The 70,962-nt window shown below is 39.0% G+C and overlaps 6 protein-coding genes across 10 annotated transcripts; 3 read left to right on the top strand and 3 right to left on the bottom strand.

The window, feature by feature from the left end:
• Positions 1-3,946: 3,946 nt before the first annotated feature.
• drd1a (dopamine receptor D1a) lies at positions 3,947-5,068 on the bottom strand. The gene has a single exon (XM_062425692.1). It carries the CDS (start codon positions 5,066-5,068, stop codon positions 3,947-3,949), a length of 1,122 nt encoding a protein of 373 aa, XP_062281676.1.
• A 12,123-nt stretch (positions 5,069-17,191) lies between these two features.
• On the bottom strand, positions 17,192-21,218 carry nek12 (NIMA-related kinase 12). Its single transcript, XM_062425288.1, has 3 exons — positions 20,123-21,218; positions 19,420-19,615; positions 17,192-17,390 (listed from the first exon to the last, which is right to left on the bottom strand). The coding sequence occupies exons 1-3, from the start codon at positions 21,216-21,218 to the stop codon at positions 17,192-17,194; spliced, it is 1,491 nt and encodes a 496-aa protein (XP_062281272.1).
• Positions 21,219-24,738: 3,520 nt separating this feature from the next.
• Positions 24,739-27,019, top strand: pin4 (protein (peptidylprolyl cis/trans isomerase) NIMA-interacting, 4 (parvulin)). The gene is made up of 4 exons (XM_062425756.1): positions 24,739-24,865; positions 25,072-25,139; positions 25,806-25,925; positions 26,702-27,019. Exons 1-4 carry the CDS (start codon positions 24,829-24,831, stop codon positions 26,858-26,860), a joined length of 384 nt encoding a protein of 127 aa, XP_062281740.1. The 5' UTR covers positions 24,739-24,828; the 3' UTR covers positions 26,861-27,019.
• A 1,982-nt stretch (positions 27,020-29,001) lies between these two features.
• On the top strand, positions 29,002-36,917 carry faf2 (Fas associated factor family member 2). Its single transcript, XM_062426009.1, has 11 exons — positions 29,002-29,110; positions 29,963-30,031; positions 30,204-30,338; positions 30,662-30,738; positions 30,820-30,958; positions 32,997-33,082; positions 33,651-33,742; positions 34,285-34,462; positions 35,065-35,236; positions 35,335-35,478; positions 35,656-36,917. The coding sequence occupies exons 1-11, from the start codon at positions 29,048-29,050 to the stop codon at positions 35,836-35,838; spliced, it is 1,338 nt and encodes a 445-aa protein (XP_062281993.1). The 5' UTR covers positions 29,002-29,047; the 3' UTR covers positions 35,839-36,917.
• Positions 36,918-37,129: 212 nt separating this feature from the next.
• On the bottom strand, positions 37,130-47,917 carry rnf44 (ring finger protein 44). 5 transcript variants are annotated; one of them, XR_009925498.1, is made up of 12 exons: positions 47,640-47,917; positions 45,601-45,793; positions 44,712-44,934; positions 44,325-44,492; positions 43,712-43,885; positions 43,200-43,361; positions 42,028-42,143; positions 41,812-41,899; positions 41,342-41,463; positions 41,155-41,254; positions 40,123-41,050; positions 37,130-39,880 (listed from the first exon to the last, which is right to left on the bottom strand). XR_009925498.1 is itself a non-coding variant. In XM_062426038.1 (11 exons), exons 2-11 carry the CDS (start codon positions 45,705-45,707, stop codon positions 40,988-40,990), a joined length of 1,323 nt encoding a protein of 440 aa, XP_062282022.1. In that variant the 5' UTR covers positions 45,708-45,793; positions 47,509-47,917; the 3' UTR covers positions 37,130-40,987. The 5 variants fall into 5 exon arrangements, 3 of the variants coding, with proteins under 3 accessions (XP_062282022.1, XP_062282021.1, XP_062282023.1); XR_009925497.1 differs by having other exon boundaries at positions 37,130-39,884; positions 40,145-41,050; XM_062426038.1 differs by having other exon boundaries at positions 37,130-41,050; positions 47,509-47,917.
• Positions 47,918-53,460: 5,543 nt separating this feature from the next.
• On the top strand, positions 53,461-65,631 carry cdhr2 (cadherin related family member 2). Its single transcript, XM_062425287.1, has 31 exons — positions 53,461-53,528; positions 55,292-55,348; positions 55,436-55,495; positions 55,601-55,740; positions 55,951-56,001; positions 56,090-56,179; positions 56,394-56,483; positions 56,575-56,697; positions 57,611-57,757; positions 57,958-58,033; positions 58,138-58,247; positions 58,671-58,889; positions 58,987-59,136; positions 59,242-59,403; positions 59,491-59,552; positions 59,637-59,880; positions 60,756-60,995; positions 61,073-61,142; positions 61,224-61,808; positions 61,921-61,992; positions 62,468-62,517; positions 62,611-62,762; positions 62,888-62,984; positions 63,073-63,161; positions 63,306-63,380; positions 63,654-63,789; positions 64,551-64,672; positions 64,760-64,870; positions 64,957-65,040; positions 65,289-65,352; positions 65,446-65,631. Exons 1-31 carry the CDS (start codon positions 53,519-53,521, stop codon positions 65,581-65,583), a joined length of 3,876 nt encoding a protein of 1,291 aa, XP_062281271.1. The 5' UTR covers positions 53,461-53,518; the 3' UTR covers positions 65,584-65,631.
• The last annotated feature ends 5,331 nt before the right edge of the window (positions 65,632-70,962 follow it).

Raw genomic sequence — 70,962 nt, 5'->3', positions numbered from 1 at the left:
ATCTGAAGTTGCCATGTCTAACATCACTTCTCTTATCTGCCAATCTAAAAAGACAGTATCGCTCTGAGAATCTCACAATCTCCACTGGAAAGAAGAAAAGGATAGCAAATTGAAACAAATTCTCGGTGTTTAACATCACAGTGACTGGGATGGGCGTTGGAGCAGGTGATAGTAGCACTGCACTGCAATTACACACGCACACACAAGAACACACGCCCTGTCTTGTTGCCACCTCAGCCATCACTCTGAATGATGTCAGTCAAATTAATTGCTGTTCCCTTCCCTCGGCACGCTTGAGGAGGTTTCACAGAGGCAAGGACAGTCCTGGGTTCTGGGTCCAGAGAAAGCAGGCTTTAAAGGACAACTCTGTCTGTGTGTGTGTGTGCATGTGCATTTATAGGAAAGAGAGAGATAAAGAAAGAGTTATCATCACAGTATTTACAATTTTTCATATTTCTAATGAGCATGAACTTAATTTGATTAAAGGATCTGTCCTCTCAATCTTTTGAGAGCTGCTGTTTAATGAGAGACATTATTCAAGATTTCATCACATTGTCTCTTTAAAATGCTCATCTGACAGCACACTGCAGCTAATACTGGGATTCATCTAATTCTGATTTTCATGGTTATGAAAGACCAGACACATCTACAGAGATACGCAATAGCTTTAATGAACAAAATCTTAATACCAAATCAACTTAGATTTTGGATGAATTTATCATTTAAAAAGTAGCCTGTGTGCTGAGGCAGATCTGGATCTGTTCAAAAATCTTATGTCCTTGTCACCGCTCTGCTCTCCCTTCACACTCCAACTGCCTTGATTCCCCCCTACTCCCCATCTGAAATATGAGGGATTGTAAATTCTCATGACAGGTGTATTCTTAACAAACACAGTTCTTAAACCACTGAAAACTAAAAATTCACTTCCATCTCCTCCTCTTCTGACCCAGCACTCATAATTTCACAAAAAAAGGTTTTTACCTGTTGTTTGAAGAGTTAATCAGTTATTTTAGGGCGAAAAACAACTTTATTGCAATGAATGAATGAAAGCTGATAGTAGGGGTAACGGGGTGCCACAGTGGGTGCTCTGCTATATTTCAGGCTATTCACTACTCCAGATTGGGCCTTTCACTTTACTAATGATGGCAATACATCACCAGACTGAAGTGACACATAACCACCAGGGTAATGTGAGAGTGAAATTTTGGATGTGAGACACAGCTGGTCCCAGTAGGTTCAGAATCTGGTGTGAAATGCGCTTCAGGAAGTTTGATGTGTTGAGGTCAAAGCTCTGCAGCCAATCACACACCTCTCTTTGCCAAAGAGAGGCGGAGACAGAATTTCACTTCCTATTGTACTGTGAGAAATATGAGATTTTGAGAGGTTTTCTTTGGCAAAATAAATAATATTTATCCTGAGCTTATCCATCTCCCCGACCTTCAGAAACTGTTCTATGTGGGGAGGGGAGTCAATGTGCAGCAATACCTGCAAAATATGTTGGTATTGTGTGAGATGTTCCCACATGGCTGAAGCACACACTTCACAACTGTTGGATCTGATGGTTTATATGTTATTAATGTAACCTCATATCAACCTTCAATGATGTCTGTATATTCTTCTTTTAGCCAAGTACACGCACCTATATCTAACTCGAAACAAGTTAGCACATAAATAAGTACAGCACACCAAATTAGAGTAACTGTTGATGATGACAATGCTTCATTTTAAAGGATGATTCCATTGTTTTTTGTTGTTTTAAGTTTTTTTGCAACTGATTCTTATTTTCATAGATTTGGTTATCACTTATAATATAAAGATAATATTGGACTCACTGGTTAAAGGAGGGAAATGTGCTTTTTTGCTTGGCTATCAGGGACTATTTCTTGATCAAGCGCAGTGACTACCTGGAATGTTGGCATCACTATGAGGGTGCCAGGCATGCCAGGTTGTCAGACCAGAAAGTATATTTCCCAAAATGGTGAACAATTTCTTCAACTGCTGAGATCTGGGAAGCTTGATGGGAAAAGAAAAATTAGACAAACTGTCTTATGTAAACATCCATCACGGTTTATTAAAGACTAACTTCCACATTCAAGTCTGTCTTTCTCTACCAAGAATTCTAATTTGTACCATTTATATATACGTGGGAAATAATATTGGGATATTTGATCTGTAATTATCTGTTCAAATGTCAGTGCATAACAGCACATGTCAGTACTTTGCACTCCAGTGATTGGTATTCCTAAAATGCCCTTTCCGTCTGACCTCATTGTGTGTTAGCTGTTGCTTTACCAGTAAGCAAGACAAAGTGGAGAAAACTAAGAAGCGATGTTGAATGGTTAATTATGTGACTGCACCATCTGAGAAGTAATGTGAGGAAGCATTTTGGATTAAAAAATCATGGACTGGGGTTAGGTTGTTTCCTGACTGTAAAATGCAACTGAACTCCAGTAATGTTAGCTTGTAACTCAAGGAAGGAAGCAGAGGCACCATGAGTGAATGGAAACATTTGTTTTCTACAACACATTTTAAGATTGGACTACTGGGTTTGAATTATTTATAATATTTATAAGTTACGTGTTAATTCTAATCAGTTTGATCACTTTTTTTTAGTGACAGCCCTTGTGTGTGAACAGTTTTCTTGTGTTCACATTATCTTTTCCTCCAAATGAAATGGACCTGATAATCTGGACCAACTGTTGGTTTTACAATGGCTCTCATCGTCTGAACGCTCGTGTTTCTTGCTCTGTCAGACTTAATTTCAGTGATGATGCTGTGTTCCCAGATCTCAGCAGTTACCCTGATTAGTTCAATGTTATTGTCATCAATATAAATGATGTCTAAAACAATGAAAATAACACCAAAGTTTTTGTAAACCAGAATTATCCTTTAATTATCCAGTTTAAAGAGCAAATTTATACACAACCAATTATAAATCTATATCAGCCCATAAATACGCACAATGGTCAAAGACACCAAAAGTCAAGCTAAACCTTTGTTTAATTCTTTGCCTGTTCAAAAGAGGTCGTTAGCTTGTTCATAAATACAGGACAAACAACAAAGTAATATGAGATGCTCATCCATATAACCACCTCAAGTAGTAAAGCAGAAAAATAATTAATGGGGTTGGGTTGTTAAATAATATTTCCAAACCAATATCAATAATAAGATACAATCTGCTGTTTGACAACCTGCACTTTAAATGTCCCTACACCTTTACTTTCATCAGAAATTCCGATCACATTTTTAAGTGTCTTCACACCAATGGTTTAAGCTGAATGCAAAATAAAACCTGTTTTCTTTCTAGCTTCAATATTAAGTCACTTGTGGATGTATTTTACCTACATGCTCATCAAAGTAGAAACATGATTTGGTTTGACGCTTTACTGCTGGAATCCTTGCAGAGCACAGGATGTTAACGTAATTTCGTAATGCAACATGTTTCCATTTTGTAGTGTGCATGCTGTGTGCTGCAGTTACACTGTATTTGCAGGAGCATGTTTTGACAGTGTTTGTGTTTGCGTACGTGTGTGTGATGGTATTGAAGAGAGCGGTGTCTGACAGCATTAGGGTGTGTGCTGCCCAGTCATGGGATTATCTAACCCATGGGTGTGTCAGTACCGCTGTGCTCCCAGCTCCCTGGCACAACAGCAGAGAGTCTTAATCTCAATCCCCAAATCCTCTCTCCTCATCTAGGAGCTTCCTCCATCTCAAGACAGTGAATAGACCACATTGAGCATAGCACGCTCACTCTGACAGATTGCACATAGCCAGGCCACTCGACCAGTACAAACATGGGTCCATGTAGGGTCATCATATCCTTCAGTCACATTAAGAGATAGCACAGAGAGCGGCGTCCCCGTTTGAAGTCGATCAGACCGGCCTCAGTAGGAACGCTTGGACTCTTAGCATTAAGGATGAGTCAGTACTGTGAGAGAGTCATGAGTCATTTCTTGTTTAGACTGACCGTCTCTATGTTGTGGCCTACTGGATACAGTCTGTGGCAACCCAGCAGGATGGAAAAGGCCTTGCGGAAATCTGCATTGAAGGCATAGATGATGGGGTTGAGGGAAGAATTAGCCCAGCCGAACCACACAAACACGTCAAACGTGGTAGGGCTGATGCAAGGGAAAGCCTCCCCTCCGCTTGACTGCTCGCAGAAGGGCACCATGCAGTTGAGAATGAAGAATGGCAGCCAACAGAACACAAACACCCCCATGATCACAGAAAGTGTCTTCAGCACCTTGGTCTCCCTCTTGAATGTCATTTTGAAAGAGCTCTCCGACTCTGCGATGCTGGAGCTTCCGCCCATGCTGTCATGTCTGTTCTTGGCACTTTCAGCCGCTCGTTCCAGGGCAGAGATCCTTCTGATTTGTCTGTGGGCAATGCGGTAGATCTGGGTGTAGGTGGCCACCATGATGGCCACAGGGATGTAAAAGCTTATGAGAGAGGTGGAAATGGCGTAGGTCCTGTTTAGGCTTGAGTCACAGTTCTCTGGGTTTTGGTAAGATGTAGTATTTGATCCCACAGAGCCGGAAGACCCAGTGAGCGGGAGGAGAGATGTTTTTGTTTGGGCCTTATGCCAGTTGAGTTGCACCGGGATAAAGGAAATCAGGACAGACAGCGTCCAGGCCACACTGATCATCACATAGGCCACTCTGGGTGTCATTTTCCTCTCATAGCGAAAGGGGCTAGAGATGGCCCAGTAACGGTCCAGGCTTATCACGCAAAGGTTCAAAATGGATGCCGTTGAGCACATAATATCAAAGGCCACCCAGGTGTCGCAGAAGGATCCGAACGGCCAGAACCCTGCAATCTCTGTCACCGCCTTCCACGGCATCACCAAGATGGCAACCAAGAGGTCTGACACTGCTAGCGAGATCACAAAAAAGTTGGTTACTTTGGAGCGCAGATGCCGGAACTTGGTCACAGCAGCACAAACAAGCATGTTTCCCAGCAAGGTCGTGAGGATGAGCAGAGAGAGGAAACAGCCAGTTAGGACACGGCTTGATGGAGCCTCATCCAAAAACCCATTGTCGATGACAGTTGTGAAGTTCATGAGATCCATCCCTGAACATGTGGGGGGAGGCATTCATTTAAGTCATGCTGAGTCCTACATTATATCCACAGGATTACAATCTAGGAAGCTTCGGTTCTCCAGGAATGCAAGAAATCTCCATCATTGTATGTTCTGATAAATGATGAAGAATGGGTTTTTGAAGGCAAACCCTCCCTAGGCCAGACATTAGCCCCCTGACTTTGTAAATTAGATTTGACATCATTGGAGCAGCAGTGCTGAAGAGGTAGTGGTAATTTAATTTTCTCAGTGGAGTGGTTGGACGTCTGTCTGCTCAGTTTGAAGGTCCCAAACCTCTTCAATTTCAGGAATCCTCTGTCTGCTCAGTCTTCAGCATCTCTGTGGATTAAAGAAATGAATTAATAGCACTGGATATATCTGTATTAATGTAGGTAATAGTTCCTATCATCAAAGTGCAACATTGTTTACATTTTTTATTTGATTTGATTATGTAAACTCTACGTACTTGTGTGTCCTATTATGTATTTCTAATAATCCGATTTTCACACGCATGCCCCTTAGGTTATTACTGTCAAACCCGGATTTTCCCCATGAGTGCATTGTAATTACTAAGGTATGACTCTAATCAAGAGTCATACCTTCCCACGTACATGACCAAAATGCTCATTTTCTATTGTATCTTAAGCATAATCATTTTACTTACAGAGACGCGGTCAGCTGTAGCTTGATATTGTGTGTTGTTGTTGTTTTTTTAAATACATTTCCCATCGCTTCCATAAAAACTTAAGTGCGCAAAGTCCGTCCGAAGGGCACCCAGTTTCCATGTCAGATAAAAAACAAAACAAACACTTCGATTGTATCCTTGGTGGCTCGACATAGATGGGTGTTGTTCACGATTAAATAATACACAACATTATCATCACCATCACTGCTCTGGCTGCGTCCCGCTGCAGCTTCTGTGCGCGTCTGTTGCCAAATCTCTGCTTCTGTGCGCTCTGGCGGATCAGTTTCACATCGGCGCTCTGACGTTGTCCCATTCAAGAGTAAGTGAAGTAGGAATTTAAGCACGTGACTGTGGCCTTTGGTAACCATCCCCGCTATACTGCCTAATGTACAGTAGCCTTTGATACAGCAGGTAACACTACACTTGTCTTGAGTGGCCTCTTATGCAGAAATAAAATAACTTTATGGTTAAAAGCATCACAGTTCCGAATAAACCAACCCACATCTGCACTTAAATACCCAGTACCTTCTTTTAATTTGACCTCGTTAAATCTACACTGTGGTATAGTTGATCTAAATTAAGATGCAGGTTATAAAACTCAATCAGGATACTAGGCTAAACGGGTCGCTGAGGCCACCTAATGGGGAAAGAAAACAACTGCGTCTGTAGATGGAGATAAAAGATTTTACTACTGTAAAGGGTTTTAATAAATGAAAGACAGATTTCATGAATGGCAGTTTAATGTCCAGACAGGAGATTAGATCACAAACACACGTTCTTCGTCCACCCATGCCACAATTTCCATGTGCATACCAAGGTCACCTTCAGCCACAGTCATCATTTCTGTCTGCTCTGACTGATAAATTGTGCAATGCTTGTAAAAGTCCTGATGATATCTGTCAGAATACCACTAGCACCCAGTTGTTTTATTCAGTTTAAGCTGGTATCTTGCATGCAGAGCATCATGGGATGCAGAAACAGTCGTGGCATGCCAGCTGTCACCTTACAGTGATGTAAGTACTTCTGACAGGAGGAGAAGAAACAGCTTTTACCCTTTTCCCACACTCACACATTCACATTAGAAGTACATTAATAAATAGGTTAAAGCCTCAAGTCTCAAGGAGTGATGCAAATAAGTGAACAACATAAGAAGAAACATACTGTATGTTTGCCATGTGCCGTATTTTCTTTACCATGTGTCATTCAGTTTTTTAATCCTTAATACAAATTATACAGCAAAAAAAATACTTTGACTTCAGGATCTCAAATGTGCTTTTCTTTTTTTATTTGTCATATTTGACAGTAAACTGAATATCTTTGACATCATCTTCATGTCTTGGAAATGTTACTGTACATTTTACAATAAAGTAATAATTGTCTGGCGTTATATAGAAAAAACAACATATTCATTGAAAAAATGACCTGAGGATTGAACTATAATGAAGATAATTGTTTTTTGTGGTACAAAAGGACCATTTTTTGGGAAAAATCACAGATTGCAAATATCACAATAAAGCTGTAGTTCACAGGAAAATATTACAGTGCAATCAGAAAAATGTACAATTTTTAATCAAAAAGGTATATCAGACATCAAGATATCAGGCTCATAATAAAGTACCGAAGCAGTTAATGAACCACTCACGTTACCATGGATGGATGCAGATGGGGATGTTATCATCTCCAGACATTTTGAGAAATACAGTTATACACTTTATTGCCAAGACTACTACTACTACTCTCATATATCTGCTTAATATAAGACTATGAGGCTATACAAATACTACAGAGCTAGCCTGACTCTGATTTGAAAAGAATAAGCCTACCAGCATTTTGAAAGCTCACTAATTAACATTTTATATCTTAATAGTTTAATCCATATAAAGCTGTAAAAACAACTGTGTGTATTTTTCTGCAAATTTTATAACATGGAATATGAAAGTGGAACCTTTAGACAGCGGCAAGCTAGCTGGTTCCCCTGTTCATAGTCTTTATGCTAAGCTAAGATAAAGGATTTGTACAGTAGCTTCATATTTCACTCACAGACATGAGAGTGTTTCCAGGAGGAGATTGTATGTTCATCCCCTTTCTCCGGCCTTTCTCTGTAACTTAGAGTGCTGCCTTGCTGCCAGGAAATCAAAGACACAGCAGCCGGGCAGGGTCAAGAGTTCAAACGTCAGAGGTGAGACCAGGGTAGACGAGCGAGTGGAGGTGCACTGTAGGCCTACATCAGAGTGTCTCTCCCCACCTGCCTCCTGCTCTGCTAGATTCCTCTGTTCAAAGGTGCAGCTGCTGCTCCTCTAACTCATGTCCCATGTAGTTCAAAAGCTCTCATACCACACAGAGGCCACTGCTGCATGTACTGAATCACTGTAGGTTAGGTATTCCCAAAAAGCTAATTGTCAAATCCTCTAAATCTTATTTTTCTAACAGTGTACAGAGTCACTGAGCAATTTTCTGTCTTCTGACAGAAGTGACAAGAACTATTATAGACATCGAAGAGCTGTTAATCAGATTGTGAGAGAAGATAAAATAATCCTCCTGTGCAGACACTTTTCACATGATCTGCCAACCACATGCTCTTGTGAGCACTTATATGTCTTTATTTTTTCTAAGATCTCCTGACAAAACTCGTTGGTGTTTTTATTTGATGTGGCATGACAGGTACCAAGCCACCCGCAAAACACAGTGCTATGAATAAGGCAGCCGAGAGCAAAACTGGCTGTTTTATGAATCAAATTGTTTGAAAACCTCTGCCCTCTGTCTGCTTTGTGTTTGTTTGTGAATACATGGCTGTGCATGTTTCAGTCACACATAGTTCATATGAGTCTATGTGTGTGTTGTTTTTTTGCTCTGGCATCCAAACATGTCTTTCTGCTCTCCAGATGGGTAGAATAGATAAGAGAGTCACACTCTGTCTTTTCTCTTATTGTCTCTTGCTTTTACTTTTGACTTTTTGACTTTTTAGGTCAAACAGGGGGCGGGGAACTTTGAAACAACTTCCTCCTCAAACGTTCTCACCCACTACAGCGTCGCAGTCCAATGTATTATTAGTATCTTCTTTTTTGTGTTCATTTTTCATGACTGAATTTTTGCAGATAAGAGACTTCACTACTTTGTGTGTGTGTGTGTGTGTGTGTGTGTGTGTGTGTGTGTGTGTGTGTGTGTGTGTGTGTGTGTGTGTGTGTGTGTGTGTGTGTGTGTGTGTGTGTGTGTGTGTGTGTGTGTGTGTGTGTGTGTGTGGTTCAGACACAGCACAACGAGATTGAAATCATGTGAATAAATTCTTAATTGCTGTGGTATAAACTATTTACTCTTAACTCAGCAGTAACAGCTAAAGAGGAAATGACAAAAGCTCAAGAACAAATTATGAAAGTTGTTAATTTATTTGAAGTCAGCAGCATGATATTTCTAAAACAAATGTTTTGTACCAAATAATAGTCAACTGAATGAAAAACTGAATAGAACTAAATAAATACATAAATAAATAAATACATGAATAAATGAAATAAATAAATACACAAATACCCAAATATTATCCTTATTATCCTCTCTAGTCAATAACAGTTGAAGCTATCCTGCATAAAACTGAAAACAGGTTATATTCTTCATCTTCTCCCGTTGTTTAGTTTCTTGAGGAAATTAGAGTATGCCTTAAATGGTTTCCCCGTCGGGTTTTTCATCTGGCATCTAGGGTCAGCCTAGAAGAGGAACAAAGTGAGTTTAGGTATCTGGATACCTACTACTGATGCAGCAGTCATGTAGTTAACAGCAAGTACTAAGTATATGTGAAGATGTCACATATGTCGGCTCACCGGTTTAGGATGAGATTCGAGACCCTTAAGCTGGACCTTAAGTTTCTCGAGGAGAGATTCGCTGTCGTTATGCACAGTCACATTGTCCAGAAGGAGCTTCAGCTGCCTGGTAAAGACATCCAAACAGACAGACTGCAATGGGAAGGGGACATGGCCTTGTTAGCCTACTGCATCAAACACAATGCATGTGCTGTCATGGGCTCAACCGAACCGTTCAAATGTAGATGGTGAAAAGATGTAATACTTACTGCATTTTTCGACATAAGCGGACTTGGTACCGACACTGAGAACCCCTATAAGGACAGAACAATTATGTAATTAATGGAAGACTTTTTTGACTGAGATTATGACATTAACAGCCACTGAGAGTAGGCCTCAGAGACATATCATCATACTTATTTGATTAATTCAAGATTTTATTTCTCCACAAAGAAATGTCTGCATTGTAAAAATCAAGATTTTACAACATGCAAAAGATGATAGCTGGCAACATGAGCTGTCTTCAGTTACAACAGTCCTGTAAAGTGTGACATGAATAGTTACAACATGTGTACCTGTTGAATCTACAGTATGACAAAAGTCAACAAATACTAATCTGGACTCTTGGTTACTAACAGTAGATAAAACCAGCAGTCTGCAGATAACAGGCTGATGTCTTGTCAAGAAACCTGAACAGCAGGAGAGTTTTGTGCTAGTTTCTGTACTGAAACTGATTACATCTCTGCTCTACCTAGTTGGAGCACATAGTACTGACAGTCCATAGCTGCATGAGATGACCTGTGTTTTTGAATATTTCATACATGTTTTTCAGAACTTCATGCCCAAGACAGTTGAGCAAAAATAATAAAAACACCTACAGAACATGCAAAGTTATTATGTCTCCATCATGTATTCGTTTTCCTGCATTTTGCAGAGGAAAACAATAAAATCCTGAATTGACCCCAAAGTTGAAATACTTCTTACTTACTTTGGCTTCAACACCCAGCCAACAAATATTAATATGAAATATGTGCGATAATACAAGTGCCTTATACTTACAGCTGTAACATTGAGTTTTTTTCCTTGGTAGAGCTTCTCGAGATCATCCAGGTTTCTTATCATCTCAGTGTTCAAGGTAATGTTTCTTGTGCTAACATAGCAGACGTGCAGAGCAACAAGAGCTACAAGGGTAAATGCGATTTTAACCATACTGCAGCTTTGTCTTTCTCACTTCCTTTAGATCTTCGTTTTGTTTTCTTAAGTGTGAGAACTGTTGTGATCACTATCTGCTTATAGGTTTATATACAAGTTAGACAGGAAAATGTCATTACGTAACTTCCATCGCAGCATTTTTTTTTTATGATTTTTGAGACTGACAGAAGAAGAAGAGGTTGTCCTTGCGTCATCATTCTAACAGTCTAACACACTGTTATAATTCTTATTGCTATACTGAATGTTCCACTCGAGCATAAAATGTTTTTTAATAAATGTTGTAAATATCAATATATAATATTTTTTTCCTTTTCCTTTTAAAAAGGAATATATATATTCTTTTTTAAACTCCTTTAAAATACGTTAACATTTTTATTTTTATCCTTTTCAAACATTTTAAAACATTTTAAACGTTTTATTTATTTTAACATCTTGTGTTGTAGGAACTATATCTATACCGTGTCTAGCTCATGCCAAAAAAGACAATTCACAGCTTTGTGACTTATGGAAGAGGAGTCGTTTATTCTGCACAGAAGAAAAGAGACACACATCCAAGTGAACGTTATATACAAACATAAGCAGAGCTACAGAAGTCAAAACACACACCAGGGTCTCCTGTTGTTTTCCACAACCCCAGCTTGCTCGTCACCTCATTCTCCCTTATCATACCCTACTCCCAAAACTTGTCCTTGGTCTCCTGCATTCTCACAACACATTCTTGCTCTTTAGCTGACTCTCTGCCTCTAACTGTTTCACTCTGTGTGCTTAACCCAAACTACTACTTATTGTTACTCAAGCTAAATCAAAATATAATCAAAAATATAAATCAACCTTACTGAAAATACACTTCAAGATACATAATGGCTGCAAATGTAAAATGCAATTCCAAACTCAGCCCATCTGCCTGTGTACTGAACGCATTACGCTGGCCTCCAGCACTACAGTACGAAATCTAGGAGTTATATTTGATCAGGATATGTCCATTAACTCCCACATTGCACACATTTCAAGGATTGCTACACCTACTCAATATTGCAAAAAATCAGACACACCCTGTCTCAAAATGATGCTGAAAAACTAGTGCACAAATGTGTTACTTCTAAACTGGATTATGGAAATTAATTAATATCAGGCTACCCCAACAGGTCTTTAAAAACTCTCCAGCTGGTCCAGAATGTAGCTGCACTTGTACTGACAAAAAATAGAAAGACTCACATTTTAGCTTTGCTGCAATGGCTTCCTGTAAATCCAGAATAGTATTTAAAAATCCTTGTCCGCACTTGCAAAGCTCTTAATGGTCAGGCTCCATCATATTTTAAAGACCTCATAGTACACTATCAACCCATTTGAACACTGCGGCCCCTGAATGCAGTTAGTCTTGTGGTGCGTAGAGTCTCCAAAAGTACAATGGTAGGCAGACCCTTTCAGTCATCAGGCTCTTGTGGAACAATCCAGATTCAGTTCCTTTTTTATAAAACTTACTGTTATGCACTGAGCAACTCTTTCCGCTCTCTCTTCCGCCGGAGTTCACTGGAGCGTCGATGTCGGGACCTCGTGGATATCCGGAGCTCCTGACTGCAGTCAACATTCCTATTATTTTCAATGTTGATTTTTTGTTTTATCACCGTGCCTCTCTATCCTCTCTCCCTCTTCTCCCTTTCTCCCTCTCTCCCTCTACCCCAACTGATCAAGGCAGATGACCGCCCATCTAGAGCCGGACATCCTCCTCTCCTGAGTCACTAATCTGAATGTGAGTCAGTCCTTCAGGATAGACTACAAAGTTACTCACATACAAATCCATCACTGGACATACGCCTCCCTATGTGCCGGAACTGTTCATACCACAAGCTAACACTAACCCAGACTCTTTAAAAAAACCTTTCTGTTCAGGAAGGCCTTTTCATCTGAACTGTTATTATTATTTTCTTTATGTTTTGTGTTCATGTTTTGAGTGTCACAATGAATGAAAAGTGTAAAAATGTCTAAATGTATTATTGTTATTATTAAACCTGTAAATTAAAAGGCAATTCAATACAATAGCCACATCTTGCCATTTTGACGTTTATATTGTTGAATGTTCAAGGTCAGGTTTAGCAGTATCCTATTGTGTTATATTGTATAGTACAGTAAATTTCCTGTGAACAAATGATTTAAATAAGAATAAGTGAACATATTAGTGGTTCAGATCTCTACAAAAGGTTGCTATACTTGCTTTCTTGTTCACCAGTTAGAGCCAGAGGTGATCCTAATAATAACACTGGGGGATCTTACTGCAAATATTCCAATAATTTGTATTTTATGGATAATATAAGACACACGGGTGTCATCATTAATGACACCCGTGTGTCATTAATGTGCTGACGTGTCTTAGACCATAAGAACTTCGAGTAAAAGGAAGTATGTTCTTGAAGGAAAGCCCGCTACACCACTACAAAATTTTTTGGCAGACAAAAATAGTCACTAATTATGCCATATTACAGCACTATTTTTAGTTCATGATTTCATAGTGTCAATGTCACTTTGGCCATGGCCAGTGAATTAATAGCACTGATGATTCATTTAGTACTTTTTTCGTTTATTTTCACAACAGAGTTTCTAAAGACGCTGAGTAGAAGGGAGATTTGGGGATATCCCCGACAGACTGGGTGCCTGTGATGACACAACAGTATAATTAATATTGGAAGTTTAATTGGGAAACAATGTGTTCAATGTCCGATCACCATTATTTAAGTTAATATATCAGTTATATTTTGTTTTTTTTAAATTTACTACAGCATACATTGTAACTAAACAGAAACTACTTTAGGTATGAAGCCATTATCATAGTCTCATCGAAAGAAGCCTTTTGCTACTCTGCTGTGTGCCATCTTTGTTGTTTGTTTGTCTGTCCTCTTCCTAGCATTTGTCTCTGACAGGGTCGTGTTAGATAAGACCGGAACTTGACAAACAATGTAAAGGAGAATGACAACCATGTGACTGTGATATTCTCCTTGACATGTAATTCTCTCAGCTTCTGGATAGGGCCTCAGCCTCCACATTATTCCTGCCTGATATGTGCTTGACTTCAGTGTCATATGGCTGCCACATAAAACCCCAGCTGAACACAATCACTAGCATACTGAAACTGGGCCAGAATAGCTTAAAGGATATGGTCACATATCACAGCAAGTAACTTTATATAGCACCTTTCAAGAGCAGAGATGTCACAAAGTGCTTCACAAGAGAAGTAAAGCATAAACACACAGACATTAAACACAACGAAAACAGAAATAAATAGATTTTTTTTAAATTACGCAAAGGCATGTCTAAATAAATGGGTCTTAAGCTGTTTTTTAAAGGTGTCCACATATCTTAAGTTCTGGGGAGAGATGTTTCAAAGTTTAGGAGCCAAAACCCCAAAAGCACAGTCTCCTTTAGTTTGAAGCCTAGTTTGAGGGGCAATCAGAACCCTGCTGGTGACGTAGGGCTGCAGTAGATCTCTAATGTAGACAGGCAGGTCTGAATTTGGGAGGCAGTGAAGAGCATTCACAATTGGTAATACATGAGACCTTTTGGAGGACCTGGTCAAGACTTTCGTGGCAGTATTTCAGACCACTTTTTAACCATCTAGGGATGTTTTTGTGAGGCGGGGGAAAAGGAAGTTACAATAGTCAAGACGTAAACCTCAACATGCCTCATGGACAACACTTACACGACATATCAACACATCTCTTACCTTTTTCCAAACTCACATCTTAGTAAAACCAGCACCAAGTTAGCCTCTATGAGCTACTCAACCTGATTTGCTTCATCTCACTGTACGTAACCAGAGTAACTGATCCTAATTAGGGAATATTGTTGGTAACCAGGCTAAACCAGTTATATCTTATAAAGACAGCCCAGATGTTGGAAGGCTGTGACTGACCAATTTAATTTATTAACATGAACTAACTATGGAAATGAGCAACTGCTTGTTGCTGTGGAAGATTAAAATAAATACATAAAAAGACATGTTGCCTGCAGTTTTTTATGATAAGTAATATACTAAAATCATTTCTACCAAATGTTGCCTATAGGGTCTTTTTAGTTTGTGAAGCTGTACTTCCCTGATGACTCATACTGCCTTTCATGTGGAATGAAGTTGCAACAGTTTGAAGATGTCATCAAGGAAAGCTACTGTGGTTCTGTTGTCTTAACACCATCAGTGAATGAAGTGGAAGCAGATGAGTGTGCAGACTGAGAGGAAGAAACTGAACTCTTCTCTGCACAGCAAGGGAATCTTTGCGTGCAGAATAAGCACTGACAGTGGAAATGTCAGTGCCACAACTTTTGTTAAGTCAAATATGCACATGCATGTGTTGTTTATGTTCCATCATTAGAGAGTTGATAGTCCACTCTCAGACGTAATGAAGTGTAAGACAGCTGGTCAGAAATATCAGCCTTAAATTAATTGTGGACAGATGATGGACCCCTGGGGCCCCCTGTCCTAAATAGGCACAATTGATGAAGACATTATGACATCAAAGTGAAGATGTTTTGCAAAAAGACTTTTAATTAAAGCCTTTTACTCTCCGGCAGAAAATAGGCATATTGCGCACAGGCACTGGTTTCAGAGCCCTTGACCTTTGAGGCCTGTTCAGTTATCCATTGATAGCAACAGATGTAAACTAGCTATAATGCTTACACAATGCTTGTTAACGCTAACAAGTGACTGACCAGCTGTTACAAACTGATGATGATGATGATGATGATGATGATGATGATGATGATGATGATGATGATGCCAGTAGATTTTCTGCTCATATGGAAATGTTTTACGCACTTCTCCCGTGTGTGTTAGAAAAGTCCAAAGGAAAAGGCGGTTACATTTGCAATAATTAGCTCAGTGCAAGCTCATGGAAAAATGAATGTGAATAACCTCTACATTATAGTTTTGCAAGTGGGTGAAGCTGAGACTGCTGAGTTGGAGTGCGGAAAGTTTGGTCAAGTCATGAAAGATGGTGATTGATAAAACATGAATCTTACATTTCCGTTGAGAGAACATTCAATCTTGAGGTTGCTATATTCTAACTAACTTGTTCTTTTGATTACTGCATCTAAAAGACCTGAAAGTCTAGGACAGCATGTACTGTATGCAAAAACATGATTCCTGTAAGGTCTGCTTCACATCTCATCTGCTGTGTCATATAGTGTCACAGCTGTCATTGGTTTGTCAGTGACAGTATGTGTCTATCTATCTTTGATCCAATTTTCATTTAGTTGTGATAGTTAAGAGGCTAGGAAATCCATTTTGTCCATGAGTGTCTTCACAATGATATAAAGACAAATGTACATGTGTTACTACAAGGTCAACAGTGGTAAAGAATAGTTTCATAATGGTGGGAGGCAAACTTTAAGTGCATTTGGTAAGTGATGATGCACGATGAACGAGGCGTCCTTTTATTGGCAAATAGAAGTGAAAGCCACATGGCGTTACCTTGCTTGCTGACTACAGCTCCCATGAGGCTTTGAAAGCACACCATCAGCTAGACTTGTGGGATAAGCTGTTGTTGGATGCTAACAAAATGAGAAAAATAACAGCTGTTTCTCTCAGTAGCCAATCTAAACCCCCAGGGGCCCTTGATCAGATTCCAGTTCTGGACATTACCCATCACCTACAAAATGTAGGCCTCTAATATAGAATTTATGGAGTGCTCCTGTCATGATTCAAGTTGTGGCAGATGTGAATGCAGCAGTTCTCCTGGTTTCAAGAGATTGAATGAAATTGAAACGCTCAATAACAGTCGGAAATACTTTATTAATTACCTTTGAAACCTTGATTGAAGTAATCAAAAACAATACAAAACAATCCACCCGCCTAGGACCATGCCCAATGCCCGGTTGGCATTTCACCTGACCCCAGACTTCATCCCTGCAGTTGGTGGGCCAGCAGGGTGGCAGCTCCACGTTGCTTCTTCGGGCTGTGACCGACCGGGCTGAGTGGAAGGCCCGGCCACCAGAGGGTGCCCCGTTTTCCCTTTTCCAGGCGAGGTTCCTGTAGCCCTGTGTTGCTGCATCATGTGAGGTTATTTGAATTGTTCTTAGTATGGCCCCTCACCTGGGACCAATTTGCCTTGGGAGACCCTACGAGGGGCTAAAGCCACCAACAACACAGCTCCCAGTGTCACTGGGACACGCAAACCCCTCCACCACGATAAGGTGACGATTCACAGCAGCAGTGATGTGGGCGTTGCACTGGACTGTCCTGGTAAAGAATGAACTGAGCCTGAAGGCGAAGCTCTCGATTTACTGGTCGATCTACGTTCCAACCCTCATCTATGGTCACCAGCTTTGGGTAGTGACCGAAAGAATGAGATCGCAGATACAAGCGGCTGAAATGAGTTTTTGGAGTAGAGCCGCTGCTCTTCCGCATCAAAAGGAGCCAGCTGAGGTGGTTTGGGCATCTGATCAGGATGCCTCCTGGGCGCCTGCCTTTGGAAGTGTTCCATGCATGTCCGACTGGGAGGGGACCCCGGGGTAGACCCAGAATACGCTGGAGGGGTTATATAGGCTTTCCCGTCTGGCCTTGGAACGCCTCGGAATCCTCCAGGAGGAGCTGGGGAGAACGATGTCTGGGTCACATGGCTTAGCCTGATGCCACCGCAACCTGGCCCAGGATAAACAACAGAAAATGGATGGATGGAATACAAAACGACAACAAAAATGCAGCATCTGAGGCCAAATATTGTATTTATTTCATTTTGTTCATTTTACTATTAGACAAATCTGTTTTACTGTAGGTCAGATATACACTACTGGTCAACAGTTTTAGAACACCCCAATTTTTCCAGTTTTTTATTTATCTTTTTTGCTAAGGTAGTTCTGGCATAGCTTGGACTTATGTTTTGGGTCATTATCTTTCTGTAGGATGAACCCATTGACCAACTACGTGCATACCAGAGGGTACTGCTTGCAGAATGCTGTGGTAGCCGACCCTGGATCCAGAAAAACAGCCCCAGACCATCATGCTTCCTCCTCCATATTTGACACACAGTGTCACACACTGAGGAACCATCCTTTCGCCTACTCAACGGCGTACAAAACTCCTGCGTGATCAACAGAATATTTAACATTTTTATTCATCAGTCCATAACACCTTCTTCCAGTCTTCAGTAGTCCATTGGTGGTGTTTCATGGCCCAGGCAAGCCTCTACTTCTTATTCTGACGTCTTTGCAATGGCTTTCTTGCTGCAACTCAACAAACCTGCAACTTCTCTTCACAGTTGAAACTGAGACTTGCTTACTACGACCACTATGAAGCTGTGCTTGAAGCTGTTGTCCTGTGAGCCGCCTATCACGCAAGCTGTTGACTCTCAGAAACTTGTCTTCTGACTCTGTTGTGGCTTTGGGTCTGCCAGACCTCTTCCTTTCAGAGTTTCCACCAGCTTCTGAGTGCTTTTTGAAGGAAACTGTACTCACTGACACCTTGACTTTCTTCGCAATTTCTCTGTAGGAAAGACCTACATTTTTGAGTGTTTTTGTATAATTTTCAGTTTTGGGTAACCTTACCTTTTTTAAAAAAATCTCTGGCAGTTCACCACTTACCTTTGTACCATTTCAAGCTATTCATTGGACTTGATCTCCTTGAATTTCAATAAAAAACTGGAAAAATTGGTGTGTTCTAAAACTTTTGACCGGCAGTGTACTTTTAGTTTATTTTTTTGTTTTATTTCAAAATGTTCAAGCTTGCGTCTAACTTCTCTTTCCAATGTAGTTTCATTATTATTCATCATTAGGGCATTCATTATCATAACATCTTTGTGGTAGGACCCTATCTGACAAACGCTTTTTACATGCAATATTTAGCCTTTTATCTTGATTTGAGGTAAAGATAAACCATGATGCAATGTTGTGTCATACCAAAACACTGAGAGCAAACATGTAGTGGAACGGACGTGGCAGAAATAGAATATAATATTCGCAAATATATTTATATCAGTGCATAATCACCTAGAAATAAGAATTGTTTTGTTTTTGTTACTTTAGAATGAGCCCTTTATATCTACTGGGGGACAGGGTCTTCTTCAACAGAGCCCGTCATGATTCTACAGTAGCCCAAAACGGACTAATCAAACAATGGCGCTACACAGGGCTTTTCGTGTCTTTCGCAAGTTTCACGGCCACCATAGTTTCTACTACACACTTGCAAGGGAAGGGGGGTATTCAATTTATTTGCAATTTGCAACCTCACCGCTATATGACACTAAATCCTACACACTGCACCTTTCACAGATATAAAGCATGAATGAAAGGTATAAAATAAAATGAAATTCAGGGACATACAAACTGAACAGTACATTTCACTCTCTCTAGCCCCACTGAGCGTTTTGATTGTCATCAAGCAGTAAAACAAGCCACACAGTGTTTCTCACAGGTCCATATGAAATGTAAGACAGCAGATTTGCAGCTGGTCTGTTTGCTCATTGTACTGTGAACTGTAGCAACAAATGTTTCTCAAGGCCTTTCACAAAGGATCATCTGATCTTCTCAAAATATGATCTCCTTTTTAGTGACAAATGCATATAAAAAAATCGGGGCACTTGACAGATATGTTACTGTTCCAACTGTTAAGGTCCTTTTATTTCACACCATGGTCCACTGCAATGTGTGTTTTTTAAAGGAGGCAAAAGTTTTACCCCTTTTCTTTCAGTGCCTTCAGAGTGATGGTCAGTCCTCCAGCATCACAGAGCTTAAACTCCTCCAATGCCTCATCGTGAAGCTGCTGAAGATCAACAGTGTGAACTAAATCTGCTACATCCTCATAATCTTCCTTCTCTTCATCTTCCTCGAAGTCATCTGGATACTCAGCCTGATCTGAAACGTTTGGAGCTTCTGGAAATAAGAGAGAAAAAAAAATCTTCTGAGCCACTTTCCTCTGATGCACCAAACTCAAATGTATACTAGATCTGATCATTTCTGATAATATTGATAATTTTTGCAATATTTTCAATCTCAAATTGTGAGTGCAATATTTAACAAGTCTCTCACGGTTAGGTAGAAAAATGTGAGGCATCTATTAGTATTAACCTGAAATACTCTATAAACACTCACACTGTACAAGGAGCTGCAGTGGGAAGTACAATTAATCAAGTGCAATTCCGAGGAACTTTACTCAAGTATTTCATTTTGATGCAACTTATGTATTTTCAAGTCACATTTCACAGATAATTACTGTGCTGTCTTACATGTGCATTTTGCTGATTTTTACTTGGGTAGAATTTTGAGTTTATTGAGTATTTTAACAGTGTGGCATTAGGGCATTTTACTTGCGTAAAGAATCTGAGCACTTCAACCACTAATATGAAGATGTTTCACTATACACTTGCACTCCTCCTTTACCGATAGGCTCAGCAGAACTGCTCTTCATTGGTGAAGCTAAGTGTTCACTGTGTTCCTCCAGAGTGGACGAACCCTCATCTTCATCAAAGTCCTCAGGGTAATGGCAGTCGCAGTGGCTCTGTCCACCCTTACTGTGAGCATCTTCCTCTTCCTCATCATGGGAACCGTCCTCCGCATCGTGCTCTTTCTCTTCCCATGAGTGGGACTGACTGAGAACATGTGGCCTGAGACTGATCTCTTCTTCAGGTTCAATCACAGAAACACAGTCAGTCTGTGTCTCTCTGCATTTGATATACTCCAGCTGATCTCGCACGTAGGCACTGCTGAGTACACAGGTAGCACTTGGCCTGGTTTCGGGTTTTAAGCAGAGCATTCTCTGGATCAAAGAGGATATGTTTTCCGAGTACATGTTAGGCACAGGATCATACTCTCCTTTGGTGATCTTGTAGAACAGGCTCAGGAGGTTCGTAGCTGCAAACGGAGGTCTGAGAGCGCAGATCTCATACAGCAGACAACCAAGAGCCCAGATGTCAGTCTCCCAGCTGTATGGGACATCCTGACAAAGCTCAGGGCTGAGGTAGCTGGGCGTCCCAATACATGTGGAAGCCATGTCAGTGGTGTTTGTCATTACCTTGGATATCCCAAAATCCCCTAATTTCACCACACCTCTCTTCGTTAGCAGTACATTTGAGGTTTTGATGTCCCTGTGAAGTATTCTAGCCGTGTGTATGTGATGAACAGCCATGGTGACCTGTACAAACCACTCCATTACAGTACTCTCTGGGAAAAACTCAAACGGTTTTCTCTCTTTAACCTTGTCATCTAGTGTCCCACCATCACAGTAGTTCATCACAATGTAAATTAATCCGTCGCCAGAGTTCACAAAAGCATCGCTACACTTCACTATATGAGGGTGCTTCAGCTTCCTTATGATCTCAGCCTCATGAAGGACGGCCCTATGTGTCTTTGCTGTCGTTGTGTCCGCTACCTTGATCCTCTTGACTGCGTGCAAGCTGCCGTGCTCCGTGTGCCTCATCAGGAACACGTCCGCTGCTCCTCCTCTGCCCAAACACAACACCTGCTGGTACTTCTCCATCCTGTGTCCGGAGCTGGAGAGCAAGATGTCCCGGGAGTAGACTGCCAAACGGCGTAGGTACCGTTTGTGTTGGCTCCCGGTGCCATGGTAACCAGCGACGCCATGACACCGGATAGAGGGAAATGACACTTTTTATCTGTCACAGCAAAAATGGGTTAATATTTTTAATTTACTGTAGATATTCGACTAAGTACAATGTTAATCATAGGCTTGCACCACTAAAATGTAATACACTTAAATGGTACGACGGGCGTATTAGGGCCATATATGTAAAAAAATAAAAAAGGTATTTTATTTTGAACTGATCTGATTGTACTTTTTCACTTGGGTTTAGCAAATAAGGAGATACTTGTGTAACCGAACGTTATAGACACCCATACTTAAATAGATTGTAAAATAAAAACACGGAGGCTCCGCTGCTTGAACAGGCGTCCACACATTTACTATCACCTTTCTGACCACACGTCAATTGCAGCACTTCCACATACACTAACTTCCGTTCTAATAAATGTATTTATTTTTGTATTCATTTCTTTACAGTCTATGATTCATTTGCAATAAACTGGATATGTTTCGGAGAAAAAAAAACATATGTCAGAAAATATCCGAGTTTATTTCACATAAATTTGAAGAAGTATAACGGAAGTGAGTGTATGTGGAAGTGCTGCAATTGACGTGTGATTGAGTCTCCGCTGCTTGAACAGGACGGTCACATCACACGTGTGGCTGTCCTGTTCGAGCAGCGGAGTCTCCGTGTTTTTATTTCTTGGCAAAATAAAACACCCACGCAAATTTGTGAGTTTTTTTCTCGCATATTTGCGACTTTAATCTCAGAAATTCTGCGTTTTTTTTCTCGAAATATACTCACTGTCACTCTCATTTTTTCAATAACATTTTAATTTCTCTTGGGTTAAAACTTCTGGACTACAGGTGAAGTATTCTGTTTACTGAAGTATACATGTCTCTGTTGAATAAATACATTTTAAATTTAATTAAGTTATAAGACAAATTAGATGAACTGTGACACACTTTGTATGAAATGGACCTTGGATAGAAAGGACAGTGAAATCCGTTCCATTGTAGAAAAGTAAGGATATATATGAATTTGATTTAACTTCAACACACTGATAATGCACATGTATGTATTAGGGGAGAACGGGGTTGGTAGTCGCACTTTTTTTTTTACCTTCCTTTGAATTCCTCATAAACCATAAACTGAATAAATTCCCTTTTAATTTGTAATGAAAGCCTAACGTGTCAGGTAGGAATAGAGTGGCCTTACTCTCCTTCAGTTGATTCTGTTTAAAAGATAAAGGCCGTCAAATATGTCTTGTGCACTTGTGACAACCAACCCCATGATGGGGATGGTAGTCACACACTATGGAGTTGGTTGTCCCTCTGGTATTTTAATGGGGAAAAATAAAAAATGTATACAGTCTTAAAAAAATATTTATTTATTTGTTTAGTTTAATTGAAATACAACAACCTAATACATCCCCTGCAACAAGAGAACATAAACAGGAAAAATCATTCCGTTAAGTGCCTTTTTTGTCCTTATATAACAATATTGTTCATTTTCACCTCTCTGACGGCTCTGAGCATCACATCTGGAGGAGTCTGACCGTTGTTTGTCTTCCTGACAAAGTTCCTGGTCATTTTGTTATCTTAAGGGAAGTGTACCGTACTCAAGCACGGTACACTTACACTCATACTAGCCAAATAATCCGGATTTTAGGGAGCAAAACGTGCTTGGGCACGGTACGATTGCCTAGTGTGAGTGCGCCCTTAAAAGAAAGAAAGAACTAGATATATGACACCATATATGTATATACCAACATGTCATGACAACCAACCCTGAAGAGAATGTGACAAACATCCCCAACTGGGATTTTTTGCTATCAGCATAGCTACCAAACATCTGTTTTGGCATAGCTAAGAAAAAACCTACCTAACTATCGCTCTCTCTTCATACTTTTTAATGGTAATAATTGTTTTATTGTAAACTCATTGTGTAAAAGCCCAGAAGAGAAACACTGAAGAGTTGCATATTTACATGTTCACATGAAAAACACTAAACGTCCTCTCACCTCAATTTCAAGCAGTTTACTCCAGAAATGACCTCTGAAGTAGCATATCACCTAAATTCTGAAACGTTCAGTACCAAAACTTTTTAACAGCGCCCTGTAGGGCCCGAGATCTGATGAATGTGACAACCAACCCCCGTTCTCCCCTACATATGTTTGGAGACTGTACACTGGATGGTGGTATGGACAATAGTTGTCTGCAACCTCCCAATATTTTCTCAAAGAAGAGGAAAGTATTCTATTCACATTTTCATTTTCTGCTTCAGGATGAGCTTAACAGAACAAAACAAAAACAGAAAGAAAGAAGAGAGAGATAAGATCAAGGAGTGGAAAAAGTAAAATATATACAAAAATACAATATAACTCTAATAATGAAAAAAGTTTCAGGGCATTCTTGTTACTAACACATTTTAGAGACTTACTTTTCACATAACTACTATTTCCCAAACTGATTTAAACTAGGTTTGGCTTTGAAGTATCTACCTTTATGGATTTTAAAAAAACATCCTCAATAACAACAAAACATTGAGAACAAAGTCAAGCTTCCCGTTTTCAACAAAAACACAACATTTTGATTGTCTGTCACTGTCAGGGGTGATAATCTCCTTGGACTGTAGCCAGCTCCTTATATCACCCCAGAAAGATTGATTCACATTCGATGAGATGTTTCTGCTGCTTATTTTCTTAACCTCTTCAGCTCCAAACTCCTAGAAAACACGTTTCCTTCTAACTGGGTTGGGATAACATTCTTTCAATAGAAAGTTTCTATTATTACATTTATTGTCACAAGAGTGTATCCCTTTAATACAAAGCTGCCTCGGCCCCAGAGAGATATTTGAGTACATGTTGTCTTCTTTATCCACTGACCTCAGAGAGACTGGTATGGCTTTTATAACTCTATTATAATATTTTGACATTGCAGATTGAATTTCTCATGGAAATCGTCAAGTTGTAACAAATTTCGATTATCAACCAAATGAGCAGCAGTCCAAAGTATGTACCTATCTATTGTTCAACACTGGTGTGTTCTGTGGTATAGAGTTGTTTATATAGTAATTTCCTATAGAGTTTGCTCATGGAAAGCAGAAAATGCAAGCGGCAATGAGCTACAATCAAAGTCACAACATAGTAAAAAGTCTATTCCACCTATTTTCTGAAAAATGAGATTGGGAGAATGGGGATAATAAACCAAAACACGTATCTATTCTTAATAAAAGAGTTTGACCATTTAAATTTCAAGGCGACATTCGTGATATCAAAGTTATGCACTGATTATTATTTCTCCATATGAATTTGAAGTGGATTGATGTATTGATTTTTATCATTTTTATAGGAACGCATCAATGGGAATAATCTGACAAACCGGACAATGCAGTAGTTGATTTACACCGACAGATGGCAGTAATGCAACATTAAGGATGTACGTTGCTTTTAACCACAAAGAAGAAGACTTTCCAAGCACACTTTTGCTTTGCTTATCATATTCATTGTTGCTTGAATTTCACTAACCTATACTTTCATCTAAAATGCCACCAAAGGGAAAAGGTGGTAAGGGGGGTAAAGGTCAGTGGTTTATTAGTTACTTACTGTCAGTGGTGTGTTGTGTACTTTTACCTTAAAGCCACATTTACTAGCTAGTAGCATACAGCTTTGTGCTTCATGATGTTTGCTCGCATGGTTTAAGTTTATGTTGTTTGTTACAATGTGACTGCTGCTCTTATTGGCCTCACGGTTGTTGTACCTGTGCTTGAATGTGTTGCTGCGTTTAGGAGGTGCTTCAGGAGGTGCAGACGCTGACAAGAAAGAAAAAGCACCTAAAGGAGGCACTGCTGTCAAGGTACACACACTAAAACCCTGGTGTATGCATTTCACTTTCTATTAATGCCAAACGACTACAGCTCTCCTCCTCTTCTAGTATCACAGAGTCAGTTTGAAGGAGAGGAGAAAGAGCTGGATGTGTTTGTGTGCCATAAGAGTTCAAGATATTAATGTTATCTCAATATCTATAGAAAATGTGGGGGAACAATAATGTGGGGGTGGAAATGAGTTAAGAGGTAATATAACCTCTATAATAGAATGAATCATTATAAATGAGAGATAAGCCATCTAAAAGGAGGCATAGTTTCCATGTACTACAATATTCAGTGTACAGCATTTGAAATGATTAAATCTAGAGATGTTCCGTCTTTATTACCAGCTCAATTTTATTTATTTTTAACAAATATTGCTCCTTTCTTCTTGAATCCTTACAATATTTTTGTAGGAAGTATTTCAAGCAGTTTGTCTTTTCTCCATAACTGGAAAAGTTACCACTAACATCTGCTTTGGATCACAAAAGAACAGCATGAATGAGTGTGGGAGGTTTTATCTGCTATTGCTATGCTTTATCTGTGTTTGTTAAGCATAAGGAATCCAGTCATGCTAAGTAGTTCTAGTTTGCATCTGAACCATTGTTTGTTCCAGGTATTTTCACTTTGCTTTTTGTGATCTGTGTTGTCCCCAGGTCCGACATATCCTCTGTGAAAAACATGGGAAATGTATGGAGGCAATGGAGAAACTGAAGGCTGGAGTCCGTTTCAGTGAAGTCGCCTCACAGTACAGTGAAGACAAAGCTAGACAAGGAGTAAGAACATTCATTCAAGTCATTTTCAACTACCTTACAGATTCAAATTATCCCATAATACTAACTGTATGGTTTAGATCAGTATTTTATTTCTAGTAATTAGCAATATATTATTTTCATTATTGATTGATCTGCTGAATATTCTCTCGATGTCAGAAATGTCAGAAACTACTTTAAAAATGTTTTTTTTATTTAACAACAGTCCACAAACTAAAGATGATCACTTTACTGTCACTTAAAACTTTAAAGCAGGGGGCTTTTTTATGATGGTGTACACTTGAATATACAGTGATAAATATGGGACAGATACAGGAAGTGTTAAATATAGATATGACCTACATGCCTATACGTCAGAGTCTGCATGGGTGATAAATCCCAGATTGATGATAAACGGGTCTTTACAGTTGATGATTTCTGCACGCCTCTTTATATTATTCAAGTCTGCGTCTCACCAAAACTCCTACACTGCTATATTCAGCTATCTCAGCTACTGGGAAACTACTTTGATGTTACTCAGGGACATCCCCTAATACTTGAGTTGTTGGTTTATTTACCGCAAAGTTTCTCATATCTGTGACCTACTGCCTGGTAACTGAAGCTGTGAAAGTAATTGTTTGTAAGTTCCTGCTTTGCTCATAGGTTTTTTTATATTCTTTCTGTATTTGGAATATATTCAAGCCTTTTTTTTTTTCTCATGTTCACTCACTTGCTTCTGACTCCGTATCAATTTTAGGTGCATACTATGTTTAGTTTTTTGACTGTTGTGTTCATAACAGGGTGATCTGGGCTGGATGACACGAGGGTCGATGGTCGGACCATTTCAGGATGCAGCATTTGCTTTGCCTATCAGTTCCATGGATAAACCTGTGTACACAGACCCTCCTGTCAAGACCAAATTTGGATACCACATCATTATGGTGGAGGGGAAAAAGTGACAAGGAGCGGCTCTACACTTGAAATGAGGACATTACAATTCTACAATGTGTTTTATTCTGAGACTGATGATTTCCTGATTTTACTCCCACAATGCAATGTTTGCTTTATATTTTGCTTAATGTTTAACAATAAGGAAATTAAATGATCCTGGTGGGGAATACTGTCAGCTTTGTCTTTGTTAAATGTACACTATCACACTGACAAGTCAACCTGAAGAGATATTTAACTTTTGCATTCACATAATTCACTGGATTTTCCTTTTCAGTTAAGGAATGGCATTGATATTGGCCTCATCAGGCCTGTGTGAAGGGGAGGTGTCTTAAATTACAGTGGTATATTTTTCTGAAATTCCACAAATGTAACCCATATTTTTAATACCTGCAAAACCAAAACTCCAAATGTGTAAATATAAATTACAAATGTACTTGTTGTTTATTCTGTATTCTGGGGATGATGAGTTACAATTAGCCGTTATTGGTTTATATTAGGCTTCAGCGGTCTGAGTTAGTATCATATCAAGTGGAGATATGTCACATTTACAGTCTTTTTAGCATCAAAAAAGGCTGTAATGTTAAAACACTTCTACTTGACTAAATTGTATAGCTGATACTACATATTAGCTTCAGATAAAATTTTCAGTGTATTGTTTATTATGGATGACTGTGTTTTGGCCTCTATCTTTTACATTGTAAGTGCATTATGAAGAAAAACAAGCTTCAGTGTTTATTTGGGCACCTGATTATTGTCACACACATAGACCTATGTATCTCTGTTCATAACGTACCTCAAAGATTTCTAAAATATCCTAAGAATATTTTAGTTTCCACACAAGCACAAGCGCAAGCAAGTATTGGTGGAAGATGTTTCATATCCATGTACTTCAGTGAAAGTAGCAATACTGCACCATGAAAACATTTTGAAAAGCAAATGTCCTGCATTATCTAAATTGATCTGAAGTATAGATTAAGTATAGAAGAATACAGAAAATATAGAAAAATAAATCAGTCAAAAAATATAACAAATTAGGTCAATGAGTCACATTGGTACCATTTGTACAATTATACAATTACATATTCAGGAGTTGTTCACTCCAGTCAGTTTATGTTTATTTTATGAATTTTTCTGTGAGATCAGTTTGTGTCTTTATATTTAAAAAATAGTTCCTCTTGTGTGACCATACAGTGAGCATTAAGAGTGCATCATTACAGATCCAAAACAGACGCTTACAATCCGTTTGTTAATATTCTCTGTGGTCACTAGTGGGGGCTGTTGTACTCCAAAAATATACATACATGTACACATATAAACATCCACACCTTTTTACTTACACCCATACATTTTGATTAATTACACGTTGTCGTGTTGAGGAGCCACTGTTTCCTCCAGTAACTGGAAAATGTGTCCATACATTGATTCAGGGAGAAAGTTAGCTTTTCCATGTTATGTATTTCTTTTATGATTCCTCTTTTGTTGGGGGCTCTTTAGATACCCACCTTTTTGTTATAACTTTTTTAAATGGCTGCCAACATTAATTCATTGTGGGTGTGATATTCCCAAGATATATTGTACAGAAAACATGTTTATTCTCAAACCCCATTATTAAATTAATGTGTTCTACTATTATCAGCCAGTAGGGTCGGATAGTGGGGTAGTCCCAGAAAATATGGAGGGTATTTCTGCCAGGGTATCTCCACACTCCCTCAAGCATTGTCTGAATCTTGGCTGATCTTTCTGAAGTTGTTTTATTTACAGAGGTGAAAAAAATGTCAGTGAAAGGTCACATTGTGTTAATGATGCAGTTTTATGGTCCTCAATTTCTCAACCTGTGTATGAATCACATACTTACGACCTGCAATTTATCTAAGAGAAAGGAGATAGGCTAGTGTTCCTTGACTTCAATACCTTTGTTTAATCTGTGCCTGTTGTATAAATCTCTAGTGACGTCCCTGCCCTAATGTACCAATGATACATTCATCTCCATCAATGATCTTTGTACATCTCTGGTTACAGCATGCGGACCATCATTATGGTAACTCAGATTGGTGAGCTGTAGTTCCTGTTGTGATGACTTCCAGACCACCAGGCGGCGGCAGCGCACAGAGCAGCCCGCAGAGCAGCGACCTCAGCCGGCATCAGGAACAGACGGTTGACGTTGCTACGCCTTGCTAGATGATTGGCGAGGTAAGATGGCGGCGCCAGAGGAACCAGAATTATCTCAGGCGCAGACTGAAAAACTCCTCCAATTCCAGGTAGACAGCGCAACTCAAACACTAACACGCTTTCTTTGAAACCTCATGTGTTAATGCGGTATAGTTGATGCTGAATGACCGCTCACAGGCGGAGCAGGGCGTGTTTAAACCCTTTCTGCATAGTCAACTCCGGTAACGTTTCCCGTCAACTTGAGTCACAGCTAGCGTTAGCACAGCTAGCTAACGTTAGCTGAGCCAGCTAACAAGTTAGCAGACTCTTAAGGGCCATGGGTGGATTTATATATATTTTACCGTCATTTGTATGTAATATATATTATGCAGCTTTATTAATCGACATCGTTTGTGCTGGATTTTCCATGTGAATACTGACTTTACTTAAACGTAGCTAACATCAGATTAACAGTTCACGTTAGCCGAGCTGTCACTGAAGTTTCGACAGCTCTGTATCGAACTAATTATTAGTTTTATGATAAGAAGATGCTTCTAACTCTCCCCCTTTTAAAATCTGTAGTCTGTTGCAGTTGTCTTAGTCCACATTTAGTAACAAATATTTAATCTAACCGTAAGAATCAGACGGTATTTTGGAGAGCTAACCGGCTAACCTTTAGCGTCATCCTGCTTCATGTTAACGGGGTTTTCTGTGTGCATGTTAATGTTGAGTTTGATAGCCGTATACTACTTATACATTTAAATGGTTGCTTATCAATTTATTTAATGAATTCATACCAGTTGTCAGTCAAGCCTGTGTATTTGTATATCATTATGAGGGTTTATATTGCTTATGAAGGACTTGACAGGGCAAAGTAATGTTAGCCCGTAAGAAAGCCGATGTTTAAAAAAATTTATCTGTTTGTTTAGGCCTTCATTGTGATTTATTTTCATGTCTCACAGGACCTGACTGGTTTGGAGTCAATGGACCAATGTCGTCGCACATTAGAGCAGCATAATTGGAACATAGAGGTAAAGTTACTGCACACATTACAGCAGTCACACAGGACTCGATATTTGCTTTTTTATGTTTACTTTTTTTATGCCTATACACATTCTGTGAACTTGATTGCCTCGCTTCACCTGTCATGTTTTGGTTAATTAAAAGACCTGAGTCTGATGGGATTAAATGTATTTGTTTCAGGCTGCAGTACAAGACAGACTTAATGAGCAGGAAGGAGTGCCCAGTGTGTTTAACCCTCCACCATCCAGACCATTACAAGTCAATACAGCAGACCATAGAGTATATAGTTACATCGTCTCAAGGCCACAACCCAGGGTAGGTCTGCAGGGTTTCATGTATGTGCTTTAGGATGATGTTGTTGAATACTGTCCCTGCACAGCAGAGGATATGGAGTTCCTGTTACAGTATTCTGCAGTACTATTATTAATGCTTGACTCACTGCCATATTATAGTTGGACTATATTTCTGTTAATGGTGTAGCTCGCTTATTGTTCTGACATAATACATTTGTTATTTGATTTTGCCTCACTTTTCAATGCACTTTGATTATGCAAAACATAAAAGAACGTCCCTCATATCTTGAGTTTGTATTCTGTTTTTTATACATGGGGATTTAATGTGTCTGCTTGGTTTTTCAGGGTTTACTAGGATGGAGTTACTACTTGATAATGCTACCTTTCAGATTTACATATTACACACTTCTGGACATATTCAGGTAATTAAAGCACATTGAGTTACACTTGCAGCTGCTAGATAGAGGACAGTAACTAATCCCCACGATGTGTTTTTATTCAAGGTTCGCCCTGCGGTTCATCAGGCCAGATCCTCGTGGTCGTGTGACAGACCCTGTTGGAGATGTTGTGTCCTTCATTCAAAGTTTTGAGGAGAAGTATGGACGGTCACACCCTGTGTTTTACCAGGGAACATACAGCCAGGTAAGTCCAGAGATACTGACTTTGAAAGCATGTTTGTTTGTTGTCATTAAAAGTCCAGATGAAAAAGCATTTTGAGAACATCTAACTTCTACATCATGACGTATTTCTGAGTGAAACAGGAAAGACTGGCAGTACAGGGATTTTTAATTTGAACGTTGAAAAAGGGTGCATGTCATAATGAATCTCAGCTCTGTGCCACTAAGAGATTGATTGATGCGAGGGTGTCATATAATTTGTTGAAATTGTTTGGATCAAACTACATACTTGCGTCATTTATTTAAAATATGACTATATTTGAAAAATACGAGTATATTTGGCACATACTTAATTATAATGCACAATATGGAAATATACTGTGGTCTAAAATGGTTAGAAAGGCATTTTTCATTTCATCTTGGTTTTAAAGTAAGTTTTTAACTTTGGGATATACTTACGTATTTTCCTTCTCTTAAGTTAAATGAGAAGATTGATACAGCTCTAGTCTTAAATCTGTGAAAGTTGGCATATTATACTCTTAATAATATATTATACTACTTCAATAACAGACTCTGAGGTCCCCAAAACATGTCTCTTAAGTTTTTTCTGAAAAAGCACTGAGATTATGCTTTCTTGCATAATTCTGTACCCCTGCGTTTCAGTCCTTCTTGATGGGCTGTTTCTGTGTCTGCAATTGAGAGCTGCTGCTGCTCATGGACAGGAGAGACGAGGGCTGTTGACAGTATTATATTCATAATTATTTGAAGTGCAACAGAGCTGCAGTAGCGTCACTAATACTAGTATAACAGTAACGCTTAGTAAGTCTGTGGACCAGAATGGATGCATTAGCCTTGGCTTGACTTTACACTCTCCCACAGAGGGCCACTACAGCTTTATGGTCTGGTCAAGTTAGCTGCTGGCTCCTAATCAATGCTACAGTGTTGGCAATCAAATGAATTCCTGCAGTTTGACCATTTCTTTTTCACACATGTTTTGCTACTTTCATGACATGTCTATCAAGTAAATTTACATCAGCAACACACTCAAACTGGTGAGAATCACGGAGCAGGCTAACGTGTAACAACAAAGTTAGCTAAGCTATCGCTGCAGTTAAAAAAGCAACATGAAATACAGTTACCAACATCCAACTCACTACTTTCGTTATTTAGTTGGCTTTCAATATGGCTTAATGTTTACACAGTGTCACTTGACTGTCCCTCAATATTACATTAGTCTAGCATCGCTACCTGTGACAGCTGCACGACATGCTAACGCCAAGTTAAACAGGCCAACCTGCTAAATAAACAGTAAAACAGCAGAAAACAGGACAAAACTTGACGCTTCCAAGTTTAAAGGCGGGTCACACAGAGCCGGTATCAATCCATCTCACACACACACACACACACACACACACACACACACACACACACACACACACACACACACACACACACACACACACACACACACACACACACACACACACACACACACACACACACACACACACACACACACAGTTTTCCAGTCGTTGTGGGGACATTTTAATCAAAAATGAGGTTCACCTATCAGATCTTCCATTCCTTTGATGATGGGAGAACATAAAGACTGCTGTGTTCGTTCTTGCAGCCAACAACAACTTTGATTCATTTCAAAACTTGATTAAGTCGCTTTCATTGGGCAAGGACGGTCAACAATCCCTTTATGACGTTATAAAGGGAGACAAATTTTGCACACATTCATTGAAAGATGGAACCGGAGAAAAAGAGAGAGAATAGTCTTTTCCCATAGTTTTGGTGGGTCTTTACACACAGTGGCGACACATTATGTTGGAAAAAAACATGAAAGTACATTTTGCATAATATGTGAGCTTTGAATTGAAACAAAGCCACGTCACTCTTTGTGCTCAGCTAAGCTATTCAAGCTCTAACTGTGGCTTCATATTTAATGTAAAATATAAGAATGGGATCGATCTTCTTCTCTCTACCAGAAGGTCAACAATCACATCCTTTAATACGTTAAACGTGCAGTAAGTTGCATTGCTTTTGTTTGTTTCACGTAGGCACTGAATGATGCCAAACGGGAGCTCCGCTACCTATTAGTGTACCTTCATGGGGAGGATCATCAAGACACTGACGAGTTTTGCCGGTATGTGACATGATTTCATAGCTACATCACCTGAGTGTCAGTCCTCAGTGAGTTATATAGTGCCCGTTGTTGCAGTGTGTCATGTAGTTGCTTGAAATAGTTTTGGCTGCTTGGTAGGGCTGGGAAATATTCTGAAATTATATCAATATCGTGATATGAGACAAGATATCGTCTTAGATTTTGGATATCGTAATATAGCGATATGTCATCAGAGTTGTCTTGTCCTGGTTTTAAATGCTGCATTACAGTAAAATATGTAATTTTCTGAACTTACCAGACTGTTCTAGCTGTCCACTTTTTTATTATCCACTTTACTGATGATTATTTATAAAAGATTTCATAGTATCAATATTTTGTGAAAGCATCGACAGTCATCTCTACAATATTGTTGTAATATCGATATCGAGGTATTAGGTCTAAAATATCGTGATATTTGATTTTGTCCATATCGCCCAGTCCTACTGCTTGGTCTTTGAACATAGGCTCCAGTTTAATATGACTCTCTATGTACTATGTATGTTAATGGTGATCCTGGTTAAGTGGTTTGTTTTGTTCTGTTACTTTATAGCTCCACGTTATGTACAGAAGAGGTCATAGCCTTCCTCAACACACGAATGCTCTTTTGGGCATGCTCAACCAGCAAGCCTGAGGGCTACAGAGGTATGCAGATTTATTCTTATGTTACCCACCATGTTAATCAGTAAAATTGGGTTGTTGTTATCATGATCACATTATATGGGCATAGAAGAGGTACAATTATTTAGCCATGCAGGTAGTTTTGGTTTTATATTCGTAGAGTTTGAGTCTGCTGAGACTTATATTGCCCCCTTAAAACAAAGGAGTCGAATGAAAATTATCTTTTTTTTGAGAAGCATACAAAAATTTAAACTGACAGCGAGTTCTGTGATTTATCTTCAGTAACCAGAAAAATCATACATGTTGAGTTTTTCTTAATCTGATCTTCTGATACTTTTAAATGCCATGAACAAAATGATATTCACCTCTGTTATTTGTTGGGCTGGCAATAGAAGTCTCAATGGAAAACAAACTATGGTTCCTACCATAAGTGGCAAATTGGACATGGTTTGTTTTGTGTGCTTTTTGAGTGAACTGACGTTCTAACTACAATCTGTACAAAATCTATAATAGCAGCATTGTTGACACTGTGACATTTGACTGTGTAATATTTGGGTGTGTTTCAGTGTCCCAAGCATTGCGGGAGAACACCTACCCGTTCCTGGCCATGATAATGCTGAAGGACCGCAAGATGACAGTGGTGGGCAGGCTTGAGGGTCTCATTCAGCCAGAGGACTTCATCAATCAGCTCACCTTCATCATGGATGCCAACCAAACATATCTGATGTCAGAGCGCCTTGAACGGTAAGGAGGCTCAACGAGTGACAGCCTAGTTTGTTTATGAGGCAGTTCAGTCAAATTTCAGTCTCAAACATGTCTCAATGAGAACCCGAATTTCTGCAGAAATTGCTTTTTCTGTGTCACTGAAATTTTACTAGAAGCTCTGCAACATGAATTTGGAAGAGTACTAGTAATTCACCATATTATTGTTTTTTAGAATGACCATGATTTGCCTGGAAATATTTTTGAAGGAGATGAAAAATGTCCCTTTTTAGTATCTTTTACTTGGTGTTCATAGTCATTTTGCTTGTCCTACTCGTGTGTTGGTGTTAAAAAGGTTGACTTGTTATTTTACTTTAATACAAAAGGCACTGCAGCGCTGAATAAAGTCTGGCTCTGCTAAAGAGGTCACTGAATCTCTACAGCGACAGGTCAGCAGTGTTTTAGATCCAAAATTAGTCAGTTGGTGTTGAAACAACACATCTTTATGCAGACTAGTTTCCAAATGATGGGTCTTATCCTTACTCATTTAAAGGAGATGTGTGTGTAAATGTTCTCAAGTAAAGCCACACTCTGATACCTGATTAGTTTCATGTTGTAAGTACTGATGAATGCTTTTGTTTCAGGGAGGAGAGGAGCCAGACCCAAGTGCTAAGACAGCAGCAGGATGAGGCTTACCTGGCCTCCCTCCGTGCTGACCAGGAGAAGGAGCGAAAGAAAAGAGAGGAGCAGGAGCAGCAGAGGCAAGAGGAGGAGAAAGTCCGACAGAGCGCTCTCGCTGAGGAGCGGAGACGACGAGTGAGTTGTATTGCCCATCAAATTCATGACAGTCTACACACAGAGACCTTCATTTACCAGTTCTTTTCATGTCGCTTTTTAATGTTGTGTTACTCCAGACACTTGAAGAGGAGAAGGAGAGGAAGTCAGAATGTCTTCCCCCAGAGCCGCCTTCAGATGATCCAGAAAGTGTCAAAATAGTGTTTAAGCTGCCTAATGATACACGAGTAGAGAGACGATTCCTCTTCGGGCAGTCTCTGACGGTGAGTACACACCTGGTGATAATCTGATCCAGTGGTTTAAAAGTTAAAATGTATTTTAATCCACGGGTGTCGAACCCTGTCCCAGCACTGTCAAACCACAACGGTGTTTTTTCGGTATCTTTTAAAATTCCACTTGTAGGTATTTGCTCATTCACATGCCTAATTCTTCTTTCACAGGTAATATACGACTTCCTTTTCTCTTTGAAAGAAACCCCAGAGAAGTTTGAGATAGTTACAAACTTCCCTCGCCGAGTCTTGCCCTGCCTTCCGACTGAAGAGCAGCCCAACCCTCCCACACTGAAAGAGGCGGGACTCAGCCGCTCCGAGGTCCTTTTTGTTCAAGATCTTACGGACGATTAATAGATGACATACCTCCTCTATGTGGAAACATTTTCCTTCAATACCCAACCACAACATTTCCCTTCCCCTTTTTCTTCTTTTGTTAAATGGCCATTATGCACAAGGGATCATTGAAATAAAATCCTAACCTGGAAAAGTTTAAACCACCCTGCATCCAGTCCTTGTTTGGTTGTGTTTACAGGGTTCCCAATAGCCTGGAAAGTCTTGAATGTTATCACATATAGTCCTTCCTTGAACTCGTATTTGTATCCATGCAGACAAAGAAGTTTGTTTTCCATTATCTCTGTACTATTTACCAGTCAGTTCTTGTCCGTTATCACCAGTAACTGCTGAAGCATTGATTTAATCAACTGAAATGTCCTGAAACGGTAGCATAGCTTTGTGCTAAACCAGAATCATATCCCAAATTCATGTCTGGGCAACTGAGGAAGGCAGGTTATATTAATACCTACTGATACACACAGGATGGAGCATGGATAAGTATGGATTACTATGTTAGTGGGAATGCCTTGGCCATTTTTTTTTTATTGTAATGTCAGAGACTTCATGTTTGATCCATTTGTCCTAATTCAGCACTTTTTGCCTTAAGTTTACACATGCTTTCTCCACAGTGACTGACAAGCACAGAACTGCTGGTCTAAGTTTGGTTTGGTACTGCTGTGATTGTTAATCCATGTTGCGTGGAGAGCAAATGTACTACTTCAGGGAGCAGGTTGGTGGATTTGGACATAAAGGAAATATGGGAACCCTGTTTTAAATGAGCCATGACCTGTACATAAGTTAGATATTTAAAAACCCAAATTTACCATACTTTTTTTTCTTTTTTTGACTCATCTGTCATTAAATGACCAAATGCAGGTTGGTTACTATGTAAAGCAGACTGCCTCAAGCTCATGAAATAAAAAAAAGAAGAAAAAACAATATTTAACACTGGCCACAGCTTTTACATGTGGCTTAATCTAGTATAGTACGAGTCTGCTCATAGTGTGCCTGTGGTTACTCATAGATGACTGTTCTGCCTGTAACATCTAAATGGGCTCATGTAAAGATGTAATTTTCCAACTATAAATTAAAAACATTTTAAAAACGTGAGTTCACTGAGAATGTATAACACTTTACTGTGCTAACAAGGTGTGTCAGAAGCAGCTGTTTTCTGTGCCGAGATGATGAGTGTCATTATTTTATGCACTGCATTTTTAACCTTTCAGTGGCTAAAGATGTAAGACGAGTTTGATATTGGTATACATCATACATTTATTAGTGAACAACCCTCTCAAATCAGCCACAACAATTAAAAAAAAATATGATTGCACTACTTGGTAAAGCATAACTAGCAACTTTCATTTAAAAAAAGTACAAATCTTAAAAATTTCAAACAGTATACAGATGTATATATAATACACTAACTAGTTATGTTAAATGCTACAAACAATATGATTCCAATGGAATGAAAAATTATAACATTAATAAGAACCATTTCCTATATATAATATATATTAGTTGTTTTCTCCCCCCACCCTCCCCAATACAAACATGGAAAAAATGAGGTAACTGTAAATGTGCAAGTACCAAAGCAAAATATCTGCCTAACACAGAACACATGCCCCTGGCTCTGTTGGCGGGTGGGTAGTCTGGTGTTCAGGCAAAGACCCCTCGAGGCCAGGGAGAGTAAGAACAGTAAACCGCTATCCCACCACAGCAAAAATCATTGGTAAACAATAAATGGCATCTACTGAGCAATCAATCACAAATCCTAAATAAATTTTAGCTGCTTATTGGAACACATTTTTGCACCACACAAGCTGTGAGATTATTTAATAACTCTTAACAGAAAGACTACAAGACTCTATTCTTAGTTGTCTTTATAAAATTACCTCATTACCTATGCCTTAATGGGAGGTTCTCTTTTTATTTAATAGGGTAGCTGGATATTGTCAATTAAATATTTACTCAAAAAAGAATAGTGCTAACATTAACATGAATTAAAGGTATCTATATGTGAACAATACATTTTAAGAAATTGATACACAGAGCAAGAGCCTGATAGGCAGGTACAGTACTACATTGAAATAAGTATGACAACACTTTCATTTTTTAAAATCCCTTAAACTATATTGATTTTCACTGACATTGTTCAGGGGTATTAGTATAACATGCTTTAAGAATACATGGGATCCATGACAAACTATTGCATTCACGCATGTGAGTTTTCATACCTAAAAGCAGAACATCTAGCACCTTTTCACTATGGCTTTTGATAAACTACAGTAGTCTCGGAGCATGTAATTTTCAGTCGTTAGGGCAATAACAGTAACACAATGTATGTAAGAATTTCTGGATTCAAGACCAGTTTTTTTCTCTCTCTTCTATAAAATGAAGTTAGCGCAATAAAATCTTGTAGTCATTCAGTTCTATTACAAATGTGTGCAGTACAATGCATGGCAGTTATCAGCTGAGCGTTAAGATCCAAACCCCCAGAACCCAAAGCCAACTAGAGCTAAAAATCAGTTGGGATCTGGTTGACAAGCATGCATATTGTGCACCGTTAAATATGTCCCCACCAGATTTTTGAGATATCCTCCACTATAACACAGTTTTTTTTTTTTTTTAAGTCATGCAAACACCTTTGAAGTAGATTTGGAATTAGGTGGGATAGTGCGCACCGTGGCACATTAAGAAATGAACCGCTATGTCTGAACATATGGTTTGAGTACAAGAACAAAAGTCAAACAGGTTGGAATAATACACTTTGTAATGAGTTGCAGTGTACATTGCCTCTTTTCAGTGAATAACATATTTAGTGATTTTTTTCTTGCATGCCTGTCTTTAAATGATGTAATATCTACTATTTCAGACAAAACAGAATATTATAATTGATTACATTAAATCATTTATGGTCTGAGGAAAACGACCAAACTAAATTCAGATATACCCTTTTCATGGCATCCTTTCCATTTGAACTGGACTGTTGTCCTTTATTTTTATATACTGAGAGGCCCTGAGTGATTTTTTTTTTTTAAACTTACAATATATGCCAGCGAATAGATATGTATACACATAGGTTAATTCTCAAAGCTGTGGGTTTAACTCATTAAATGGCTTCTTTTTTTCTCTTGAAGGTGGCACACACGTCAAAGACTCACATTTACTTAAGACACAAAAGTAAAGAAAAAGGCAAGATCCCTTTACACATAAAAGCAAAGGTTACAACTGCCAGTTAGTGCTTACTGGGGCAGTTAAGAGACAAGAGTGAATCCAAAGCAAAACTTCATTAGTCGCTCTTTTCCCTCCCACCCCAAATGTATCCTGTTTTTTTCTCTCTTTTTTTTCTGTGTGTGTGTGTGTGTGAACACAAGCAGGGAACTAGAAGTCTAACAGTGTTTCTACACTACTGAACACTCCCGCTCTGTGTCATTTGAACCCCGTCCTGATCACTTTGGGATACAGACAGCTGGCGTAACGTAGCGGAGTGACACCAGTGACTTCTACAAGGGTTTTCAACATTCTTCTGTCTTCAAACGTTCTAAAAGCATTCACACTGAAGCTATACATACAGTTGCTCTTTTACAACACCATTACCATGGCCTAAGACGGTGACCTGACCAAGTGACCAGAATATAACACATACCATACACAAACATTGTTAGTGCTCCCACTGTTTCCTTCAATGTATTTTCTCTAGAAGATAAAACCAATAAATAAACCTTTTAAAAATGGTATACTTTTAAAACAAGTGAAAATGACAAAGTATTTTCAGGATTAGTAATAGGTTTGTGCTTGTCAAGGTCATAAGAAGGCAGATCTGAAATCTTGAACAGTAGGCTATATCTGTATATTGGATTTGGCTCACAAACAAAGAAATAAAAAGCCCAGTCTTCCTAAAAGGGGAAGAAAATGTTCGTTTAAAACTCGCCACTCACTGCACATATTGCTTTCTGCACAGGCCTCCAGAGCTATATGACAGCAGCATAGATTTCCGACGAGGACTCCATTCCTTTAACGCAGTCGGGATGGAACCACATGCTAGTCTTCCCTCACGGTGCTTTCTGAATAAGCAAGCAGTTCTTTTAGTATGCTTCTTTGTTTCTTCTTTTTCTTAAATGTGATAATTTTGGTGGCAATGCTTGATTAAAATATTGCTGAATCAACTGAATCAACAGTTCATGCAAATTCTAGCATGCTGCCCTGTATCCAGTGGTTACACAATGCATTGGCTCTGTGAACAGGACAAACACACGCACACGCACGCACACACACACTCAATATGCACACACGCATACACACTTGCCAGAGGAACAATGCTCACGTGGAGGATGGATGTAGCACTTGTGCAGTTATGCCGGATGACCTCAAAAAGGACGCAGTCCATTAATCCAAGACTGCTTTTTTACAGATGTGTGTTCCAGAGTGGATTATCTGGGGTTGAGGATACCCCACAGTTGCATGTCCCATCACTTGCAGTCCATAACCTCAGGCTTAACAGAATCTGCATTTAACCACAGCAAGTCACACTTTCACAATAGCATTGGCAAATCTAAAACAAATAAGGGATAAAACTGTTGAAATGATCAATACATTATTGCAGAACATACATTATTAACAAGTCAGTTTGCCCAACACCTACACAAACATGCATCTATGATGGTCAGGCGTCGCCTCCAAACACAGATACCCATGTTGAAGTACTCCTATTATTTTTCTGCTAATTGCACAAGGTGTCCAGCCTATCATCCTCCAGGCTCCTGACTCACTTCTTCCAATGCAGGACTCCCACTAGTCATGAACACCACAACCAAATCCACTAAATAAAAATGAAACCCTGTAAACAAAAGCAGCAAATAATGCATTGTAGGGAAAATCTTTGGAATCTGCGACGAGGGGGCAGAGAAAGAACTGGCTGGCGATCCCAGAACTCTGGCTATAGGCTGCAATAGGCAGTGGGTTTCATGTGACTCGGACAATGAAGCACAGCAGAGGTACAACAGGCTCCAGAAACAAATCCTGGATTGCTTATTATTTAGGAAGGGGCAGGAGTAGTGGGTTGGTAAGCTATATTTACTGGAGGACGCAGGTTAGGTGGCAGGTATCCCCAGCTTTGGGACAAACTCTGGTGTGTGCAGCTTTCCAGTTCAGCACTTAGAGACAGTTCTCACTCCACCTCCCGGTGTACATCCGAGGCATCGGCTCGGCAGATGGGACAAGTGCGATTGGTCTGGAAGTCAAGCGGAAACGACACTTTTAAAGTATGGCGACATTAAGCACTATGTATTAAAGGGCTCTGTGGTGACGTCACTGTTAAAACTTGCATCAACTTACCTTTAACCATTTATCCACACACTTAGCGTGGAATTCGTGGTTACAAGGTAATACCCGAAGTAGCTGCCTACACTCAAAGTCACTAAAGCACACAACACACCTGAGGAGAAGAAAAGGAGGCGTTACCAGGATGTAGATACATCTATATGGAAGGATTATGTGCTGTAAAGTGAAGGTAAAGGCTCACAGCGTTTGTTCAGATAGATGATTCTCTGAGTTGAATCTATAGGACGGAAGTTGCTCTATATCAGCCTTAGTGAGTCCACGGGGTTTTGCTTCACCCAACCTCTCTGCCAGATTCAGTAATGCCTACGGAGAGAGGGAGAGACAGGACACGGTTGATGATGTTTTAGTTCCACTAGGACATTGAATTTCTGGCCACATATTTTTTAAATGAGAACTTCATTGTATAAAGAGCTGCCACAGTAAAGATTTATTTTCCTTACCGCATAAATTTGCAAAGCCATTCAAACTGTCGCTGTAACTACCATAAAAAATAATTTAAACTTCAGATGTTATAAAATAATTGGTTCCTCAATACCTTATTGGCCTGAATATAAAGGTGACCATGATTATAAGATGCCCCCCGCTACACTTATACATAATTCTGCAAGATCAGAATTCATGTACAATACACAGTGTAGTTTTTTCACTGACCTCATAGTTCTCCATCTCCACATCATCCACATCCAGGTCTAGACTGATGGCTGGGCCAACTGCTGTTGGAGGCACAGGAAGCATTGACCTAAGCAGAGAGAGAAAACCTGCTGAGAAAACTTAAATACAATCACTGCATCGTAACTGTGCTCATTAGCAGCACAGGCTCTGCAACTATCAGAACTGACTGGCAATGAACGCGCTGCATGTACTCACAGGAAGTAAGGGAGGAAGCCTGGGTAGTAAGATGGGGGGGGTGGAGGAGGGGGGAGAGGTTGCTGTAACCGGTATCTTTGTCCACTCACTCGCCGGGGCAGCATGTGGGGATATGGCTGAAGAGAAACAAAACAAAAAGCATGGAATCATGTAAAGTCTGTGATTACAGTTTACTATCTTATTTTGTTGAAATGTGTGACGGCTTTAGGAAATAAGGACAAGCTGAAAAAGTTTTTAAAAAACAAACAAACAAAAAACAAGCACGTGCAAAAAGTGTTTTTCAGTAATTTGACAGTGTCAAATTAAATCAGAACACTTGTTTCTTAATTGTTCCAGTAATTATAGTTATACACCTTTTAAATAACAGACATTTCAACTTGCCATAAAAGGAAAAGCACAGGTGGACATAATTACAACATTAATGATCCAGTCAAGTCAATACAGCAACGCAGCAATTAATGTTATTGGTGTTTGACAGGTACACATTTCCACTGTGAAAAGATCTATTTAACTTTTAAAAAAAAAAAGTTTTCTCAGTATTTTATCCCGACAGTGGCCGCCAGTTTCTGAGCCACTGGATCACACACCCGTCTAAGGACGTGTGGTGATGGAGCTTTTGAGGCTGTAGCACCAAAACTCTGGGATACTTTTTATGTTTTCTCTTGTAAAGCACTTTGTGACCTCCGTCTGTGAGAAGTGCTATATAAATACATTTTGTTATTATTATTATGATTATTATTATTATCATCATCATCATGTCATTAGGGCTGGACAATATATCAATAGTATATCAATATACTAGATATCATCTTATCGATATCAGATTTTGATCAGCAGAAGTGTCTTTTCCTGGTTTTAAAGGCTGCATTACAGTAAAGACATTTAATTTTCTGAACTTACTGAACTGTTTTAGCTGTTCTATTATTTGCCTTTACCCACTTTCTCCATAATATCCACATTACTGATTATTTATCAAAAATCACATTGTGTAAATATTTTACCAAAGCACCAATAGTCATCCCTACAATATTGTCAAAATACTGATATTATGATATTTGATTTTGTCCATATCGCCCAGTCCTACATGTCAGGATCAAATAAATAAATAAGTCACACATGCAGTTTTATTTTCTCTGGGAGATAAAAGGTATTTGTCTCAGAGGCTGCCTTACCACTCCGAAGGAAAGCTCCTGATGCAGAGGCTCTTGAGGAAGATACTGTAGGGGCAAAGAAGGAGGCAGCGCTGGTGGGTGATGAGACGGAGGGTAGGAGAAAGTCCCTAATGGGTGCTGGTCCCCTCTTAGGTCAACTTCATTCTCTACCCTCTGTAGAGGCTGAGAGGAGAAAGAAAAAGGTTGCTATTTGACTAGACGTGTGTGTGTGTGTGTGTGAAAACAGACAATATAATGATTACATTTTGCATCCTCTGTGGTAGGGCTGGGCAATAAATCGATATTATATTGATACTGTGATATTTTATAGATATCGTCTTACATTTTGAATATTGTAATATGGTGATATTACTATGTTGTCTTTTCCTGCATTACAGTAAAAGTGTGATTTTCTGAGCTTGATAAAGGTATTTGGTCATAAACATTGTGATATTTGATTCTGCCCTTATCGCCCAGCCCCACTCTGTGGTGTGTTTTCATTGATAAACATGTAGAAACTGTAGACTACTAACCATGCGTGGGTGCTGAGGCTGTAAAGGGACAAACTGGCTCAAAGGAGTAAGGTGCGGCGGCTGGTGGGGGGGTACAGATGGGGTCGGGTGCAATACAAAATGTTCGCTGGAGATCAGGGGTGGAAAGGCTTGATAAGACACTGGCATATGCTGCATGGTACATGCCTGTATAAGCTGAGAAGAGAAGAAGCACAGAAAGAGACACATAAATAAGTCAGTGTTGCTTTTAAACTCACTTTGAAACAGCCTCTGCCTAACCAAAGCACATTTGCTCCTCATGTTCACAGTAAGCCAGTTATAAAATTAAAGCATGTTGTAAGCATGTGAACAGAAGCGATGCATTACATGAAACAGCACTAACAATATTGCCGCAACACCAGACTTAATAAAACAATTGTCAGATATGTTCCAGCAACATCACACATCAATCTGAAGTCTAATTTAACTCCACAAATGAACTAAAATGTACAACAGAATCATATGAAGTGTGCTACCATCAAGACAGTAACAGCAGCAGCTTATTTGTTAGTCATGAACAGTGACAGATTGCATGGCTGGTATGGTGTGCTACATGGATGCCACTGACATTTGGGCTCTTCCTTTTCAAACTCACAGGAGGAGGAAGGCAGCAGAGCAGAGAGAGCTGTCCGCTGAACATTACCGAGCATGCTGGGAGCTGCTGAGTGTTGCACCCTGGCAGGGGCTGCCCGGTGTGGATAGGAAATCCGTGGGTCGTCACCGTCGTAACAGTGTATGATATTGGAACCGATCCCTGGTGCATCTTTTGAGAAGAGAAGTGGGGGGAGATGGGGTGACTCCACAATCTGCCTCAAACATTAGCCTGTTTGCCAAATACTATTCATCATACAGCGCTTAAAGACCACTCTGCATGTATCATAATAAAGTTATGCGTTATTTACATTTGGGAAAAACTGATAAATCAGATTTAATCAATGTTATAGCTTCACTTGAACACGTCCAGTTGTTGTTGTTCTGTTACCTGGTCGTGTAGATCCACCATGATGGGGCTCTGCTGAGGCATGTGAGCAGCAGGGTGAAGCATGCGTGGTGGTGTGCTGGTGTGGCTATATTGTCTGGACTCATCTAAAGGAACCTGTTGGTGATGTTGGGAGAAAAGCAGATGATGGAAGTTCTCATCCTGGACCAGAGAAGTGTGCAGTACAGGTCTGTCTCGTCTCCCCCACTGGCGTCTCACTGGTGGGCTGGAAGAGCATAAAATATATATTTGCCACATATATTTCAATAAATTATCCTACATTAACAGGCCTTTATGTGGTATGAATTATTCAATAGAAGACGCAGGTGTACGACTGCCTTTCCACATAGCTCATTTAAATGTATTTAGCTAAACATTCCTGTAGTCAGTTTAGTCAATTAGCACTTACAAACTGACTAAAATCACAACAACTGCTCAGTAACACAATTCTCGCCCTGTTAACAGTACGGATATATCATTCTGGTAAATTTATAAAATAACCACTCCTGGGGTGTTCAGTTTAATGCCGTACTGTTGATCTATTATCAGTGTTTGTTTAAAATATGTGGTCTATGATCCTGTCAAAATATAATTATAATACATGTCACATTCGCAAGCAAGAAAATCTGTATGTGTAACGGTCCATCTGTCAGTTGTAACAAGCGTTTTCTTTTTTAATTTACTTTCAGGGAAAAAAAAGAGAGAAAAGGTGTAGATTAGGTTTTTTTTTTGCCTGTGGGTAAGGAAACATGAGTCACACACGATGACATTTGTTTGATGTTGAAAGCATCCAACGCTTGGTTTGAATACTTTTTAAAATTATCTACAGTGTAAAATTATCCAAAGCTATCTCTAAATGATTTGAGGAAAGACAGAAAAAGAGAGTTTTTACCTTCTCCTGAGATGCACTGGAGCGTTACAGGGCTCTCCAAGGAACCTCCTCGGGTTTAAGGGGGCTGTTGGTGGCAGCCTATTTACTGCTATTTCCCATGGTCGCATTGGTGACGTCGTGCAGACGAGTCACACTCCGGGAAAGGAAACCGTACAGCGGAGGCACTTATATGTTGCCTCTGATTGTCTTAACACTGCAAAGACACACAAATTGACCAATTAAGAATACTGCTTCTTATATTTTGTCCATCAAAACTGCGCACACAATCTAGCCTTTATGGAAAGTCAAGAGGTAAAAAATAAAAATCACGGTGACTAGTTCTACTATCTCTTTCCAAAAATGATCTACCTGATTCCCTCATCGCATGTGTTACACCACACACCCAAAAACTAGATATAAGACAGAATTATGTACTATAAACTGATTAAATGGGGTTTGAAGTAATAACATTAAATTGTTGGTCATTTCTGATGAGCACTCTAGGTTTGCAGACAAAACTTGGGTAACAACTCCTTTAATTTACAGTTTAGGTTAAATCTTACCCTGTCAATTTTAAAGATAAACAATGCTGTATATTCACTAAATTAAAAAAATTATTTCAGAAACGTTTGTGACTTTATATTTTAATGGAGCATATATGTAGCAAACAGATATCAGGTATGGTTTGTTCACAGAATAATTTATGTCAAAACACTGTATTTCTGTTTCACTAACCTTCCTTCTCTGGTAAATTACTTTGTCTGTGTTTTGAACATAGTGTAGGTCTGAAGGACCAATTCACTCCAGTTTCTAGATGTATATTAATGGTGAACACTACACTAACTAAGCTAAATGCTTAAATATACTTTCATTAGTTCTTTATGTACCAAACTGTCTTCATACTTGACCCCTGTGCCATAAACTGGTTGGATGTGCATATCCTGTCCATAGTGTATATACTACTATTTTTAATAGTACAGCTATTCTTAACTTTTATACCGTTTTTACTTTTTACTTAACTTTATGCTGAACCTTCTTACTTTATTTGGTCTTAAATTGCACTGAATCTGAAAGGTACTACCCCAATTTCTTTGTACTTGTACAATGACAATAAAGCCATTCTGATGATAAATAGAAAATACACAAGAAAAGTATGTGTACATGGTTAAAATACACAACTGTTAGACATAGCAATATGTTGACTGCTACAGGTGACTAATTAACATCTTGGCATCTTCTTATAAGATTCATGTTTTTTCCAATGAAGTGAAAAGTCACAAACGTATTCTAGTTACCTCATGTATATACCTTCGTTGTATTTTAGTTTTAGGGTATAAAATACGTGTGTACAGTTTGACCAAAATGCTCAAACACAGTGTACTCAAAAGTGTTTGAGTGGCAGTGTAATTAATGCAGTGTATGGTAAGGGACAGCATAAATAGGGGTCGCTGTAGCCTGCCTGAACACAAACATGGAAAGCCATGTGCTCAAAAGACAAAGCAACAACAAAAGATGTTGAAGGCAAGCAGGACCTCTCGTTACCATACAACTCAGGAGGCCTCTGTGTCCTAACGCTGTTTCTTATTAACATTATGCAAAGCCCTGAACACATCACTGCATGCACGAGAAACAGTATCGTGGTAGTAGATGCTGGTTCCTTGTTGTTGAGGCTAAATCAACGTCCGCTGTTGAAGGAGAGCAGCTACATTTAGCCACGCTAGGCTAATGCTTTGTCCAACAGAACAGGACTCCACAGCTGCAGACAGACGCTGTTAGCGAGCCATCGTGTTGATACACAGTCGAGACATTTGCTGAATAATTGCAAAATATTCAAAGCACGCAGCTCACATGCTAACTAGACACGCGCTGTGTGGACAGGTTTAGCTCGCAAGTGTGAGTTGTCCAACAACAACATAGCCCACAGCTTACTTTCTTAGCTAGTTTGCTTGCTCGGTGAGAAGTGGGAGGATGGCAGGTGTTTGAGCTTCCGAAATGCCGTGTCCCATCAAGTGATCCTCACATGTAACCGACCACCGCCACCCGACACAAACTAACGTTACCTGACAATCAACCGACTGCTGTTTCCTCCCGACAGATTTCTCACAATGTCCCCGACAGAGCTGCTGTTAGCCTGCTAACGCTAGTCAGCTAACACACGATTCCAGCTGGTGCATAGGACCAAGGAGGCTCTTCCAGAGGCTGCTGAGCGGACCTGTCCGTTAACGGCGGCGTTTATCGGAGCAGGTTATTCCGTTAAACGTGTGGAATGGTAACGTTAGCAACCAGCAATAGAACACATTCCTTGGCGCGTGTATGTTCCTTGAAATGCATTGTTATGACGAAGCCCCGCCTCCGTCTCTGAGTAGCCAATCAGCGTGCAGCAAACACAGACAGCAGACAGCCAGACAATGACAACAATGTATCAAAACAAGCAGCTTGTTACTTGTAGTTTATAAACAAAAAGCTTCCTGAGAGGCCCAAAAACATTATTATAAAGATACCCTCCAGACAATCTTCTTTGAACAATAATGTGTGTCTAATTCTGTCTTTTTTTTTTCCTACAAAAAAGTTCAGTTGCCTCCTTAAAAAAGATATCTCCTACTTCACTGTAAAATCTATTCTCAGTGTACATGTATGTGCACAGCAGGCTACATAGCTGTGTATGTAAATTGAATACTGGACCACGATTTGTTTTCAAACTATTTGTGATGTCACAAATCCTGTTCATAGACCACTGCTTGAACTTAAATGAGCATAGAAAAATGCTGTGCTTTTAGCTGATCAATGTGGTAACAGCCTTCTAGTGTCAAACTCTACACATACATAAGTGACTCTTAAATATTCAATGGTAGGAAAAAGAAGAAAACATTTTTTTAGTGGCAGGGGACTTTAATTATGATCCAATGAGAGAGGGGGAAAGTAGGGCTATTGTGTCTGTATCTTGCTATCTCTAGACAGCAATACAGTGCTTTTTACGGTAATAGTCAGTCATCAATGATGGAACATATACCATGTTCATCTACTCATGTACTGTACTTTAGTTCAATTTCTATAATTTCTATAGAGTTTACATTCACTGATTCTGTATATTATATTTATTTTTCAAAAATGTGTATATTTATATATTTTGTCTTGCCTTTATATTTTGCTATTATATTTTATATGCATATTTATACATATTTATTTATTGTTTCAACTGTAATGGAGCCTTCCAGCCAAACACACTATTGTACTTGTATAACTGGAGTGCCAATAAATATCTTGAGTGCTAAAACATACTACAGTAAAAAACTACAGTTACTAAGTTTTTACAAACTAAACATAAAGATCAGTTCATAAAATATGATGCATTCTTATAGATTGATATAAAGTAGTAAATGTATCTCCACTCCAAGCAAATAAAGCATTAAAACTGCATACTATTATTGATCCAATAATACTCCATATGATAACATGAATTGGGCCTTTCAGCATTATAACATTTGGTCTGGTGATACTCTAGGCACATTTTATTACTGATACTGGTACATTGAGGAGGGCTTTTATATCATGGGGTTGCTACTTTTAGTATAGCCTAAACACTCTTCCGCCACAGACAGTCACTTTAAATAATCTTGCGAACAGAGATTTCCTAATGAGGACTGTGGTGTAACACTTACATTTAAGCATACATCACCGACCTGAACACTTTGATAATTTCCCAACTAAAGCATCTCTCCTGTGTCAAACTGGGTCCCTACAAAAACACAAGTATTCAATTTAGACCAACTGCACTTGAATCAATAAGATCCATTCCACTGAAAACATACAGTAAGTGTTTATTTTGCAGTGCACACTGTTTAGTTCCTTAACTCCACTGTGAGCCACAGTCTGTTGTTTTTTCTCCTCTCTCTCTCACCAGAGGCCACAGTGTCCTACTGTAGACTACCCAGGCGGTTATATAATATTGCACTTGAATGATCAAGTGAGCAAACATCCTTCATCAGCTGTTATACGAAATTCTTCAGCTATGTTTTTTAAAATGCAGCTGTAAAAGTTTCCTGCGATGTTACACTAGACTGGTTATGAATCAATTTTAGGTCCTATATGGATACAGTATATATCCCTCTCAGGCCCAATTTGTCCAGTAAGAGTTAATAAATTATGTATTCGCCGGGTGTGAATGCTTCACTGCAAAGCGGGAGAGCACACTGAATGCATCCAAAACTGTGCACCTAATTTAAAGCTGACTAAGGAGAGGAGCAGTGGTATGCAACATAGGCTAAATGTAAACATTACAACATCGCACTTGGTAACAGCAAAACAAGGAGGGGCTGGAGGATGAGCTAGATGACAGCCCTAATAACCCGTCTAAGCATCTCCCGTAAACATGCACCGCAAATCTCCCAAAATCAACCGAGACACAAGCAACAGCAAGAGGAGCAGCGGTGTTACCTGATTGTTAATATGCAAACATCTGATCACTCATTATTTCCCTTGTAATGTTCACATCTCGTTAGGCTAAGTGCGGCATCCTCTGGTCAGCTGTTCCCGTGTGGAACATTCCGTGGATTTCACCACTGCTGTAAAAAAAGGTGCTAAACATCAGATCCTTACGGTATGAGAGAACCCTGTGTGTTTGTTTAGCGGGTTTATGGCTTTCAAACCCCCCAGATTATTTCCGTACTCGCCACTTTTTCGTTTTGGAAATGGCAACCCGGCCCCACGGTTGTTTTGGGTTTCTGCGGTTCCCTGTTACACCCCCCATTTCTGCGTATTTCCAGAGCAGAGAGCACACTCCATGCTGCCATTTTTACCGTAATGGACAGAAAAAAAGTGACAGTCTGCCTCGAAAGTTCAGGGTCGCCTATGAAAAGCGTTAATTTGTATTCTGGGAATTTAGTGAAAAGAGGAGAAAAAAAAACCCTCAACTGTGGTGGATGAAATACTCAGGATGTTCAACTGTGTAAAAATACTGTGATACAAATAAAAGTCCTGCATTCAAAATACTACAAAAGTACAGAACTTATTATTACTTATTATTATTATAGTTATTACACCATCACTTACATTATCAAAAGTGACAGTACTCATTATACAGACTGGACTAATCAACAAGTTGTCACAAATAAACAATGTTATGTTGTAGCTGATCCATGTGGACCTAACTTCATATGCTGTTCGAAAGTTGAATATGTCATATTTGGTTTTGTAAGTAATATAGTGCCATTTAAAGTATGGAATTTCCCTCGTGACTTAAGTGGAATAGAAATATAAAGTACCCAGAGATAAAAGTAATGACAAGTACAAATACTCCAAAATTGTCCCCTGGTACAGGTTTGAGTAATTTAATCTGTTCTTCAGTAATGTTGACTTTAGAATAGACATCTTGCAGGATTAATATGAGGAGTCAAAATAGCATCTCTTGTAAAATATAATTTTATATTCAACTGTAAAAGATTCTACAGGCACATTAAAATAAATACATATTAACTCAGTTTATGATGCTGATAAGAAAAGAGGAACCATAAAGAAACGTTTTGTTTACTTCTACATGAGACCTCCTTTTGTTCAGTCCTGCCGAGCAGCTAGAGCCTTCAGTATGCAGTGTTCAGTCTGAAGTTAAATTTTTAAGGGTTTTTCTTCTTCCTGTACCCTAAGACTCAACAATTCCCTTCCAAAAAAGCCAGAAAGACAGATGTCTTCAGTCATGAGGAATAAAACATACATTAGCACAAATGAAATTCTTCCAAAACAAAACGATAATGCTCATGATTACTGAAAGACAAAACAAATACACAAATAATAAAGAAGTGAACAAAAAGGGGAAAAATTAGAGGCACAAATGTGTGTAATGTAGGAGCTCCTAACCCTAAAAAGTAAGGCAATATAAGATCCTTCCAACATGTTGATGTGTTGGCACTGGCCTGATGCCAAACTTGGTGGAGCAGGTGGATTCAAAGGTCTGTGTCCAGGCAATGTTGGCAACTTGGCATAAGTGTTTAATTACTTCTGTCCCTCCTCACCACAAAGGTGTGTTTTTTAAAATTGCTTAGTGAGTCTGTGTCATTACTTATCAGGATTTACTTTGTCACCCTGGTTTTGGAAAGACAACACCCTGATTGACTCTAGCTTTATTACATACGTAGGTTTCAGGTTACTGGAACTTCTTTAGTGTGTTTTTATTATACTTTCCTGCCAATACACCAATTATATTTTTCTGGCAGTGTTGTGTTCAAACTGTAAATTGTAAACCAAAGTCTAATTGGATAAGATTATAGGAGCAGATGTCCGGAATGCCATTCATTTCCACACTGATTTTATTTTTTATCATACAGTATGATTATATCCCTGTTGTTTATAAGGTTGTTGTTTACCCCTTCATGAAAAGTCACATATTCTGTTCAGCTAACTCAATAATTCCCCATAAATCCAGAGCCTTCTGTTTACCACTCTGACCCACTTTGATACTTTTTTTCGACACGTGACACATTAAAAGGCCAAGTGATCACATTAGCATCATAATCCTGTTTTTTATACACAAAAGAGGCACACAACTAATTCATGGTTTTATTCTCTGCCACTAATGTAGTTGGATTAGACTGCTCAAGTTTTAAATGTTGCAGATTATAAAGAACTAGATCAGTTTATCAGTAGTTATTTGATATTTTTAAAAGGGCGAAATCCTCATGCTCAAGATGTCAGTTCTGGTCAAAACTGGGGCAAATCATTTACTCTCTTTTTTGCTTCTGTTGCTTATTTAATTTAACAAACCTAAAAAATATATAGTTACAACACAGGAATGTCACAAGGACACATCTTAATAACCACTGGATGCATTGCCATGACATTTTGGTACAGACACACATGCCCCCCTCAGGAAACATTATTGTAGTTTTGACTTTTTACCATTATCAGTTCAAAATTATTAATTTCTCCAATATTTAAGTGTTTGGGCAAATACCTGCAAAACCACATCCCCATCAGCATTAACACTGCTGACGTTTAGCTCTCATTGTACATTGTTGGTCCACTCTGAAATGACTATTTTTCTTTAGTACAATTAGTATAACAGCTGAGTATCTTTCAATGAGTAAAAAATACTTTTTAATTTTTGGGCATCAAAAGTTCTTCTCAAAATCCGAAGATCTGTATAACAACTGCTTTGTTTGTGACTTACATATTGGATTTCCAAGTGTGTTTTCATGAGTCAGACCACATTTGAAACTGTGGAAATTGAATGAAATATACTGACAAATATGTTCTGTCTGAGGTGGAGTGCTGTGCTTTTGTTTTGAGGCAAAAGTGCTTGTTTGTGAATGAAGCCGGTGGGCACCAGAGAAGATCATTCTTTGTGTGAAGCCTTTAATTAGGACTGAAGGCCGAAAGGGGAGGAGGGCTTTATTGGGAAGAGCTCATTAGGGAGGTACATGGATCTGTGCTTTCTGAAAAAAGGCATCGGTCCACTGATTGGTTCTGATGAGACACGTTTCAGAAAGGCCTCTACTCATGCAAAGCGGCTGCTGTTATTACCATGACGACAGGAGCACCCATTCAAACAAAAGAGCAATTCAGATTCTCTTGGGGTTCTGGTATGGACATTAGTGACCCAGTATGGCACGGTGCCACGCAGTCCTTGTGACAGAGCTGGCCAACCAATCATGGAGTGAGGACTTTGTCTTTCACTACGACACAGCCAAAAGGTCGCCATGTGTGAGAGCAAACATTTGGATATTTTACATTTTGTGAAGTTGATCTACATCACTTTTTACAATTATTAAGATGCCTTTGGGTTTCTTTGGGGAGCTACACTAGAAACACAGGAAGAAGGTTTACTGACGTTTTATTGGCTGTGTGATTCTTCCATGTGTTAATCATTTATATTTACAGCTTTGAAACGATAATCACTAGGAGGAACAAGAGTCAAAGGTCTCATCCAGACATCAGAAGCCCTCTGTGAATGTTGTCAGGTAAGTCTGAGCGCTGCTTTTTAAATAAGATTGACCTTTTTAAAGTTTTAGTGTGGTGTTTGATTGATTGTAGTAACTATCTCAAAAAGAACAAATCTAGGTCTCCTCGAAATATGTGTGCTTAAATATGCTAATAAAAACAAGACACAGGAAATATATGTGTTGATCTCTTCGATGTGACGTGGTAAAATATCTGTATGGCTGTAAGATACTTATATAGCCTATACTTTTGATAGATTCATATTAAAATCGAAAACCAACCAAAAGCCAGATTCAAACTTTTTGTCTCTAAGTACAAATGGTGGGACTAGTGACAAAACCCTTAAAAACTTTAAATCATTCATACAAAAACTCATCCATATAGATTCAGGGTTCCTTAAATCCCCAAAAAAGTGAAAAGTTAAATAGAAAATCTTCAAACTGAATCATGAATGTAAAATCAGACTGAGGTGCTCACTGTGAAATGTGCAACTTGATTTTGGTTTGTTGAAGTTTAATTTCAGTTGTTTTTACCTCTTAAATTGATTTCATTATAGTGTGACATTAAAGGGGTTTCTCTTGTTGTTCTAGTGAAAGTAAGGCAAAATTCAAAAACTTTCCTCAGACTCAGAATTATCTCACATGTTGCCCATGTTTCATTAAGAGGTTTCTTTGCTGCTTTCTCTGTGCTCACATTGGAAAACAAGATGTAGCCAGATTTAACACCATTTTAGTTCATGCAGGTCTTCGTCTAATCATGCCTGCTTCTCTTGTAGCAAACCTGTAGCTTCATGAGTATCAAACAGGAAATCAAAACTTAATCTTGTTGGGCAGAGAAATGACGCAGTCTCTATCTCTGTACTGACACTTTCCAGCATGTTACGACAACTCTTGCCCCACCCTACTCAGTGATGTCACAGCAGGTGTTTTCACCAGGGGCAGAACACCTGTAATGATACTGCTGATTTGAGTGTGGCCAAAAGTGCAACATGCTGTTAGATTTCAACCCACAGAAATCAGGGAAAATGTTTTTTTCACCCTGTGTGATTCCCTTCAAGCAACTTCAAGGAGGTTACATTGAAATTACTCTTAATGATGTTAGCAGTCTTACTTCCAGGTCCCTCCTAAACACACAATATCTGTTACCGCCTTATTCCCCATGCTTTTTCCTTTAAACATACCAGTAGGTACCTAGTATGTACTTCATTGCTACCCTATATAAACAACATTCACAGTGTTATTTGTTGGTTGTGATCTAAAGCTGAAATGTAATGTTTTGGAATTATTATCAGTGATGGTATATTTAACCAAATTGTCTATATAAGCGTAAAAAATTAAAAGTTCTAGATTCTCTTATAATTACAGCAGGGTTTTTTAAAAAACCTTTTAAGTAGAGCTGCAATTAATGATTAATTTGATTCATAATCAATTTATTGTTTAGTGGTGCTCTGTTAAATGTAATAAAAACTGCCCATCACAATTTCTCACAACCCAATGTGACCTCTTTTGTCCAACCAAAAGTCATTTAACCAAAAAATATTGAACTTGCAGTAACAGAGAAGCAGCAAAGCCTCATATGTGAGAAGTTGGCACTTAAAAGATTATTATAATTGTTAGCTGTATGAGTCACATGGCTCCATGGATGGCAGCGTTGCTCAGTCCACTTTGGTTCACACTGAAACATCTCAACAACTGCTTTATGCATTAACATGAAATATTACAGACAATCATGGTCCCTAGAGTCAATTAATTGTTATAAAATGTCTTTGTATTTTCTGGTGCAGACATGGAGGGGATCACAGGAAGCATACTACTGTTGTGTCTTATCAGCTTCGCTAACGGTGAGTGTATATTGTTATTTTTCTCATAACTTTGTCATTATGTCTTTACACTACTTCTTAACATTTACAAATTGTGTCTTTCTACAGCAAATACCAGTCCTGTAATCAATACTGTTGTTGTGACAGTGTGTGAAGACCTCGTAAAAGGTATCTAAGTGTAAAATATTGAAAACAGCTTTTATTTCAGATATACATTATTATGATTCAACTTATATAGCAAACATTTATGTTCCACTGATGTTGTTTTCATAGGTCAACATGCGTTTACTATTGACGCAAGTGATGCAGAAAATGACCCACTAACTTATGCACTCACTGGGCCCAATGCGGCATCGTTCACCGTTGATCCACATACTGGGGAAGTACTGATCGAGAGGCCACTAGATAGAGAGGTATGGTGTGATATGGAGAGACTTTTCAATTGTCATAACTTAATTTTGGTTGTGTATGTGTTTTATCTGTTATTATTATTATTATTATTATTATTATTATTATTATTATTATTATAATAATTATTATTATTATTATTATTATTATTATTATTATTATTATTATTATTATTATTATTATTATTGTTATTATTATTATCATTATTATTCTAGGCCACCCAAACAATAGATCTTGGAGTTACTGTCTCTGATGGTCCCAATACTGTGAGTAACACTTGAGACTGCTTTTATCATCAATCCCACATCAGTTTGTTCATTATATTCACAGAGTGCATCATGCATTGTCTTTCAGGTATCACGAACAATAACGATAATAGTAAACGATGCCAATGACAACAAACCCCAATTTATGCAGCCTTCGTACGAAGAACAAGTCCCAGAAGTGAGTCAAACATCTTTAAGTTCCTTCATTGCTTGATTCTTGTGACCTTTTTACGTGTGTGTGTGTGTGTGTGTGTGTGTGTGTGTGTGTGTGTGTGTGTGTGTGTGTGTGTGTTGAAGTGTGTATGTCAAAATTACAACAAAACAGTTGTTAATACTGAGAGGGAATGTTGTGTTTAATTTCCTGTTGTTTTTCTTCCTATCCAATTTTTCAGAATACCACGATAAATGCTTCTCTGTTTAGGGTGCAGGCAACAGATGCAGACACTGGAAATGCCGGTGTGGTTAAATATAGCATTGTTGAAGTAAGTTTATTTTGTAAATCATGTAACTCAATATTACATTCTTATCTCCCGTGGATGTTACTAACATTATCTTTTACATGTGGTCTTCTAGGTTACTCCACCTGAGGGAGCCAGTCTGTTTGCTATTGGAGACATAAACGGGTTTGTCACATTGAAAGGACATCTAGATTTTGCTGAACTGAGCACTTTCTATCGGTTGAGGATTAAGGCATCTGTAAGCAGCATTTACACATTTTCTTTTTTCAAAATCGTATTCAAGTTTTAAGATTATTACACAAGCAAGAATAGTGGAACTACTGGCATAGATGCCTTGATCATCGTCCCTTAAACACAATGTCAAGGTTCCTTAAATCTTTAAAGCAATAGTTGTAAAGCAATAGCAATTCTTTAAACAAAAGTTCTACCTCATTTGTACGTCATTTTGAACAAAAGCATCTGCCAAATGAGTAAGTTCAACATTTTGCTTACTTTCTTTCACCCTCTCTGCTAAGCTAAGCTAGCAAATTACCAGAAGAGTGGTATCAATCATCTTTCTGACACTTGACAATACATTTTAAAAAGTGTATTTAAATGTTGAACTATTCCACATGAAACAGTTCACTTAGGTAAACTTGAATTCATAATAATTAGTAATTCATTTCAAAGTAGACTGAGAAGCATGCTATAACATTTACAGCAAAACCTTTTGGTCTGTGAGCTGGTAAACATTTACCACAATATTAATATCAAAAATGGATTGGGCTTTAATGTGTCCTCTTGTGAATGTAAAGAAAAACTAATCCTACAAGTGATTTATTTGATATTAGTTATGCAATTGATAGTTACAAAATGATATTTAAACAAGACAATCGTGTCAAAGTTCAATCTGTTTTTACTCACTTAGTGATTATTCCACCAAATTAAGAGCTACATTTAAATACCACTTTTTGTTATTTAAAAAAACACTGTCATGCATGTTTTTTAGTTCAGTTGCATTTCATTTACCGGTTCTATACATTTAAATGAATCAGAAATATATGTATGAGTAATGTCAGTCATTTTATCTTAACTGAGAAAGCAAGCAAGATCCTCTTGTACAAGCAGGACAACATTTTTGAATTTCAACAACTTTGTGTGTCTCACAACAGGATTCTGGAGGCAGCTGTGCTTCAAGTCAAATTATATTCCAGTCAAATTATGTTTTTGCCTTTATTAATGTCGAGGATGTTCCAAACCTTGACCCAGTGTTCATCAATGTTCCCTACATAGGGAAAGTTGAGGAGAATTCTCCTGTGGTGAGTGCTGATGGATTGTAATTAGTGGAAAAGATACTTAACTGGATTCATATTAATATTCAAAGTGTTAACTGAAATTCATGTTTTGCTTTATAATCTACAGACAGTATCGCTGCTTTGAGTCGCTATAATGTTTATGTGTAAATAAGGAGACTCAACTCATTCATCTGATTTCAGAAAATGTTCTTTCTGTTTGGCAGAGCACGTCTGTGTTTAAAGTGACCGCCATCGACCAGGACCTGGGAATCAATGATATTATGGCCTATAGCATTGAAAGTGAGCCTCAATAATAATAATAATAATAATGATTTTTTTTTTAAAAATGTTGTTTGCAGGGAGTGAGTAAGAAAGGTTTTTGTTTTCTTCCCGTTGTTTCACAGATTCCTCATCCCCAGGTGACCTGTTTACAATCTCAAATGATGGTGTCATAACTGTGCATGCCGCAATTGACAGAGAAATTATTGGTGACACTGTTACTCTGACTGTGAAGGTAGATTTTTTTTTTTTTACAGCAATTTTCACCTGATCTAATAATTTAACTAACAGTTCTAATTTGACTTTGTGCCACTCTTTATCCATCTTGTATAATGTGTGTAACGTTGTGCCTCAGTGGGTACAGAGTACAGAGAATGTTTGTGTAAAAGGGTTATAAGAGCTAAGACAAAACAGGTTTAGACACTTAATTAGGTTCTTGAACCTAAGTTATAACAACTTAAATTAGATTAGAGTGCCCAGTCCCACTAACAGACAAACCAAAGCAAAATCCCTTCTGGAGATTTAAATTGATGTCCTGAAATTACCGTCCTCATTGAGGACCTCAAAACATTTATGACAAAACATTTACTGAAAAAAAACAAGATGAGGGAGAAAAGGAATACAGGAAATGAGTTATGTTGAAATTCTTCTATTCTAGGCAACTGAGTCCAAACCAAACATCGATGGGATCCTGGCCAGTACCACTGCAGAAGTACAGATCAACATTGATGACATCAATGACAATCCACCAAAGTTTTACAAGTGCACAGGCTCAGAAGACGATTCCTGTGTGCTTGCGAGGGACTTCACAGGAGAGGTCTCCGAGCACTCGCTGGGGTCTATTCCCATCGACATGACCGTCAGAGATCTGGATAGGGTACAAACGAAACTCCAACAATTGAGAACATTCTTTATTAAGATACATTTCCCTGTAAAGTATGTATAATAAGTGCTAAAAATCTGTCTTTTCATAGTATGTACGTACTGAACTAACCCTGGGCGGGCCTTACAAGGATGTGTTTTCTGTGGAGCCTTCATTTACCACAACAAAAAGCATTGTTCAGCTTGTGGTCAAGCAGCCTCAAGAACTGGATTTTGAAAAAATACATGAAATGGTTTTACAGGTACTGTGATAATAATATTAGAAACTCCTTTTATCTTTTTCATTACATTTGTGATTTTATTGAAGTGTTTGACCAGTCTGAGTTGTGTTCTGTCTTATGGTGCAGGTGATTGCTGAAGATCAAGAAAAACCTGAGTTCCGCACCACTGCCACAGTTACTATTCAGATCAAGGACATCAATGACAACAGCCCCAAATTCCCCCAAAATACATACAAGTTGAATGTGACTGAGAACTCTCCTGATGGGACAGAAGTGGCCACCATCATTGTAGGTCTTCTGCCCAAAGTTTTACTTAGACACTCTGGAATTGCATGCAAGAAACCTTTAAACATTGTTGTTGTTTTTTTTTCATAGGCTGAGGATCCTGACACGATGGATCAAGGCAAAATCAACTACACTCTTCTACCAGACAGCATGTAATTCTACACTTAAACCTAACAGTTATTCTGGTTACTTGAATGCATAGACACACCACTGAACAGGTTGTATCTGCCTTTCAGACTTAGATATTTTGACGTGGTTCGAGATACGGGCAAAGTTTACGTGAAAAGCCAAGCTCTGTTGGATCGCGAGGTCAGAGCTCTGTATTCAGCAACTCTGCAGGCCACCGACACGGATGGAAAACCCGGTACCACAGTGCTGGAGATCACCATCATTGACATCAATGACAACAAGCCTGTCCCCGCCAGAGCCTCTTATGTGGAATATGTTATGGAGGGTCAACCTTTTGAACTTAAGATAGAGGTAACATCTTATTTTCTTGGTTTTTTGTATCAATACATTGTTACAAACCTAAATCAACAGGTTTCAAATGAAGAATATATGACTGTATTTAACTTTGGTAGATGGAAATTGTAAAAGCTGCCACTTTTTAATGGTTTGGTAGTTGTAACTAAACACATTTTTTATCCAACAAGCATACAGTGATATTTTAGACAATAATGTTCTTTCAACATTGTGCCAACAGTTGTTTGGTGTGGAAGATCTTGACTGATCTATATATGGGTCAATGACGTATAAGGATTTAGAACAACTCAATTGTAGAATAATAAAAACAAGCATATCTAATGCAGTAGTTCAAACATTCAGAATGTTGTGTACCTGAAGCTCCATATTATAAATGTGAAATTAAGTGATTTTAGTAGGTTTTTCAAGATTAATTGGCACTGGCCTTTAAAAAGAGTCATGTGGTGCGACCACGATTCATCTTGAAATAAATTAATTTACTTAACACGCTTCACATCTTTTTTTTTTTTTTTTTACAAGTTTTCAGTAATATAAAGTGTTTGGAAACAAAGTATTTGCAATTTTTTTTTAAAATCTTTGTAAATGATGGTCTTTTATTTATATAAGACATTTCAAGATGAATCATGGTCGCACCAAATGACTTTTTTTTCAGGCCAGTGCCAATTAATCTTGAAAAAACCCACTAAAATCGCTTTCAAATTGTAATATGAATTGTCAGGTACACAGCATTCTGAATGTTTGAACTACTGCATTAGATATGCTTGTTTTTATTATTTAAAATTGAGTTGTTGAAAATCCTTATACGTCATTGACCCATATATATAAATACCTATCTTTACCTATCTTTCTTCCACCTTATTTCATTTGAATAGGCTACTGATGCTGATGACCCTGATACAGACAACAGCAAAATCATGTTTAAGATTGTGCCAAGCGAGTACAGTGATAACTTCACCATTGACGCTGACACCGGAGTGTTGAAAAACAAGGGTGAAATAGACCGTGAAGCCATGAACCCAGAGTTGAACGGAAGGATCAAGCTCCAAATTGATATTACAGACAAGGGTACTCCCCCCTTGTCCACCGTGGTCAACGTTACCATCAATGTAGAGGTAAGTCTTGTAACCAAATATTGGTGCTGTGATGCTACTAATGCATGTGACTGGTGTTTACTTTTGTTGCATCGCAGGACGTCAATGACAACAAGCCAATATTTAAAGAGTCCTCTTACAAATTCAGTGTTAAAGAAGGAGAAAAAGGTCAGTATTTCACTTTGCAAAGAGCTTTCAAGTCTTCAAAGCTGGTGTTAAGTTATTCATTTTATTTTTCTATCCAATCAGGTGAATTTGTGGGTTCTGTCTTCGCTGAGGATTTGGACCAAAGCAAAGACTTTAACCGCATCTCTTTTAGTATCACTGATGGAAATTTTGGCAGTTTTATCATTCGCACCTTCCAAGAGGGGTCGGGTTACAGAGGGAACATCACCGTGGACCCGGACATCGAGCTGGACTACGAGAGTGCGCGCAATAAATTTACCCTGACGGTGGAAGCCTCAGATCTGGAGCAGGAAAAAGCTACAGTGAAGGTAGAGGTGGATGTGGTGGATGTGAATGACGAAAGGCCAGTGTTCCTTCCCACTAAGCCTGTGACAGTGAAAGAGAACACCACCATCACTGGGGCTATTGGGCGTTTCGAAGCGGAGGACGAAGACGGAGATCACTCACTGATCTTTGAGCTGGTATCCATCAAATGCAATTGCAACGGCTCCGTGATTCCTTGTGACTACGTTATCCTGGATCCAACAGGGGAGGTGAGACTCAACCCAGAGGAAACGCTGGATTATGAACTATGTAAGGATGTGCTGGTGGAGGCTCGGGTGGTGGACGAGAACACACAGAAAGGAGAGAATAGCAGTGTCAATACAGGTCAGCAATCAAGTATAATCAGCAAAACGCATGAAAATACTCAAATACAGACCTACAAACACACATCCCACACACAAGTCACTTCACTGTGTTTTTCTTGGGATCATTTCAGAAGTAATGGTGATCAACATCGAAGACATCAACGACAACGCCCCAGAATTCATCTTCAGAAATTCTGTTTATTGTAAGTAACTTTTTTTCCCCAGTTACCAACCTATTTGACAACTTGAACTCACATATGTATCTCATATTTGATTTCAATACTATTTTGTTTTATGACAAAATCCAGAAATTCTCACGAAAAACAACATATAACAACAACAAAATAATTAGAGGATCTTGACAGAGCAGTCTTAGCTCATAGTCTGCTTACAAGCTTTCAACATAGAGAGATATATTGTAGAAATAGATCTGTTAACTTGCATTTACACATTTTTGTTTTTCCCCCCCTGTCCTATAAATTGTCTGGTGATCCCTCATATTCATCTTGGGAGGTTCCCAACCCTTATATTGGGAACCACTGGCCACATTTGCAAGTCTTCAGAGCCAGCCATCTTTAGGGCTGAATTTGTCATTTTTGTCATTTTGATTGTCAATAATCTAAGATTTATTAAACTGCATTTACATTTTAATAATGATTTTCCTTCTTTGGACTTTAGTTGTGGTGTCAGAAACTGCAAACAAGGGGACTTCAGTTGCAGAAGTCACTGTGAGTATGATTGCAATTCAAATACCTAACATGATTTCAGCTTGTCATAGATATCTGTGTGGACATTCTGCTTCTGTCTCTTGTTCTTTTCAGGCTACAGATCGTGATTCAGGAGTAAATAGACAGATTGAGTTTGAAGTAACATCAGTGCATTTTGAAAACAGCAACAACCACACAAGTGATGAGGGGGTGCTGTTTGAGGCTGTCACCACACAGCAAAAGGACAATTACATTGGGATGATTCAGTGAGTACAAAGTCATTCATCAGCATCATGCTGCCATAATTCATTCTGGTCTAAACACGTGTTTGGGTTTTATCACAAACTCTGGCATTTACAGCCACACTCATGATTTCTCCACATTTACGCAGAACTACCAAAGCGCTTGACGTGACACTGAAAGGGAAGTATTTGGTAGCAATAAAGGCAGTTGATTCCGGCGGCCTCGCCACCAGCACCCTACTGGAGGTGAGTGACTGAAATCATGCGACTGCGAACAGCAGGCAGACAGTAAACTGCAGCCTGTGTCAACATTTCTGTTCTCTCTATATTGCAGATTTTCACAGTTGACAAATCATATCGAGTTGAACTTCGATTTGTAAGATCCAAGGCTGAAGTTGAAAGCGACAAGGCTAACATCGTCAGGTACATATCATCATGCTATAATGTATTTTAATAATCTGGTTCAATTTCTGAGAGTTTGCGTCTGATGACAGAAGACAAAACGTTTTTCTAACTTGTGTTTAGTTAAATCTAACCTGGTATTTTCTCCCATTTCTACATTTCCAGGGCGCTTTCTGTTGCCACCAAGGCGGCTGTTCAAGTTGTTTCAATTGATCCCGACACTAATACTGATGAATCCAGGCAAGTCATTTATGAGATTATCTCTAAATTTCAATTACACAGTTTATAAACACAAGTACAGATCATAAATTATTGGAGGCTGTTTTCACCTGAACACATTGACTGTTTTTGTTCACTAGGTGGTGCTAGTGTTCCTCTAAACAATCCTATTGTTGAGGGTGAAATATGTACTGATAATAGTAGATAATAATTGTAGCAACACAACTCTTAAAATGTTGAAATTGTTAATTTAGCTTAATTTTTGTATTTAAGTAATTTGTGTCCCTCTCTCAGGACTACGGGTGGCTGCATCATGTTGTCATATTTTGTCTTTCCCAATGGGACTGCTCTCGCCTCTAATGAAGTGGAAAAGATGCTTTCTGATCCTGAACATTTCCCTATACTGGGACAGTTGGGTCTTGTGTACGTCGTAAGTATGAGCAGTTTTATTTTCTGAAAGCTTTGATCTTTCTTGTGTAGTGAATCCTAGCTGCACCTAATTCATACCTTAAATAAAGCAGTATATACATGACCCTTGTGACTTTCTGCAGTAGATTTCTAGCATTTCTTCTCTCACTGCTGCTGAAGCATAATTTTACCAGAAGAGATTTTGTATTATCTGGGACATTGAGTCTCTGAAAATGATCTCAAAGTGTAACTAAATCAAAGCAAGTAACACTGTTGATAACTGCAGTGGTTTCTTTTTGCCAGCCTTTAAGACATGTTCAGCTGAACAGACTCGTTAATCAGGAGAATGGTTAAACAAATAGGATTCAGTAGTACTTTTGGTCAATTAACAGCACAGAGTAATTTAAACTGATTTTATTTGCTCATTGACACAAGACAAAACTAACTTTTCAAGCCTTTTTGTTTGATTTTGTGAAGTTTGTAAGAGAGTAAGCCTCATTTTATTTGATGACTATCAGATTAGGATGATATCATTTTCTTCTGATTCAGCAACATCCGCAAAATTGTTGGTCTATCAAAGCATGGTTATGTTTATTGGCACAAAGTAATCGTATTGTCCTTTAATAATAATCAGAATTTGTGGGCAGGTGGAGTTACAGAGTAGCAAGGTGTTGGTCTTCAACTGTCTTCATGTTTGAAATATGATCAAATTGTTCATGCACGAATAAAGATAAAAACATTTTTTATTATCAGGTGTTTTAAGATTTCTTTCTTGTGTTTCAGGGGGGTTCTACTACGCAGAGTTCAGAAGTGGACCCTGGGCTGTACATCCTGCTGGGGATGGTGGGAGGCCTCATCATCGTGCTGGCTGTCCTCACCACTTCACTGGTGTGCACTCGCAGAAAGTAAGAAACGCATTTGGATATAAATATGAAAAACATTTATGAGAGGTATTGTGTCTGTTTTACTTATCAACTCACTTCACTCTACAGCTACAAGAGGAAGCTAAAGGCAGCCAAAGCCATGAACTCTGTATCTCATGCTGAGGCCAACCAGAAAAGTGGTCCTGTGGTGCCTGGAACCAACAAGTACACCATGGAGGGGTGAGGAGACAACAGCATCTTCATTAACAAAAACTTAAGAATGAATGAATAACAGGACTTATTTTTCTCTCCGTGTTACACTCTAGGGCTAACCCTGTACTCAACCTCATTTACGACACAGCCCTGGTCCTGGACTTAGATGAAGAGAGCTCAGATGTAGACAAAGTCAGGTAAAGAAAACCTCCCCCTGACTATCTCCTCCATCTGTTGATGGCAATTGTGGTGACTGACTCTATCAGTGCTGGTTAATAAACTTGAAAGTTTTGTCACAGTGTGCTCACTACAGCAAGTTGTGAGTGTTGTTTTTAGGCTCCCAGCAATGCCATGTGACTTTTATCCAAATGAAAAACCTGAACACTCCCTTTCTCAAATGATTAATTTTACAAAATGTATTACTTTGATCCCTTTCCCATTGAAGCCTCAACTCCCTGGACTACAGTGATACCATTTCCATGTCTGTAAAGGATCCACTAACCATCATGGTGAGGCTACATTACAACTCATCTTCATTTGTACTTGTGAATATTAGAATGTGGTCTAATTTTAAAACTGGTCTGCTCCTCATTATGATCCAGGAGGAGGACGAGGAAGATGAGTCAGCTGAATACATTGAACCTCTGGGTGCAGCGCTGGCCCAACGGGGCCAGAAGAATGCCTCCAACAATGTTCATGTGGGTTTTGTTAACCCTGCATTCAGCACTGCAGATCTGTGATTGAAATAATCATATGAAGACACAGACCAGAGGCCTCAGATGGACAAATGTCACTTCTTCTTAATCAGGTTAACCAAATTGCCAGTCAAACATGTAAATGTTGTTGGATGAAGACCTTGTGTTTTCAAAAAGCCTTCTGCTCTGTACCAATGTGTTATTTAGATTGTAGTATGGATTATGCACAAGATTCACAGCATATAAAATGATGAATAGTCTAAAGATTCAGTTCAAGTTTAAACTAAAAGGACAACCAAAATGTGAGGTGTTACTCTGCAATAATAGCAATGTAATGATGTGTTGATTGAGAACTGTTTTGTTTGTTAAACAATTAAAGGGAAGCTTTTGGCAAATACTGCCTTTCCACTTGCTGAGAGTTAGATGAAAAAATGGAAACCACGCTCAAGTATGAAGCTATAGATTAGTGTACAATTAGTGTAGCTTAACAAGTGTGAAGACTGTTTTAACATTTTTAAAAATCAGGCAGGCTATAACTGTTTCCACCTATTTCCTGTCTTTAAGCTAAGCTAAGCTAAGCTGATTGCCTTCTGGATGTTGCTTTATATTTAGTGTAGAAACATAAGAGTAGAATTGATCTTCTGATTTAATTGGCAAGAAAGCCAATAAACATGTTTCCCAAAGTTTCAAACTACACATTTATAACAATCCTCACATACAGTTAATAAAAATGATAAAAAACCTCTATGTGAAAACAAGCAAAACATAGTTTTGTTGCACACATGAATCACTTTATTTTTTATTAATATACGAAGCAATGGTTTAAAAACGGTTTGATTTGCTTTGAAATAAACTATTATAAGTTAAGTGAACATACAATGCTGATTACAAATGCAGCCTGTGTGACTATTTAAAAAATCAAGAATGAAATCCTTAATTGTAATGACTACCAAAAAGGATAAATATTAAGCATGTTGCATTTGCCAGTGTTTGCCTTGGGTTTGAGATACTTGTTTCTGAAATCAAACCTCATGCAGTGTCAGTTAGTGAGCCTGTACAAGAATCAGATTGAAAACATACTGACATCTAAATGAATGTATCACAAGTGCAATCTGTAAATAAACTAAATTTAAAATGTGGATTTTATCTCAATTTTATGAAATCAACGTGTGAACACTAACATCACTGAAACTGTAACAACCTCTGGATTAAAACACATTAAAAATGATTTGTATCGCGTAATTTACAACAAAATCACTAATCATGGCATTAAATTACAATAACTAGGAATGACTCTCGAATGATCATGATTGTGCTCTTGTCATAAGTACATTTTCATACTTTTCACAATACAAACAAGTCAAAGCATTGTCCCAAATCTAAAAGCAGAACATGAAACATACAAACACTTGCACTAATGATAGTCACTCCTTTCACACACAAATCAAGAAAATATTTCGATCAATTTAAATTCCCACACATCCTAAACAAAATGACCTGCAACAAAATATCTGACCGCAAAGTCATAAATCTAAATCAAAAACTATAACTCCATTATCATCTTTCTCTGTCCGAGCTGCGTTAAGCTCGTAAGCAACCAGCAGGGGGATAGCTCGTTGCCATGGCTTCATATTTTCTGAGGTGCATAAAAAAAGCATCAACATCTAAAATGACTCAGGGGATAACTGAATGGAGAAGAGCTAATGATGTCATTAATATAACACCCTCATTTTTCCAAATGTGGACTCTGTTAATCTGCCAGTCTGTGTGGCAAGAAGTCACAGGAAATTTGTTGAACAGATTGATGCAAGAAAAAAAAAAAGAAACGACTTTTGTCCTCTTACTCTGCCTTGAGTGAGGTGGTGATTTGTGTCTCACACTTTCAAGTCCAGTATACCAGTGAATGCACTGAATTACTGGGTACTGTAGATCAGATGTAGTCGTCATGTGATTTTCCAGCACAGATTTTTCTCTCTAAGTCAGCCACTTGTTACCTTCTGACATGATTTACATGTCACTCAGTGGTATGAGCTCTGGAGCAACAATGTGGCTGCTGCACATTCTCCATCAGTAGGCGGAAGGGGTTTCTTCTGCGTCGGCTCACCTTCCCATCCTGCTCCCCCCTCTTCCCTGCCCGTCCTTTACCTGAACCTGAACATCCCTGGGTGGGCTCTGGGATGAGGGGTATGGCAGCGGGGTTGAGCGGAGGTGGGGGAGGCAAGGAAGGCTGCTCCTTCTTTTTCTTAACCTGCTTCTCCAGGTGTTTCTGGATGGCTGAGCCCAGCACAGCCACTTCCACCACTGCCCCATATACCTCCCATGTCATCCCTTTGTCATCCCAGTTCACTTCCTGCACCGGCTCCTCACATTTTTCCTCATCTTTCTCATTGCCATTTCTTTCCTCACTGTTTTCCTCCACAGCTGCTTCCACCTTTTTCTCTTCAGTTACTTTCTCCTCCTCTTTAAGTGCTTCCTCTTTTTCCTCAACTTTCTCTGTGCCCACTTGCTCCTTTTTGTCCTCCTCCACCTCCACTATCTTCTCCTCTATGCTAGCTTCCTTTCTGATCTCAGGAAAAGTCATAGTCGTGGGTGTTCTTGGGGTCATGGGCGCTGTTGCAACAGAACGAAACTCCACCTGCTGACCCACCTGCAGCTCAGCATCCACACCCCCACATCTCCCAACAGAGCTTGGGAAGTAGAAAGCATGGTCCCCCTCAGGAGGGGTCATGGGGCTGGTTGCCACAGACTGACACTGCACCACCTCCAGGCTCACCTGAGTGCGGATGTTGTGGCAACCAAAGGGAGCTGGAGATTCAGGCACAGGACACCGTGTCACTGAACTGTCTTTCAACTCGTCACATGCATCCTTTTCTTCTTTGACCTCTAAATTTTCAGATTTGGCATCTGTTTTTGGTTGGTCACCAGCAGAAACAGAGTTTCCTTCAGTTTTGATTTTGTTTGAGGTGACCTGTATCTGATCAGGTTCAACAGTTTCTGCCGAGATCATTTCCTTTGCATCCTCTTTCTTTAAATTACTGTTGTTTTCTCCAAGTTCCTCAAATTCATCTATCTTGACCATCTCTGGCTCAATGGTATAAAAAGATGATTCAGTCTTCTCTCCCTCCTCTTCCTCAGTGTTGCCATAGTGGGTCACCAGGATAGTAATATCTTGGTCCATGCTTCCCATCCTCTGCTGCTTACACTGGTGATTACTATCCTTAAGATGTACTTGTGAATCTGTTAACCCAGCAGCAGGGCAGCTGAAGACTTCAGTCAGCTCCTTTGATGTGGTAAATTTCAAAGCTCCACTTATCTCTGACTCTGCCACTGCTGAACTTTTTGTCATAGGTAAACTCTCTTGTTGGTCGCTCCCACCCTGCCCCTCAATCTTTTTCACTTTCTCCTCCTTCTGCACTGTTTCTCTGCCGATAAGCTCTGGGAAAGCTGTGGTTGAGGGCGTCTTTGGGGTCATAGGGGACGTGGCGACAGAGCAGAACTCCACATGCTGACCCACCTGTAGCTCAGCATCTTTAGTATCTGTACCCACAGGTTCGGATTTCCCAAAAGAGCTGGGGAAGAAGAAGGAATGTCCACCTTCAGGAGGCGTCATGGGGCTAGTGGCTGCGGAGCAACACTGGACCACTTCCAGACTGACCTGCGTGCGCATGTGGTGCTGCCCGAAAGGTGCAGGGGAATATGGGTCAGAGGGGTCTGGAGTTGATGGCACAGGCACTGAGATATTCCCATTTTTTGCCACCTTTTCTGTCTCCTGATCCATGTTTTTTTCCTTAGACTTTTCCCTCTGAATTTCGGCATCTCCATCACGCAGGAACTTATTAGACACTGTTGTCTCATTGTGTTGTGATGTTGTTTTATCAGCCTCAGGTTGTTGTGTCAGAGTGATGGCATCAGCCTGTGTACAGTCTGTAACTCGTATAGAGTCTGATTGGTCACAAACCCCTCCTGAAAGCACCTGATCTTTGGACATTGGATCTCCACCACTCTCCTCAACATAGCTGGTATTCATGTGTAGTTTTGGCTGATAGTCCTCTTGAGTTGTTGAATCTTGACTGGTGTTTATCTTAGGTGCCTCGGGCACAGCGGTGCCATCTGAGTTGCCTGGATGCTCGCCATCATCTGTCTTCTCGCAAGACTGGTGGTCCTCCTTGAGACCTCTTATCTCATCCTTAAGACTTCCCATTCTGTTTCTGCATTAAAGTGGTAGACGTACCTGCAGGAGATAACACAGCACTGACACACTGTTCGTGCAATTTGTAATCAGTAACTACAAAAACACCATTGGCATGAGTGGAAGACAAAACGATGGTTTGTTTTTGTGATAAAAATATTCTCTCATATGATATGGATGTCAAGTATCCAAACACTGATATGTAACCAACTGTTACGTCACTGCTACTACTTGAGAGAAATTAATCACATGCTGAATTAAGTGTATTAGATGGCTGTAAACTGGGATACTTACAAGCATCAAACATGTGATTAAACTGCATTTTAAACATCAAATTTTAGATTACTTCGAACATCTTACTGTGTTTATGTCTGATATTGTAATCATCTCTCTCTTTGCATTTTACCCTAAAATAGATCCACATAGTATATATTTAACTTCTGTTTTTAAGCATAATCACAATCACTAAGAGCATGCACAAGAATTCAGCGTTCCTCTCTAATGTGAACTATAAAAACAAACACAATAATACAAATTGTGGGAGATCACGAGTAACAGACATACCTCAGCAGTCCAAGTCAGACTGAAGTCTCTCCATAACTCTCTCACAGATTTAGGTCAAACGTCGTAAATCTCACCGCTGATTGAGACCCTCATCTGTCCATATATCCCCCCTGTTGATTGATACTTATTGCAGTGCCCAAAGGTTTGTCTCTAGAAGAATCTATCTCAGGCAATCCTCGCTCTTTAAGCTGTGGCTGTGTCTATTGAAAAGCTTCAGATTTCTAGTTTCCCTGGAAACCACAGTCGGGCTCTGGCAGTGAGTGGTAATGTAACGACAAAATCTCTGTTCAGCCCTCTCATCATCAGTAAATCATAGTAATTAACTCCAGGTTCTCATAGCAACACAATGGCTACTGTGTGCAGAGAGATAAACATGTGAATTGATATGAGAAATTTTAGAAGAGGCATTAATTGGTAATAAAAACTTTCATGTCTCTACAGGTAATCAGGATGAGGGCTTGTGGAGGGAGGGTGAAATATGCAAAGGTGGGATTTCTCACTTAATAATGTATCACTGCTTTTAAGTAATACATACAATTGGTGTGTATGTGACTCTCAGTATAAAAAAACAAAAAAACAAGGACCAAATGTAAAGTAGGTGGAAAACATTTTTAAAAAGGTACCTCCTGTACACCAACATTTATTTTGTGGAGGCAGGACATCAGAGGCTC

Source organism: Scomber scombrus, chromosome 9 (assembly GCF_963691925.1).
Source record: "Scomber scombrus chromosome 9, fScoSco1.1, whole genome shotgun sequence".
Lineage (NCBI taxonomy): Eukaryota > Metazoa > Chordata > Actinopteri > Scombriformes > Scombridae > Scomber > Scomber scombrus.
This window is presented reverse-complemented; position numbering and strand designations above follow the sequence as displayed.

Coding starts and splice junctions, on each gene's coding strand:
- pin4 (XM_062425756.1), top strand. CDS start 24,829: ATGCCACCAAAGGGAAAAGGTGGTAAGGGGGGTAAAG. Junction 24,866..25,071: donor AGGTGGTAAGGGGGGTAAAG/GTCAGTGGTTTA, acceptor TGCTGCGTTTAG/GAGGTGCTTCAGGAGGTGCA. Junction 25,926..26,701: donor AAGACAAAGCTAGACAAGGA/GTAAGAACATTC, acceptor TGTTCATAACAG/GGTGATCTGGGCTGGATGAC.
- drd1a (XM_062425692.1), bottom strand. CDS start 5,068: ATGGATCTCATGAACTTCACAACTGTCATCGACAATGGGTTTTTGGAT.
- cdhr2 (XM_062425287.1), top strand. Junction 59,137..59,241: donor TACATGAAATGGTTTTACAG/GTACTGTGATAA, acceptor CTTATGGTGCAG/GTGATTGCTGAAGATCAAGA. Junction 65,353..65,445: donor AGGATCCACTAACCATCATG/GTGAGGCTACAT, acceptor ATTATGATCCAG/GAGGAGGACGAGGAAGATGA.
- nek12 (XM_062425288.1), bottom strand. CDS start 21,218: ATGGAGAAGTACCAGCAGGTGTTGTGTTTGGGCAGAGGAGGAGCAGCG. Junction 19,616..20,122: donor CAGTTCTGCTGAGCCTATCG/GTAAAGGAGGAG, acceptor TCTTATTTCCAG/AAGCTCCAAACGTTTCAGAT. Junction 17,391..19,419: donor AAGGCACTGAAAGAAAAGGG/GTAAAACTTTTG, acceptor ATCCTGGGCCAG/GTTGCGGTGGCATCAGGCTA.
- rnf44 (XM_062426038.1), bottom strand. CDS start 45,707: ATGCGACCATGGGAAATAGCAGTAAATAGGCTGCCACCAACAGCCCCC. Junction 43,886..44,324: donor TCTGCTGCCTTCCTCCTCCT/GTGAGTTTGAAA, acceptor TTCTCTTCTCAG/CTTATACAGGCATGTACCAT. Junction 41,900..42,027: donor GGCTTCCTCCCTTACTTCCT/GTGAGTACATGC, acceptor CTCTCTGCTTAG/GTCAATGCTTCCTGTGCCTC.
- faf2 (XM_062426009.1), top strand. CDS start 29,048: ATGGCGGCGCCAGAGGAACCAGAATTATCTCAGGCGCAGACTGAAAAA. Junction 30,739..30,819: donor ACACTTCTGGACATATTCAG/GTAATTAAAGCA, acceptor TTTTTATTCAAG/GTTCGCCCTGCGGTTCATCA. Junction 35,479..35,655: donor TCTTCGGGCAGTCTCTGACG/GTGAGTACACAC, acceptor CTTCTTTCACAG/GTAATATACGACTTCCTTTT.